General features: G+C 41.0%; 2 protein-coding genes across 7 annotated transcripts in view; one reads left to right on the top strand and one right to left on the bottom strand.

Annotated features, from left to right (window-relative positions):
- Positions 1-11,439: 11,439 nt before the first annotated feature.
- LOC136675582 (E3 ubiquitin-protein ligase mib1-like) lies at positions 11,440-64,915 on the bottom strand. Of its 6 annotated transcripts, none has more exons than XM_066652208.1 (23): positions 64,786-64,915; positions 62,010-62,349; positions 61,216-61,387; positions 56,816-56,945; positions 55,507-55,611; positions 54,133-54,199; positions 52,623-52,827; positions 52,106-52,289; positions 50,605-50,749; positions 49,950-50,083; positions 47,500-47,607; positions 45,038-45,235; positions 43,926-44,077; positions 25,464-25,596; positions 23,660-23,746; positions 22,507-22,665; positions 19,133-19,314; positions 18,252-18,441; positions 17,829-17,907; positions 17,091-17,210; positions 14,691-14,762; positions 14,135-14,235; positions 11,440-13,849 (listed from the first exon to the last, which is right to left on the bottom strand). In XM_066652208.1, exons 2-23 carry the CDS (start codon positions 62,236-62,238, stop codon positions 13,709-13,711), a joined length of 3,093 nt encoding a protein of 1,030 aa, XP_066508305.1. In that variant the 5' UTR covers positions 62,239-62,349; positions 64,786-64,915; the 3' UTR covers positions 11,440-13,708. The 6 variants fall into 6 exon arrangements, with proteins under 6 accessions (XP_066508305.1, XP_066508304.1, XP_066508306.1 ...); XM_066652207.1 differs by lacking the exon at positions 64,786-64,915 and adding an exon at positions 63,531-63,943; XM_066652209.1 differs by lacking the exon at positions 64,786-64,915 and adding an exon at positions 63,531-63,943 and having other exon boundaries at positions 14,691-14,759.
- Positions 64,916-67,021: 2,106 nt separating this feature from the next.
- LOC136675595 (ATP-dependent zinc metalloprotease YME1L1-like) overlaps positions 67,022-69,196 on the top strand; it is a 7,729-nt gene continuing 5,554 nt past the window's right edge. Inside the window, exons 1-4 of the mRNA XM_066652227.1 lie at positions 67,022-67,164; positions 68,345-68,470; positions 68,743-68,923; positions 69,127-69,196. The exon at positions 69,127-69,196 is cut by the window's right edge and continues 139 nt beyond it. Of these exons, the coding sequence (XP_066508324.1) occupies positions 67,132-67,164; positions 68,345-68,470; positions 68,743-68,923; positions 69,127-69,196 (410 nt within the window). The 5' untranslated portion in view covers positions 67,022-67,131. The remainder of the gene's footprint in view (positions 67,165-68,344; positions 68,471-68,742; positions 68,924-69,126) is intronic.

Below are 69,196 nucleotides of genomic sequence, written 5' to 3'. Positions count from 1 at the left end.
ATTACATTCATTCATTACCTGTAACTGTTTAATCCTGATCAGGGTTGTGGTGGATGTAGAGCCTGGAATCACTGTCGCAAAGCAGTTCAAATACAGTAAACACTAGATTGTAAAATTTAATGCCGATAGCACAGAGGTTTTCAAACAAATTTTGCCATGATTTTAGTATCCGTAGTGCTGATATAGAAACACATACACACACATTTAGTCTTTTGGTGAGTTAGCGCTTAGCGAGTTAGGTTTAGCACATAAACCTCACCATAATGACTTTAGCACAGTTAGCACTGAGATTGTAACACACACATACACTTTGTCAGGTGTTTAGCTAAAGTAGAGCGGAGGTAGAAACAAACATACATTTCTGCATTAATTTTTAATCAAAGTTAGTGCTCAAAATAAAAATTGGTGGAAAAAAACATGAATTTCATTATTAGGTTCTTAGCACCGTTAGCAATGAGGCTAAACACAGCTGTCAAGCCTAAGTCTTTTGCATGCATGTTTTTTTATTTTTTTATTTAAGTCTTCTCCTGCTTTAAGTGACTTTGAACGAAAGCCAAGAGAGTCAGTTACAGGGTGTTCAGCTGGGAACATGGAACGTTTATAGGTGCAAATAATGATTTTATAGGTTTTCGAGTGCAACTGCTGCTCTTATAGCAAGGAGTTATAGCACAGCGTCCTAGCAGAAATGGCCTCTTTCACACACCCACACACACACACACACACACACACACACACACATGCCTCCCAGGGTCAGGGGAACGTGATTACAGCTCATTTATCTCCCCCACCACGGCCTTGTGGCTCCGGGGCAGAGGCAGAGGAGCGCCATCCTTGACAGACACCTTCAGTAAGCTCTTCGGCTCTTCTACCAGCCCTCCCCTTCCCCCTAAACCCAAACTACACCCCACCCCATCAAACTCTCTCACAAACCCACCCCCCTCCCTCATTGCCCTGTGCCCCCTGCCTGCCTCTTGCCTCTCTGCCTTGATAAACAATGCCGCCAAGGCTCAAACGAGGGTCAGGATAACCTCATGCTGACCCACAGGCTCCGTCCTCTTCTCAGACATAGACACACACACACACACACACACACACACACAAACACACACACTTTATCTCTATCCCCCAACTACACCAACATCAACCAGGGATCTCTTCATGCTGTGCCTCCACACACCTGCTGCCACTAGATTCATATGCATTTAATCATGTTACAGTACTAAGCAGGGCACTTACTGGTGTAGAGTGGTGTTCATGCTAAAGCTGGGAACCAAACCTTTGTCTGCCAATGGGGAGGACAGGGGTGTTATCCACTACACTAACCACCAAAATAAATTTTTGATGAGCATCATATTGTATTAATGATTGAGGTTGATATTTATAACTCCCCTTAAGTCATGTATATTTACTTACAACAGTCTTGTGCCCTTTGATTGACAATTTACATCCAAATAACGGTATACACTGGGTCCTAGCCCAGGTGTTCTACACTGGTGCCGTGTAATGAGGTTGGAGGCTTGTGTAACTGCAGTAGAGCAGAATGAGATGATGTGTTGGCCCTCAGATCGGCAGATGGATGTGTATGTGTGTGTGTTAACAGTGTAAACAGGACCCTTGTACTTCAGGCCTAGAGCAGAGAGGGAAAAAAATCCCCCCATATCAGAGTTTACAGCCAAATAGTTTTTTGATAAGGAAGCATTCGGTGATAGCTCTTGTCTTGACTTTGATAGGAACACCGGAAACACACACTTCATAACACTGCCACTTCCACTGAGCTCTCAAATCAACCCACATGGAAATGGTATCTGCGGAAACTGAGATTTTGTATATACCTCACTTTGATTACAAAACAGTTTTACTTCCAAGTAGAAATGGAAGTGTTCTAGTGGAAGGGTTTGTAAAAAAATATTCTGCATCATTAAATTCTTGTTGAAAACACTTTTATTTGGGGTGGTCTGAGACTTTCTGTTGTAGAGAAACATATTCACTTAGATGTCTTTATGGTGGCAGGAAGGTGGGGTCACAATATCAACAACACAAAGGCATGGATTTTTATTAACTATATGTGATGAGCCAATGTAAAGTTGGTGATGATAAAACACTAATAAATCTGATAAAAGAATATTTATTTAGGGACTATTTTGTCATAGAACACTAGGGTGACCAGATCTGAGATGGTGAAAAAGAGGACACGTCTCCGGGGGGGTGGGACTGACATGCAGACTGACCAATTAAACGTTTACAGAGAAGGTTATCGACCAATAACGGTAGCTCTACAGTCAGACCGTCCAATCAGAAGATTTTAGGCTACTTCACCACTCCCCCTTCTCACTCAAGCGAACCAATCGGAGTAGGGGAGGGCGGGACTAGTTTGTGAACGAAACGCTTCTCTAAATTCTATGTAAGCTCTAGAAAAACAAAATCCCGGACGTTTGTGAAATTCCGCCTGGACATGTTTTCAAGTCTAAAAAAGAGGACATGTCCGGGTGAAAGAGGATGTCTGGTCACCCTATACAACACCCTGCATGTAGATTTTTCCAAAATGCATATCTAGCCTCAAAACTATTGTAACTCTTTCTGTGAGGCTCTTTAAATACTAGAGGCATTAAATGCTTCACGCATGGACGTCTGTTTCCATTCACCTCCAGTGTGACCCATTCTGACTCTGTTAGGTTTCCTAGAACTTCTGTTGGATTAGCCATCATGACAAGTCCACACAATGTGCAGGATAGCCATGGCTTTTAAATTTTGTAAGTACAAGATATGCTGTTCAAAGGAAAGCTTTGTAGTACTTCAAGCACATCAAAACCACATGAGCTTTAAAAGACTACTTAAATATGAAAATATGAAAAATTTCCCCCACTAACGTAAACACTTTGTAATTTACAGGAAACTGCCAGGAGCCAGCGCAGACCTCAAACAGCTGATAGACTTATTGTTTCTGCAGTGTTTCAGTGTTTATGGAACAAGACCCATGCTCCTGGTCGGGGTTTTCCTCTGGCCTGATTTCTCACCTCCAGCAAGAAGAGGAAATTAATCATTTAATACTATATTATGATTCATGCTTGTAACCGTGACGTAGGTGAATTTCACTTGAAAGGGTGGAGACCACACAGATGAGATATTGTAATTTTTATAACCAGGAGGTATGAGCCTGACAGCAGTTCCATTCGGATCTCAGCAACAACACACTTCACTCAGTAAAACAAAGGCACGGCTACTAGAAGAGTGTTGTTACAAGTTAAACATTTAGCTCAAATTAAAACTTGATAAGATTGAAGTGACTTGGAAAAATTCCCCAAAGGAGAGTCTATAAAGAACTGTACTTTATTAACATAGCAGCTTTTAACACACTCAAAACTGTACTTCCATTTTTCTTCATTCATACTGCTCTCTGTTTATGTACTGCTCTTTGTTTGTTCTGCTTTTGACCAGAGGAAGGTACGCCATTTCACCGTTGGTTCCTCAGAAGGTTTCTCCCTCATGCTCGGAAGTTTTCACTGTCGCTGTCACATCTCTAGTGCTCACTTGGGGCTCAGACACAGAATTCTGTAAAACCACTTAGACACAATGTCAGCTGTTAAACATGCACCATAAATAATATTAAACGGAATTGAACTATTTCACATGTGCTACTCTCTTACCATTGACTTCACCATACCTTGGCAACTTCATTGAAAGCTATAGTGTAGTGATCTGTTATAGATGGACAATTACCTGCTGTATATCATCTGTTCCTTCTCTCTAACCCTGCCCCTCATTGGTCATTGGTTATTTCTTTGTGGTGGACCATTCTGTGTACAACACGTTTTTTACACGTCAGTGTCAGTGCCAATCTAAGAGTGGTCTACCACACAAACAAGTCCAGACAAGTGTGGTTCTGCGGTCAGAAACTAACCACTAATGGAGTGCTGATGTAAGCTGATTGATGCATAATCCTATGGTCTAAATTAACATAATATGTCTTTGATATTCCATATGATTTTTGGTGGATATCGACAAATTAGTCTTCCAGGTTTTTAATCCAGTTTAGTTCCAGGTTTACGCTCCACAAGAAGCAGCTCATCTGTCTCTGGTCCTGACACTCAGGCTAAGCCTCTGCAGTAGCTTCACACTCTTATCAGACACTGACAAATCTCAACAGATCAACGGAGTTCAAACTCTCCGTAACACCAAATACAGCTTATCAGCAGTGTCCAAATATATACTGTAGATTATTCCAAAAATGTGCTGATATGGAAAACGCAGGCCAGTGCTGATATTTGGGGTGTTTTAGGTTCATATCGGCCAGCGCCAGCGCATAAATATTTATATTATATACACACTGTAATTGTAATAGTATTATAATAATAATATGCTAGTCATCCTCTTGTTCTTCAGCTGTGATCACGGGATGCTTTTAGCTGGATGTTTGTGGTTTGGGGACTATTCTCAGTCCAGCAGTGACACTGAGGGGGAACTCCATCAGCACTGCTGTGTCTGATCCACTCATAGCAGTACAGCACACACTAACACACCACCACCACGTGAGTGTCAGGGAGTGACTGTAGAAATGAGGTTATTTTGATGTCGTGGCTCTGACGGGTGTATGTCCATTTTGACATTTATTTGTTGCTTACATTTTTTATGGATGTAAAATGCTACATAAATAAATAAAGGTGTAAGTTAATAGTTTATTTTTACTGCAATAATTCCCAGGACTGGCTGACAGATGGAAGAATTGAAAGAGTTTTCCATAGAGAGCAGCTGTAGATGCGAGTCTGGTTCTCAGGGGTTCTTTGAGTCTTCTCAGCAATGAGAACAAGCACACACACATTCTCTCTCTCTCTCTCTCTCTCTCTCTCTCTCTCTCTCTCTCTCCAGGTCCAGGTGTCCTGTTCTCAGCCGATGCACTGACCTTGGCTCCTGGGCCTTGGAGTCTGACCATTTCATGCCCAATGTGCTGCAGTGTTATAACGACCATAACAAGCACATGCAAATGTCTCTAGAACTAATATGTATATTATGACAGGCTGTTTAACATGCAGATGTGCAAACGTTTTATGTACACTGCGTCACACATCCTCCAAAGAGCACCTTTTAATTGACAACTTCTGTTTATCTGCTGATTTAAAGATATCAGAAAGGTAAAAAGTACACCGTGTGAACTGGAGGACACTGAGAAGTGGAGTTGAGTTCTCTGGAAGTATTATCTTCATTTGGGATGAGTTGGATTGGTGTCTGTGATCCAGAACTAATCGCCTACCGTCAGTGCCTGATCTCACGAATGCTCTCGTGGCTGACTGTCATCAACTTCTCACACAAATGTTCCAATATCTAGCATAAAGTCTTCCCAGAAGAGTAGCAGCTGTTACAGCAACTTAAAGTCAACACAATCGATTTCAGAAGAAATGCTGCAAGAGCTGGTGTCAATACGTTAATGGCCATAGAGTGTTTTCTGCGTAAAGAAGAACCATTCATTTAAAGAACTAATAAAACAGTGAGTGTATGGTCATGTCTAACAGGATGGAAGGTAATGTGGGCGTCTCTTTTCTCTCAGACAAAAACAAGTGTGCATCTGGCTGTTGAGCCGCTTGCCAAGCTCCTGCAGCCTTGGAGTGAGGAGAATGGAATGCTAGGGCACTATCTGAAGAAAAAAAAACCTTACACTGACATTTCTGCTTTTCTTTCAGACCAGAGAACGAGCAGAGTAAAGAAAGAAAATCAATATTCCAGAGTTCATCATGAGTGCCTCTCTCGCTCCCTCTCTCTCGCTCTCGTTTGTAGACGCATGTGAAACTGCGGAGTGACCCCTGGCTGAAGTTAATATCTAACTCTGTTATCTTTCTTTTACAGCCAAGGGTTGCACCCCAAATCAATAGATGATGCACAAATATCCCAGCATTCCCCTCTCAAACATACCACCTTCACACACTGTGCCTTTTTCACAGGCCCCAAAGAGCCCACCATAAGGGCCTCACGATCTTCTGTGAATTAATATTAAAAGAAGCAACATAAAGATAAGTCTGAGAGAGCACTAAACACAAGAAGAATGCTGTATGAGAAAAAATCATATAAATTTTGAATTCCCCTGTAATATATTCATTCATTATCTGTAACCCTTATCCAGATCAGGGTCGCGGTGGGTCCAGAGCCTACCTGGAATCACTGGGTGCAAGACGGGAATACACCCTGGAGGGGGCGCCAGTCCTTCACAGGGCAACACACACACATTCACTCACACACTCACACCTACGGACACTTTTTGAGTCGCCAATCCACCTACCAACGTGTGTTTTTGGACTGTGGGAGGAAACCGGAGCACCCGGAGGAAACCCACGCAGACACGGGGAGAACACACCCACTCCTCACAGACAGTCACCCGGAGCGGGAATCAAACCCACAACCTCTAGGCCCCTGGAGCTGTGTGACTGCGACACTAACCTGCTGCACCACCGTGCCGCCCCCTGTAATACATATTTAATCAAAATAAATGATCTTGTTTCTGTCGTTTAACTGAGAACTTGACCATTTCCTGAAGAATTTAGATATTTTGATGTTGGCCAGTCACTCGATGGGAAAACTGAATGGAAAATGAAACTGGAGACGACAGTATTTCTTCACTTCACAGTGATGGTAGTAAGAGCCAGGGTCACCATGTCAATAATGACCGTATGACCATCGGTTATGTAACGTCGAGTTTGATTAGTAAGAGAGCTTTGAGAGCATTATGAAATTTAAAGCAATATTACAAATGGCAATATTTAAACCATATTTCAGTTCATAGTGGAAGATGTGTGTGTGATGACCTCACAGTCTCAGCCAAGCTTATTGTTTTATGACCTTTCAGGAACACCGTGTGAAGAAGAGATCTCCTCATTATCTCAGTAGTTCCTTCCTAATATCTCTGTATTTCCTCCTTAATATTTCTTGTTCCTCCTTAATACTCCAGTAGTGTGAGTGGAGACTTCAGTCAAGTCTCACACTGGGCTCAGATTCCCTAAAAAAAATACTCATGAAAAATAACCTCCACAATTCTCACCCCACCTTCTCAAATTTGGTTTTGCAAAAACACTTTTTTTGTTTTTTATGTCTGCTACTATTTCTTCTTAGGAACTTCATGAAGGCTCCTGAGCCATGGATGAGAAACATTTAAGCAATAATTATTGTTCCTATGTTCAGAATCAGAGTTTCCTCTGCTTTACAATCCAGCCAAAGGTTGTGCTCCACGAGCTTTATAGAATTATTAAGTAAGCAATTATGATAACCCGCTGTTTTAAAGATAATAGAATGATAGAATCAACAAAAATAGGCCTTTCTCCCTCACATCCACCACACACACTGCTTTTTCTGTTTTTGAGAGCCCTCTGCTCCCCCCACCCCCACTCAAAACAAAAGCCCACTGTGTGTGAGTCCAGCGTGGTGATTGCAGTTTGTGTTCGGCAGGTTGGCAGCAGCGGAGAAGAGCATCAAGGGTTAAAATGACCCCGGTACGCTAGTGGCTTTTTTATCAAAGCTCATAAACCTTGAATGACTATATATTGATAAAGGCTGTTTAAAGTGTCATTGGAACGATAACATTTGCACTGTAAATGTGGCCCGGAGGCTCCAGCTCCAATCACAGCTCATTGATAAGCGCCCAGGGGCCAGACCCCCAACTGCGCTGAGGAATTTAGGAATATAACAGGTATTTATTTGTTTACTGCATTTTATTTTTTAATTTCACTGACTCTCAAATGTTAAAGTTAGCGCTGGTCCTGTCAGTGCCACAAACTACACCACACCACCACATACAGTATCAAATCAAACACACCGAGCAACTTAATTCTACTGATCATACAACTGCACTAGAATGAAGTCCATCTGTTGCTCTGCGTAGTTTGATCCTCAATGGTCAGGACCCTTGCAAAACCAGAACAGCAGCTATGATTTGGGGTTTGGACCATTGCCAGAGCTGCAGAGACACTGCAGTGGTGGTGGTGGTGTGTTAGTGTGTGTTCAGACACATCAGTGTTGCCTCAATTTTTAAACACTGCCTGACTGGTGTTTTTTTTTTTTAATGGCCCTGGTATGCCGAGCAATTAATGGACTGCACATACTTAGTTGAAGAACAACAAATTGCACTTAAGGTCTTAGAGAGAGTAGAAACAAGGAGTTGGCAGAGCAGCGTATGAATACACTACTGTATACTACAATAATGATAAAGCAGAAATAATATAACATACTTATATTGCACAGGTATCACGGACTGATTACTTTTATCATATGCCAGGTTTATAATTTATTGTTTCATATTATGATAACGAGGCCATGGTTTTAGAAAACTGATAAGATGTTTGTTAGTGGAAAAGTATAATAAATGTTTAGATATAACATAGTAGGGTGACCAGACGTCCTCTTTTACCCGGACATGTCCTCTTTTTTAGACCTAAAAAAAAATGTCCAGGCGGAATTTCACAAACGTCCGGATTTTGTTTTTCTAGAGCTTACATAGAACTTCGAGAAGTTTCGTTCACAAACTAGTCCCGCCCTCCCCTACTCCGATTGGTTCGCTTGAGTGAGAAGGGGGCGTGGTGAAGTAGCCTTAAATTTTCTGATTGGACGGTCTGACTGTAGAGCTACCGTTATTGGTCGATATCCTTCTCTGTAAACATTTAATTGGTCAGTCTTCACGTCAGTAGTCCTTGTTTACGTCAGAGGCAAAGCTCATGTTCCTACCCTCATCTCGAGCAGCTATGCCGTAACGTAAATGTTCTCGGATGAATTAAAAAAGAAATTCACAAGGGGTGAAAGAGGTTCAGCTAAGCATACAACGGCAGCCCCCCCCCCCCCCTTTTTTTGGGGTATTTGTCAGCAGCTGCTGAGTGTTTAGAAAGTGTGTTTAATTTAGCTGTAACATTCAGTGCTGAGCGTGTTCTGTTTGTTTGTCGAGCACTTGGTGTCTGTCCCCACACTGTCCACGCCACTGTCCATAAACTAACGGGTGAGTCAGGCTCCAGAAGAGGGAGGGGTGAATATGTTTTTTTTTTATGGTTTAACAGTGGGGAGGTGGGGCTGTTGGGGTCCGAACTCCACGGCCGGTGCCCAGAAGCCTCGTCCTGGCCCTGTGGCCTTTGCCCAGGCCTCGTCATCAACACTTCGCCATAAATATCCACCAAACTGGAGCAAGGTGACGTGTGAGGACCTTCAGATACATAGAGCAACGTCCCACCACAACTGGACACAGTCCTGGCCAGGTTTAACTCTAGCACTCACCCTCCATAGAGGCACAACTTAACATTTTTAATGCTAAAGTACTATTTCCTAGAACATATTTATAGAAATAACAGAAAGTGTGGCCTGTGCAACAATTGACACCCATTAAAACATGACAAACTCAGGAAACAAACATAAAGGTGTCCTAAAACGTTCAGTTAAGTGTTTGGTGCCATTCTGACAATGTTTTCTTCATTTTCAGCCACATAACCTGACACCGGAGGAGTCCAAACTTATACAGCTCGTTTAGCACTAGGTGTGGTAATAGGTTCACCTTTGTGTCAAGACTTACACAAGACTTGTGTCACTTACAGCCAGATTAGAACCGTTCAAGGGTCCTGGATATAGATTTGGGCAGAAAACTATGACTCCTGGATCAATCAGAAGGCTGATACTGCCCATTCTGAGTAGGCCGCTAATCAGGCTAACAACATCTGAGGCACCTTTTACCCTGGTGGAATTATACAGGACTGGTCACTGAGGAGAGTACATTCTGCCACCTAGCGTTGTACTCTGGAACCAGTACGTCTCCAAGACGAACACACTTTCTACCTGATATCTGCTTTCTGAGGGCTGCAGGACCCCTGGGGATAGCTAGCATAATCTGTGCTAAGTCCTGGTGGGGGTCTAATAGAGCTGGTTCCCTCCTCCAGACCACCACTGTCTACTGTCACTCACACAGCAGGAGTCTGTGTCTGTTTACTGTTACCCACTGAGAGACTGACCAGTCTCTTTTCTAATGTCCATACAGTCAGACTTGAAGTGATAGCATGCAGAGAAAGGATAATCGCCCCCTGGTTGTTTCTGTATCTGCTTTGGAAGTTCTTTTTTTCAGGTTGGCTGGAGAATGTAGGTCTTAGATTAGTTTGTGCTTAAACAGAAGACCTTGAATTTCAACTTTGACAAATCAGTGTCCTCAGAAATGGGAAGGAGCTAATAAAGAACTTGGCATTTTAAAATGTAGGAGTTTAGACTGACTTTGTACACTACGATGATCTCATGATATTTAAGGTGCACATGCTGAGGAGTTTTTCTCCACGGAAAAGCATATGTACGCTTTCCCTATGTGCTCCTTAACAGCATAGATTCCAGAATGTGTGATGAGCCACAAAGACATTGGCTGTCTTCTTTTGATGACTACAACTTGTGGTGTCCGTGATGATGCTGTTGTGAAAGGGACTTACCCAAATAGAAAAATAACTGAATAACAGGAAGAGTCAATGATGCAGCAGCGCAACTTTGGGAGGGTCTTTACCAAACACATTCACCCCCTGTTGATGAGGCCTATTCATAATCACACCTCCTAAATGAGCCTCCTTCAGCTGGACAGCAGCAGGGGATACATCAGGCTTATTGTGTTCGCTCCAGGCCAAACGTAGAGCACATCACACTCATAAAAGTGATTTGTAAGAGCTGAAGTATCTTATTTGGCACAGGTTTTGTTGTGAGATTCAATGCATCTGTGGCAAAACCAGAGAGCTGTGTCAGCAAGACCATAAAGCTGGACACACTTTGATAGTGAGATGTGGAAATGGAGCAGAAATAGATTGCTGGGACGGCTTGTTGAGTGCTGTATCTGGGTGATCTTTCATTATCTGTCCAAATCCGTGTGTAATGTTCGGGGCTGGAGCTCCAGAGGGCTTTTGTGATGGAGTGGTGGGATGCGGTTGTAGGTAATATCTCTGGAGATCAGAATTAGTGGTGGGTTTAACAACTGTAACTTGAGCCACTGAACTGGAACAGGCCTGACTTCAGGTTCAAGCACAAGCCAGTCGTTTTTCTCACCTAGAGTCAACAGATTCAGAGAGAAAATTAAGTGCTGTCAATCAAGTTACAGTTTGCTCCCTGAAGTTCTATTCAGATCTTTACAAATTGCGGTATAATTCCATTATTGAATGATGCCGTGTTTTGCTTTAAAAAAAATATCAATCCAAAGTCAAAATTCATCTTCCTGTACTTTTCCATCAAAATGTAAGGACTCCTCCCCACCTTTAAAACAGCTTCTGAGTTTTGATGTCGCTATGCACCAGTGGGTGGGGAAAGTATTAAGAACCAATATCAAGTTTCATACCTTTTTTTTCGCTCAGAGGGAGAAAACCCTGAGTGGGTTCAGAATACTGTCTCAAACGAAGTAGTCAACTTTATAGAAAAAGCAGGTATCTTTAGACAAATCTGATCAAAGAGACAGACTCACAGCGTGGTTCCATTAGATCTTTATTCTGAGATGCATTTCTTTTTAAAAGCACTTTGCAATACATAGTGAACAGCTGTTTTCCATGATAAATGTACTGCATACATCAAACATTCATGCCAAAAGAGAGAAAAAAAATGTATTGAAACTTTTAAACCTGGAAATATTTATGTACTGAAAATAAGGTACAAAATAGGCCTTTAATAACCATGACGATACAATACAATACTACTGTTAAAGTACATTAGTGCATCTAAACATTGAGAATGTTAACATGATCACTTAAATGATACAAAATCTTAAAAAAGGCAAAAGTATGAAGCTACTTTTTTTCTTCTGCATCAACAAAAAGTGTCAGATAAGCGAAGATGGAGCATGCCACCTTAATGTAGTTTCCAAAGTGAAAACGGCTCCATAGGATGAGAGCCATACAGAGACTCATTACAGAACCTTAGTCTTTGACCCAATCCTAACTTAAACAAAACAAACAAAAAGCTCTGCGTGGTTTTAAACACTGTTGGTAAAGACAATGGAGGTTATAGTGGAACGTAAATGTGATCCTGATCTTCTAAAGGCGAGTACAGCTGGACTACAAGCGAAGAACGATACAGTGTTTTGGTAAATAGTCCTCTTAGGCTACAAACTTATTTTTTGTGACAAAAGGTAAGACAATGATGTCTGTGAAAACAAAACTACCATAAAAACCTAGTTTCCTACTTGCTGGTAACCATAGAAAATATCTCATACCTCTTCTTGGCTTTATATTAGATTGTACATCCTAGTTCAGTCTATTTGGAATTAAAAAGATGAAAACATAAATAAAAGACAGTAAAAAGGTAAAACAGCACCTTATCCCCAGAAAAGTATTGAACTATTTTAATATATTTTTTTGGAACAACACAAAAATCAATGGTTAATAGCAAACTCTTTCGTCGACGCCTGGTAATACATCCTCAAATAACACAGCAGGTCTGAGATGGAGAACTCAACAGTAAAAGATTGCACCGTCAGTTTAAGCCAGTTCCATTATAAGACAATGAGGGTAAACTATTTGGACCAACCTTGATATTCCATCCTCAGTACTTCCACCAATAATACTCTGTATGCATACTGTAGTATAGCTGGTTTATAGAGTAACTATCACATGCAAGTACCAGAGTGAATGGATGTCAGTGTTAAATGTTCCTGTGTGATGTAATCTGCTTTCACCCATGATTTTAAAACCATGGTTTTAGGGGAAAAAAAACAAAAAGGGGATTTTACTTAATGTAGATACTACAAATTCCAGAATCTAAATGGCAGCGTATGGGTCTCAGGCAGTTTTAACAAGAAGGTGACAGGCTTAAGTGTTCAAGGCGTTTCTCAACAGTCACCACGCTGGCTGAACACTCACAATAAGTCACTGATTGATTCTGCGGCTACAAATGTGCTTGCGGCAGGCTGTGGAGCACAACACATAAAAAAAAATGGTACGTGAAAAATAAGTGGCAAGTCTTCTGAGGCTTGCATATGAGGGCTGACACAGAAATGAGCGTACAGATGTCAGATCTTGTAGCTCGAGCTCATTAGAAGCTGAAGGAAAACACAGTGCAGGCAAACATCTACCATAAAATGAACCCTTGCACTGAACAGGGCTGGACTCGGAAGCTCTGCAGCGTTAGAAATAAAATAAATACTCCAGCCTCTTCAAATCTAATCTCCATCTGATGTATCTGTATTATGCACCACATATGATGTCTGTGTATAAGATAGTAATGAATCATGCTTAACTACACAAAATAATGCAATCTATTATTTTAAATTGTTTCAACTGCCCTACTCAAGACATAAGAGGTGTGTAAATACAGGAAAATGAGTAGCAGTTCCCTGTTAATCAAGTGTATAATACAGATGCAGCAGAGAGAGACTGTTAAAAAAGAAACAAAAAAATAAAGTCTGTCAGAGTACTTGTTTAAGCTCATTGTAAGACCGAGAGAGAATACTTAACACTCAAGCCTCTCGTTTAGATCGTACAAAGCAAAAAGCCCTGAACAATAAAAGGACAGCAAAGAAGGAAACTGTTGCCTCAACAGCGTAGTGAACAAAACATTAACAAATTTCTGCTGACAACCAGAACACATACCTCAAGGCATTGAATTAACTTGAATCCTGGGTAAAAAAGAAAATGACCAAATAAAAATGTAAAAGAATAAGCTAACGTAACACTGATGACTCTTAGCTTTAGAGTGAGCCACAGAAAGACTTGTGACCTGTGGGAGCTGGTCTCGCTGAGGAACTGAAGCTCTAATAGAGAAGGATCCGCCGTTCGATTGCCTTCCTGCAGATGGGACACTCGCTCATACGGTCACCACACAGCTGGCACGTGCCGTGGCCGCACATGAAGATCATGTTCTTCAGACGATCTAGACACACCGGGCACATGGTCTGCATGGATGTGAAACACACGTTAGTACTGAGTTGCTTCAAGTTCCATGTTTTCACAACCCCGGAACCAAAGATCTCCACTTTTATTTATTTTATCAAGGAAAGGGCCAGATCTGGACTTCCTTCTCCAGGCAGAATGGATTTTAAATCATTTCGATGCTAATATTCCTTAACCTCACATATTATTGTGGACAAAAACCCTCCAAATAAACTACTCCCACTGAAATAAATGAGAGAAACCAGTGTGGGCACCTAGGGAATCATGTGAAGCACACCGTTTCCTACCTGTTCTTTTATGTCCTGTAGCTGCTGCTGGAGCTTCTGAACATCTGCGTTGACATTAGTGTTGTCTTTGTCTCTCTGCAGAGCTGGGATATTTCCGCTAGCTGCAAGGCAAATACATGTAGTTGAGAATTTCACCAAACTGACATCATCCACCGGTAAGAGATGCCACCTACTGAAAGCAGATGGCTGTTAAACCATTGGGCTTCACACACAACCCTGACCAGAGGATTATATTCTCTTTAAAAACCAGGCTGAAGGATAACCGGGGACTCAGGATGAAGGCAGTTTATGGTTTAGTTCAAGTGTGGTTACATTCTGATCCAAGTTTAGAGGATTCCTGTCCACAAACAAGCCAGTACAGTCATTGCAAAACTGTACGTACACTGTAACTGTGTACAGCGCTGTTTAAATATTAATTTGACCTGTGACTATATCTGGAGCCAGCAGCTGATGGCTAGTCCACCAAATGTAGAGACAGTGCGAGGAATTTTTGGACCCTGAGGAGCAGGAAAGAAGTTGGAAAATTATTTGGGGGGGTTAGGAATTGAATACTTACACCAACTTAGCGCCAGATTGTTGGGCTGAAGAAGATCCTGCGACCCCCCTGGCATTGAGTTAGAGCCCCCTGCTGAGAAGCAACCAGTCACAGTGTTACGTAATGCATGCTGCCCCGCAAAAAAATCGCTCAGGGCCAACCTAGCCTGGCCTACAGCAGAGTCTCAGGATGTACTCGTTAGCAAGAGCAAAGGAAAGAGCAGGTTAAAATGATTGCTACAGTGACAGCTGTTAAGGGAGGTGAAGTAGTTGACCTGTTTCGCTGCAAGGCCCTCCCAATAGCAGGCAACGTGCAGAGAACAGTTGAGAAGAATGGTTGCTGCTCAACAGCAGAAACTGCTGCAAAAGTGAGGGATTGCTCATTCAGAAAAAAGCAGCAGTAAAAGGTCAGAGAGAGCAGGGGTGTCATGAAGCTGAGGGGATCATTAATGAGCTAATTCCAAAGTAAATGCACAACCATATAAGACTAACAGAGGTCTACGGTAAGCCTGTCAACACGGTCAGCTTTTTATATACAATATATAACGCCTGAGCAATTATTCAGAAAAATTATTTTATTGAATGAGAATAAAGGCAAACTCATGATTATAGAGCAGAAATATGCCTTCGTGGTATGGATTACTAGTTTTTTGGTTTGGATTATTTTGAGGGTGGTGTGAGGGTGGTGTGAGGGTGGGGGGGTGGGGGGACCCTACAGCCACCAGTGACCCCAAATAACCCTCTATTCCCATACCAGTGTATTTTCACGGGCTGCTGTCTTTATCATATCCACTTTCAGACTGGTGAGACCTTCGTATGCAGACGCTAAAGTGCTCTGGTCTGGTTGAAGTGTGTCTGAGTATGACCGTGGCTTCTCAATAGGCAGAGTCCAGGAAAGAATCCCATCAGACTTATTTATAACATATTTAAGTCTTGTTTCTCAAATCACAGGAAGGTAGAGAGGAATGCAGCATGCATCTCACAGTACAAATTCTATCTGTTTGAGTATGTTTTATTTTTTGTACAAAAAATAAAATAGTATAATAATAATAATAATAATGTGGAATAGACTGCCTGCTTTTATTAGGATGCCACCTACAATTAATGTTTTCAAGTCCAAATTAAAAAACTTGTATACTCAGGCCTTTGGGTGCTTTAATAAGTTCTAATTAACTTATCTGTATGTCCAGGGTAAATCAGAATCTTTCATTTTATTAATTTGTTTGCTATATGTATGTAGACTTTTATATTTCACTGTTTGTACTTTTGTACAGCACTGTGGTTAGCGCTTGTGGCTTTTAAATGTGCTTTAAAAAATACGTTTTATTTCAATTTCAATAAAAAAAATCAATGTGCATGCTTAAAATGATTCACCTCACAGTATTGGAGAATATTTAAATATTGATTACAATATCGGAGAGTCAAAAGTTGGTGGCAAGTAGTCAACTAAGCCTTGATATAAAGTATTTGACCTCACTTCTTGTTCCTATAATAAAACTGTGCAGTTTATACCACAATCTCACTGTTTAGAGTAGTACATCGTTTGTGTTTTAACATACATTTTACAAATGGGAAGGAAATCATAATGCAGACCATTTTCCAACACAGCTTTCAGAAATGTTAACAATTCTGTGCATGCAAGTCGTGTGTCTGTTTGCTATGGATGTTCTTTTTGTGGGTTCTTAAGGCTAGAAGTGGCTCCATATGACAAACAGAACCCAGGCATGGCAGGGGAGTGAGGAAGATAAGAGATACAAGTTGCATTCCTCTGCTGAATGTGTGTGTGTTTGTGTGTGTGTGTGTGTGTTCCCGACTAGGTCACTAAAGGATGTCAGCATGGAAGAATCTGTCTGACATCCAAGCGTGGTTACAAAGAAACAGACCCTCTTAAAAAAAAAAAAAAAAGAAAGAAAAGGGGGGGAAAAAAAACCCAACCCCAAAAAAAACACTGTATACAAGTGAACTTACACCAGTATCCCTTTGAACTGAAACTAAAATCAACAAAACACATCACAGGGAGGATCATGATTGCTCTACCGATGACAAACGATGAGAAATTCAAACTGAACACAAAAACATGACTTAACCAAAGCACTTAAACCGTCACGATAAAAACACACTAATAAATTATGAGGAAAATACTTTCAGAGCAGTTTTCATTGTTTCCTAAGGGTGTAAAATCCTGAAACACTAACGTATCGGAACTACTCTAAGACGAAAATTCCCCTATGATCCCGTATGGTTGAACTGTCACATCAGTCAAAACAATGGAGAGGGGAAAATATGGACATGAGCAAAAGCAAGAAAGAATGAAGCAAACCAAGGCCAAAATAAACACAGAAACATATTGAAAATGAAAGGAGAAAGTAAAGGCTGTGGAATAATAAAAGAAAGAAAAGGGAACTTGTGGAAGTTCACTCACTAAGGTCCTCATCATCAGTGGCATCCTCCATACCTTTCCCTCCACAGCACAAGACGAAGGGAGTGCGCCGCTCCACCACCGCTCGACACTGCACGCACTTTTTCATCAGGCTCGCACAGTCTGCCACACACACAAAAAAAACAACAACCATGGTGAGGGGGTTAGCACCCCGAGACACCTCATTAGCAACCAACAATGAGACGCACCCACCCAAATGTCAGGTTATAAACAATGGGTGAGGGTCTGGTAAGGAATGTGTTGTAAATGTAGTGTAAATCCCTACTCTAAAAAGTTAAAATAAAGAGCATACAGGGCCATCATTCATTTCCATTCAACACTTGTCTCAGCCAGACATGTAAGTGTGGGACAGAATAATAAGTACATATTAGTACGTGTACCAACGATGCCATACTTATAGCTAAAAAATGTCCAGCACTGAATTAGAGAACACTAAACATAAAATACATTTAGTCAACAACCTGGAGTACTAAATCAGGGCTGAGAGTTTGGAAGTTACATGGTGAGAAGTTTGAACTACAGGTTGCTGTCATTCACTCCATGCCCTGAAAACACCAAGGGACTGAGGTGTCATGTGATAAAGTAGTGTCAGTGATGCTCCACAGAAGGGCAAGTGTGTGTGTGTGTATATGTGAGAGAGAGAGAGAGAGAGAGAGAGAGAGAGAGAGAGAGAGAAAGTAACAGAGAGGTGTGGAGGGATGAGCAGATGATATGACTTACTCTCACACGCGCACATGTGACCGCAGGGCTGGAAGAGGACGGCTGCTTTCTTGTCCGAGCACACCACACACTCCTCAATCTGAGAGAACAGAGTAACCTTACTGTGAAACTTACAAATACACATTATTATTTAAATATTTATCATGGAGGTAAATACTAGATCCAAAGGTCCCCATATTCAGCACTTAGTCTTATGTTTTTTTTTGTTAGTGACCAGAATAAATAATAATAAAATCCTAAAAATAAATGCATTCATTTCTATTAGTGCTTTTAATATATTAGCGATTTAATCAAGGTCAGTGTCAATTATATTTTCACAGTTTCTTTATTTTATACTTTTTCTTTGGTTTGCTTCAAGCTTCTGTTTCTTTGACTCATTCTCACAGAGTAAATAAGTATTTGTTTTTAAAAATTAGCTTTTACCTTGGTCCTGGACTGGACCTGGTCTTTACATATGAGACACTTCTTGACACGCGGGGAGCAGAGAGAGCAGGTGGCGATGTGACCACAGGGGCCGAAGAGAGTATCCCTCTTCATATCAGAGCAAACCATACACTCCTCTAGTGTCTCGTTGTTGCTGTTTAGAGATGGACTGCGGGAGCCCACCTGACCACTGAGGGAGAAGGGGGTGATGGACAGAGGGAGAGAAATATTAAAAAGAGAGAAATATAGGGCAGAAGAAGATGGTTGGGGGGGGGGGGGGGGGGGGGGGGATGACGAATGAAGGGAAAAGAGAACACGACACGCAGTGTAGAAGACAGATAGGAGAAGGAAGGGACAGAGGATGGAGGAGAGAGAAAAAGGGGCAAAAGGAAAGAAAACATTAGACAATGGAGAGAGATAAGGACTCCAATATTACAGGCACCCACTAAAACATGGGTAATAAATTGCTTTAGTGTTAAAACAGCAAAACTCGTAATGTTACATTCCATCAAACCACTCCACACTAAAATATCTAGTAAATGTTAATATTCAAAATAAGTATTTATGAAAATTAGCTGTATTGTGCCTATGAAAATAGTGCTTGCTGCTGATCATATATGACAAGGCTATTCAACTGAGGTCCTGTAGGACCAGATGTCCTGCATACTTTGGTGAGTTCTCTGCTCATATACATCTGATTCAACCAACTGGTGCCACTGCCATGTTCTGAGCTGCATTTGAGTAAAGGAATTACTATACTCCACTCTATTACCACATTCTTGATGCTAACAGGCAAAAAGCAACATTTCAATGTAAGCAACAATGTAAGGGTGGCCCTACAGAGTCTCCTTTGGCACCTGATCAGGACTGAAAGCACACACCTGGTCTTCTCCTTATGACACTTGGCCAGTGCCTTGCAGAGACTTGGGTCAGGGCACAGGTCCAGAGGAGACTGTCCTTTCTTGTTGCGAATGGTAAGGTCAGCGCCGTTGGCGGCCAAGAAACAAGCAATGGAGGCTGCACTCTTCTTCTCTGCTCCCTGAGTGCCCAGCCCCATGATCAGCTACAAAGAAACAACATAGTCACAAAAGTGCCACAAAGAACGCTTTCAGAGCAACAATGAGGTAAGGTTACAATTAAGGTCCTGGCATATTCCAACTTGAAACCTTTTCAGGAATAAATGGCTGAAAAGACATATTTAAAGCAGGCACAATCTCACAATAGCGATAGAAATGTCTATCATTGCAATCTGCTACCATCCCTTTACTGAACACAGGTATAATCTACAAAACATATATTAGCAATGACACTTTAGCCCCATCTCACCTGGAGAGTGAGATTTCAACGCGCTACGTGTGCTACACTTATCAGCTCAACTGTGAAATTCTGCAATGGATTTAGCTCCATCTCTTTCCAAAATAAAGAAAAACTGCCCAAAATAGGCATGTAAAAAGAGCCGCAGATGAGTCGAGTCAAGATGTACGGCTGCTCTAGAAGCACTCTTACAGAACTAAATGGGGCAGCCACACAGTAAATGGCACAGTCAATCTATAACACAGTGCCGAGGCGGATAATACATTCATCTGGCATGTTTAAGTTCTGTGCAATATTCAGCAAATTAAGATGGTGAGGATGGGGTATTTCAGCATGCTGATTCCTCCTGGCGGAGTGGTTTTAAATGGATGGCCAAGCCCTGGGCCTACGTGCCGGATAATGGGGTGATGGCTCGATAGAGGAGAGATTTGTCACACTGTCTGTGTTAATAAATGACAGACCACTGGCCTGGGAGCAGCCTTCTGCTATTGGCTGCTTGATTTAAAGCAGTCACGGGAGGAGATGAGGTACAGTGACAGGTCTGGGGTCAGTAAGAATGGGCGGAGTGGTGAAGACGTCTGTGGGTTGGAAGTTAATCCGCAGGTCTGAGGCCAGCTGTTGGCTGTGACGGATAGAGACAGAAGGTCATGGGAATCTAAAGTATATAGACTGCACTGGGATATTAATGAGGATGAGAGATGGTGCATAACGGCAGGTCACATCAGCTGTGTGAGACGAATTTAAATAAATGTGTGAATAAAATAACACGCAGAGATGCAATTAACGCATGGCTTTACTTAAATCCTGAGGTGCAGGTTGATACTAATGACAGAAAGTGTTATACATACAGCAGTGAGAGTTTAATCAACTGCCCATCAGGGGCCCAGTTCAGTCATTGGTCTCCCCCAATTACAGGAAGATTCCAAACTTGGGTAAGCCCATGCTTTCTCAGAGTAATATCAAGAGTTGCCACTCCATTTTTCAAATTCCTGCAAATGAAATCCTCAACAAGCTCGGAAATCCTGTTGTATGGATTTAAAATGATAAAAAATAAATAAAATCTAGGACAAAAACAACAATTTAAAATGACTCGCACTAATTTATTCACTGAAACAAACTCCACATTTTTACACTTGTTCCACAATTAACACACATGTACTATCAAAGCAGCGGTAGTTAAACATCCCCAATCCAATAGTGGAGCTGATTCCAAAAATCTAAAAACTAATTCTGCTGTACAGTCCCTCATATTTACTTCCACACAGCTTCAGAGACTAGCTCGCACCAGGAGCTGAATATGGTAAACATCAGACATGCTGTGCAGGACTGCCTACAATGCTTTTACAGCTTCAGTTACACACACAGGTCTTTGTTAAACAGCACAATTGCTTCTGTTCTTTGAGGACTGGTCTGGGAGTCCGATTTCCTGTAAAAGTTCATAAACTGGCACTTCAGAGCATGCAAATCCACATTCAAACTGCCAATTTGGACCTTAACGGCCTGCAGACGAGCGATTCATTTAGCAGCTGCTAAGCATTTTATCGTGACTCTGGCTGCCATCTTTCCTCTCTTTAAGCTTTTTGCTGTCTTACTCATTCCCACTAGGGTCAGTGGAACAGACGAGGGCTTCCGAAAAAGGGAGCACTCTCGTTGTGATGACTTGGGATAGTTTCCCTGATCGTGTCCCGCCTCAGCGCTTCTTACATCTGCTCTGACGGAGCCGCTGGGCTGGCTAATTCAATTCTGCCCATCGCGCTGCTGGATTGAAAAAAGGAATGCGCAGCAGATCTCAATTAGGCTTCTGTCTGCCTCCTCCTTTCTCCTCCTGCTTGGGCTGCCGCACACCTCGCGAGAACCCTTCCATTAGCATTCATTTAGGATGCCAAGTGTACAATAAGGCTGCAATAATTAGTCAATAGTGTTGATTCTGGCTCTGTATCGTTCAGACAGGCAGGCACTCTGACAGACTGCAATGCAAGAAAAGCATTTATGTCAAAGAGGCTTCTATCATTTCACCGCATCAAAAGAGATGAGTGTTTGCTAATTATAGAATTATAAATAATGGTGGATGCAAAGGAAAGGAAACTGGAATAATTAATAGAAATTTGACAAAACAGACTAATCCTCAGATTAACTGTTTATAAAATTAATTGCTGCTTGCAGCCCTGGTATACAGCAGAATATTGCCGTTTGGGATTCTTGTTCCGCAAACACACCAAGCTGCAGACGACACCCAGGAGACTGGTGTAGGGATGATTAGTGAGGAACAGAATCGCCCTGAAGCAACCCTGATAGCCATACAGAGCCTGGGCTTCCACTGGTAATGGTGTTTTACTGCTGCTTAAATAGATGACATGAAACTGCAAAGCAAGCTCAGTTAAGAAAAACAATATAAAAACCTAATTTCTCTAATTCTGGTTTAGATTTTTTCAGCTGCACTGAATATGATACGGAAACGGCAGATTATGGCCCCCACGCTAAAGACAAAGGTTACAAGAGAAAACTAATATGACTGATCAATTATTAACACCTTTAAGCTGATTTATATTCTGCAGAGATGCAAGAGAACATATCTGGTTTGAGATGCCGAGATGGAGTTTATGAATAAAGCACTCTCACTAAGATCAAGAGGCCACATGGTGCACTTTCCAAAATCTGACCTACATCTATTACGGTGGAGTTATGCTCTGTCAACAATCAGCTTTCTATTTTGACGGCAGGAAAAGACTAACCTGGGGCATCGGCTCTGTGATTCTATATAATCCAACTTAAAATAAGAATTACAGCTTTCAGAGAGACACAAGAATTTCCTCTTCTACAAAATACCCATTGTACTCCGTTTCTGTCGTGTTGACTGGTAAATACAGTACCAAATATATCACTATGAACGTTTTGTTAACACTCCTGCAGCACTTTGACTGAAGCTGAAATGTGTGCATACCGTGTTTTTGGAGGGCTCCCAGGGTTCCACTTTGCTGACGTCCTGCATGTCCTGGAGCTGCCGGAGCTGGGACAGTGTGTGATGACGCAGGGCCTCATGCAGTGGTGTGTCCCCATCTTTGTCCTGAACATCCAGTTTGGCTTCCGCTCTCACCAGCAGCTAGACATCAACACAGAGGCCATATTGTTGGTCAAAACCTTTTATTTCCACAATGGTAACTTTGCAGTGATGTGGTTGGGTGGGACTGAAATTTTCTTCATTCATCGTCTGGAACCGTTTATCCAGTTCAGGCTCGCGCTGGGTCCGGAGCCCAGTCAGAATCACTGGGGCAAGGCAGGAACACTCCCTGGAGGGGGCTGAAATATTCTTCATTTGGAATGTAATGAATGTAGTGAAAATTAGCTTCAATAAATGTGAATTCTATACGACTGTGTTTACAGGTAGCTCAGAATGTGGTAGCCGTACTCGAGACAATAAACGTGGTGCGCTTTCCTCAGTAGGACTGTACAAATGTGAAATGCAGGCCATTAATGAAACACTTGAAAGAGGAGAAACAAGACACAACGGCTGGGAAATATTTAAACAACATCTTGTCTAGGCTTCGCAAACATGTCCATAGTCATGCTTTGGTGTCTTTAAAATGATCATTCTAAAGGATTACTCTAACTAAAGAATGCAAGCTCATCTACTCAGCTGAAAAAAAGAGGTGCAAAGCTTCTACAAATCCACAAGATGGCACTCATGGAATCTTTCCTCAACTTCCCAAATCCACTCATCTCCAACAACTCGGGACTGAATTAATGAATGAAAAGGGCCAATTCTGCTGCATGATGCTGTGCTTATTGAAGGTTTACCTCTCAAATGTGCCTGAGCATGAGTAGGAGGAGGACAGAGAGATGTGTAGAGGTATAAAATATTATTGGGATGATTTTAAAAAAATAATAATTATAAAAATAATAATAATAATAATAATAATAATAATAATAATTGATGCATAGTTTTATTGCCAGTGGCTCACTATTTTAACTCTCAAGTGAGTGAATTCAAACTTAAGTAAGATCAGATATTTACACCTCTACAAATGCAGCTGCTTCACGATCAGGAGCGGGAGGAGGAGAGGAAGGGTGAAATGTAAAAAAGAAAAAATGCCTACCCGCACGATCTGCGTGTGCTGCCGCTCCACGGCCAAGTGCAATGCTGTCTGCTGGTTCACGTTCTGAATGTCCAGACTGGCACTTCCCTGGAAGGGAGAATGGCAGAGACAAAGATTTAGCCTGCAGCACTTAATCACATTTGGCTGAGTGTGTTCTGTCTGGACGTCAGCTCTCTCACGCTACAAAATACTTTCAATCAAACCCCATTAGTGAGATGGCATAAGCATGGATCCACTACCAATGGACTCGGTAATAAAATATGCAACTCTGTGTAAATAGGATGGAAGTAAAAATACATCAATGGAATATTTGGGGATTTTAAAATTGATTATAATCAGTGGAAACTCAAAGCATGTGCTTATGTTCGGGCCAATACAAAGCTGCAGTTTTAAAGTGGCACACTTTTATCTGAAGTCGAAAGTAGAGATTTTAACAAAGATAACTTGTTTTCTACAATATCTATGTACTTGCTGCACAAACCTGAGGAAAAATACAAAATATACAAATGTGCTTTCGACTCGGTGTATACGTAGCACTTCTAAAGTGATTTAGAGAGGCACTGTGAATACTGTGTATTCGGTGTATTTAGCAGTGCCTTTCAATCTTACTAAATTAACCCAAACAAACAGTTAGTCAGGGACTTAACTCATGAAACCTTTCCTCAATAATCTTTTCTGGATACTGCTGACCTTTAACAGACAAAAAGGATGTTGAAATGAACATATGATCCGTGTGCACACACACACACACACACACTCTGAAACCTTTCTTTTTTTTTTTTTTTTTTTTGACAACATACAAATCTTATCTTTCATCATGCACCTTACAAACCCTTTTCCCTCCGGCTGTGTTGAGAAAGACGAGCTATTGGGCAGTAATAGTAATTTGTATTCAGATATTCCCTGGATGAAACCCCTTAGCAACACAGGCTCCCTGCACTGCTGCAGTGCAGCTCCTACTGCGGCTCAGCGGCGGAGGCTAAAGTCACTGGTGTGAAGCCCCTCTCTCCACAGCAGCGAGCAGACAACAGAGTCAACCGGAGCCTCGTGCTGCTACTGCTGCTGGAGAGCTGCAATGGCAGCATCACTGAGCTGTGACACAATGCTGAGGCAGAAAAACGCACTACTGCACTACGGTGGGCTGCTGGGAAACACTCAGCCATTTGAAAGAAGGGGAGGAAAAAAAAAAAAAAAAAAAAAAGCAAACACGTAGGATAAGCAAATGGACTGATCAATGTTGCCTAATGTGAGGTTTTAACTTGATAAATAATTGCAGCTCATTAAAAATAACATGCATTGTCTAGATTCACAAATATGCAAAATAAATATGACATTTAAATTATTATTGTAATAAAATTTATTATTTTCTTTGATGCCAAATTAAATGTTTACTGTAAATCGAAACACAAATTGACTGTTGCCAACTGGGTTTACCTAAACTGGAGGCAGAATTAAATCAGAGGCTTGGTTATTTATTTATTTATTTATCTCCTAGGTGCCCATCAGGTTCATCGGGTTAAACAGAGCTAAAAGCTCTTTTCAGCAGATTGTTCACTCGTTCAGCTGTACCTTGTATGTGACTCAGTAAATCGCTCGAGTGCGATGAGACTTACCCAAAAGAGCCCTTGTAAAACTGTAATTACCCTAACTGGATCAATTACCAGCCTTAACTAATGCTGACCATTATATGCGCACAAGTGCTTTCACACTTCAAAAGGGATTGAGTAAACCTGCTGGATTACTGGTGCTGCAGGGTGGGTAATAAGGCATGAATGAGAATGTGTGTTTCTATTTCAGGGCCTACCTGGTGGACTAAGAGCTCTGCTACCTCTACGTGATTGTTCAGAGCGGCCAGATGAAGGGCAGTGTACCCATCGTCCTTCTTCTCATCCACTATCCAGGGCCTGGGCAGCTTAGACAACAGCACACGCATGGCACTATAAATATGAGAAAGAGGAAAGGTAAAAGAGGAAAACAAGAAAAGGGGATGGGGTTAAAAATACAGTATATCTAACATACACCTTTTAATTTATACAGTCAACCAAAGGGTTTATGCAAGACAAAGACAGGCAGCTTCCATTTTATTCTACTCTTACATTTCTGATTGTCGTCATGATTTTCTTTTAATATTTCAACAGATTTATGTTTTTCCTTGAAGATAGAAATGCACTGCATTCGAACAAAACCTGGAAAAACTGATTAAAAGCTAAATGCATATTTTCTTGACGTCTTCTAAAATTCAGAACAAATGGTGTATAATTAAAAAGGCAGAAACTTTAAACATAAAGCCTATTCCGACAATGCTGCTGATTTCTATGACCTGAAATCAGGCCTTGTTAATGGAGTGTTTGCTGTGCAGGATTTGAAGGTTATATGGAGGGTACAGTGCCCCAGGAAGCAAGTGTGTGAGACTCTGCAGGGAAGGTGATCGAGTCTGGGATCAGCTTTCTAAATCTCCTCCCAGATCCTCTCTATTACAAGCAAAATGCAGAGCCTGACCCCAGATCAGATGCTAGGGGCAGAGTGTATGGCTCAAAGCTGTATGGGAATCTGCACAGCAGCACCTTGTAATGGGAGATGCAAGACGAGCCTGGAGCACCTGACGAGAGAGATGAGAAAGAGGATCTCTTACAACTGGAGAACGGGGATTTAGTAAAAGTGAGTAAGTACATAAATAAGTAAAAAGCAGGTATGGGAGCAAGAATGAGAACTACAGCCCCCGGGGTAGGGAGAAGGAAGCTGGCGCTCACACTACGTCACGTTAAAGCTATACTCTAGTATTTTAGTTTAGTATGTCAGGTGTATGTTGGCTGTATGTAAAAAACACGGTATGCCTCAAAAAACTGCTCAATCCTCGGAAAATGGACAAATTAATAGACAGATATTATATAATAAACACCAGAATATTACTACAATTTCTTTCACAGATATGAAATAACTACAGTACTTTGATACCATTACTTCGGATATGTAATATGATTCAAGCATACTTATAAAATGAAAGGGGGGTGTGTCATAAACCCAAGCATGAAATTTAGACAGTGAATGTGTGTGTGTGTGTGTGTGTCTGTAGTGAAAGCTACCATACAGCAAATGCTGGAAAGATGGATTTTTTTTTCAGCCTTAAACTAACACTTAAGCCAGATCAAGATGTCCAGAGAGGTGAGCAGGAGGGGAGGACAAGATGAGGAGAAAAAAAAAAAAACATGAACGTGTAGAGCAAGCAGATCAATATAATGCTAGTGATGAGGCAGGTAGTAGAGTTGAGCAGCCTCTGGAGTTGTGCTTTAGCTACAGGGTGGATTCTGCAAAAGCCAGTATATGGTGTTTTTTTTTTTTTTTTTTTTTTTTTGAGTGTGAGAGAGAGAGTGAGAGAGAGAGAATGAATACCAGCAGCACTGTACACACTCTGAGGGCTGCAGAGCCAAGCAGCTGTACTGCAGTGTGTACATGTTGTACACAAAAACGCACATAGCCTAAAGCCATATAGGAAAATCTGTCGTATCAACCCTGGTCCTCATCCTGTCCTCCTCTAGTTTCCATGGCAGAAAGCAGAGCATTAGCAGACCGAACAACAAAACAGTTCAATGAAGACCACACATATATGTACAAAGCAATTTCCCCAATTAACACTGGGCAAAGGGAAAAAAATAAATAAAAAATGCTTATCCCCTTGGAGTCTGTTGACACCCAGTAGGTTAATTTTCTCCAGAGGGGCAGCAGGCTTATGAGAGCTGGTGTACTTGAAGTTCACCGCTTTAGTCAAAGCCTTGCGTTTCGGGGAACAACATAAATAAAAGTGGCTGATCGCTTGGTACTGCAACCGTGAGCACTGGCCACATGTCTGTGGAGCAAGGCTAGCCTGGCATTAGCCTGGATGAACGGATGGCCCCTCCAATAACAGGGCGGATTGACAGGCTCCCTGCCAGGCTGGTAGAAATAGGCAGGCATTAATATTAATTCAGCTTGCTGGCACTGCTGCATTGCAGTTAGCTTGTCTGTCGGACAGGAGTTCAAAAGGAGCAGGATTTGCAGGATTTTGAGTCAAGCCCCGCCTTTAAGATCTTCAAGGAAATTATGCTTGGCTTGGAAATTTATTTATTTACAGAGGTACCATTTTTTCCAGCATTCTGATATCGATTTGACAAGAGTTGAGCAAAGATGGGGCTGGGTGGAACAAGGTTTAAGGGATTCACCGACAGGGGAACTAGGAGGCTTAAGAGGCCGTCAATGCAGAACTAGAGGGGAGAAGAAAAAGGAGGGAAGAGGGAAGTGAGGTGAAGGAGAGGCATGATGGAACTGGGTCACTCTGCGAGATGCGAGGGTCCCTCAGGAGAGCACCGGCGGCCTGTTGTCTTGTGCAGCCGTACGGTAATTTGTCACAGAGTGGGAGCTCGCTGCCGTTGAGAGGTTAGCGCTAAAGCCGCGTGATGTAGTGCTATCTTTGCGGTGGTCAAGTGACCTCTTCTAGGCAGCTGGGAGGGTAATAATTATGAGAGAGGCGCATTCTTCTCCCGAGACAATCGCATCAAAAATGGGCACGTCACAGCCGTGCTACAACTATACCCAACATTTTGACCTTAGTGATGATGCACGCAGCAAAGAAATGTTTGGACAGGGTCTGCTTCTCCCCATTAAAAGCAGCTTGTTACAAACACCAGGACTCACACTGTTATTCAAACTATCATAACAGTTTGTCAAGACATCTGTTTCGTCTCAAGGTCAGATGAACATACATTTTGCTCCAAACCACAAACTGATTCAAATGGTTGTCAAAGATATCACTGTGGCACCTAATTTTTTACACTGACACTTTAGTAAGGTTGGGCTTAAGATTTTTAAAAAGGAGACACAGATTGTGAAGTGACTGCTCCTTTATTAAGTACATACAAGAGACATATACATATAGTTTTCAGGAGTATATCGGAGTGGGGGCGTTTACAAAAGGGCCAAGGAGGGGCATTGGTAGCAACCTAATAAAGAGTGGTTTGTTATGAGTCGTGGCTTGCATAATTTTCTCTTCAATGTGACCTTCCTCTGCATTCATCATCATTGTTCCAGTGGGTGTGTGCTTTGATTTAACAGTATTAGCATAAAACGTGGGTGCCACCTTTGAATTTCTAAAGAGGTGGATGTTGCCACTGAGCAGTCTACACCATGATCAGTGTGAGAGTTTGTATTCTTAGGCTGGCAAAGGCACAAGGTCAGTGGAGAAGAGCAGCCTGCATGACACCTCACTTTAACAATGCATTCACTTAGCATTACAGATATGTCCTTCTTACACAAATCGTTCCGAGTCAACGAGGGACCCAATGGCACAGTAATATCCATGACCCAATTATATATACTCTGTTCCTCCAGGCATGCTGTTAAAAGGCTTGTGCCTTTTAAAACTGCTTGGCTCTCACAGCAACAAATTTCAATGAACCATAGAAAATAATATCACAGAATATTTCCTACACAGATAACGTATTTAATATCAAATCAAATCAATTTGTGTAGCGCTTTTTACAAGTGATGTTGTCACAAAGTAGCTTCACAGAATTTCGGTAATATCATTCATTATTCGTAAGCGCTTATCCAGTTCAGGGTCGTGGTGGGTCCAGAGACTACCAGGTATCACTGGGCGCAAGGCAGAAATACACCCTGGAGGGGGCGCCAGTCTTTCACAGGGTGACACACACTTACAAATTCACTCATACCCATGGACACCGAGTCGCCAATCCACCTTAGTTAGTATCAAACTGAAAAAAATCATCAGTGTGATTGTAATTGTACATTATGAGGAGACCTATCAAAGGTCAGCATTTCTAGCTCCACCTATACACTCTGGATCGATATGCTTGGTATCCCGGAGAGTAATTTAGTATAGGGGCTCAGGGGTATGACACCTGACATTGGAAGTGACAACACAATGTAGTTTCAGGTGTACAACCACACCATGCTGTACCACACGACCCAATGGACCAGCACTGTAAAACTCTCTTAAACCTGAAGGACATAACACATGAGAGAAAGGCAAAGTAAAGAATTATTGTCTTCATGTGATAGAGAATTCAATGCTTGGGACTCAGGTCTTCGATCGGTGGCTGGCTGCTGCTCAGTCGACGAGGGTGGAATGGAAGAGGCATTGCTGATGTATAGCAAGGCTATAAATCTCAGCCCTTAAATCACTTCAACTCCAAACTGTTTACTGGAGGTGGCTAAGTTCAGTTCACCTCAGCAGAAAGGTGGTCTTCACTTTTTGGTTTGGTTCACTCTCCAATGTAGAGGTAATAAAACTGTGTGCTTTCTTATCGTAATAAAGTTTTCAGCCATAAGTGTCAAGAGTTAAAGGCAAAACACCTCCATAAACTTCTGAATTCTGTTTTGGAATTGACAAAATAATATTGCCAACCTTATCTTAATGGAGGAGAATGGGACTAATTGCACTAGAGACCGTGAACACACATCCCATAAAAACCTTGCTCAGCATTAGCCTAGATTCATTTATTAAAATGTTGCAAAATGCTAAATTATAAATATTTACAAACCGGTGCAAATGAGACTTAACATTTTTATTAATTTTTTTCACCTCTTTCCAGTTTGAGAAAAAACTGATGTGGCTGTGGCCATGGGGAAACAACAAGCTTAAAAATCATTAGCGTTCAACATTGGTTCTGATTTTCCCACAGTTAACTGTGTACCATCGGAGTTTGTTAATCCATTCACATGATGAAAAAGGGGATATTTACAAAACCCTACCAAAGATTTTCATTACACACATTACACAAAAACTAACAGGGATTAAAACTAAAACACTACGTAAAAAAAAAACATTTTCATAAATTACTACATCAACAGAGACCTGAATCAAAATGCTGAAATTATTATATTTTAAATTCTGAACTCAGACTAACAGCTAAAATCAATAGCTGATTTGCTTGGAAAAAAAAATCATTATTTTGAATACAACAGTTTTGTCAAACAGAACTGACAAGAGTCTATCTTTGATGCAGATTTGTGCAGACTTTGACACAGGAGAAATATTTCTGTTCATTCTCTCAGAACTATCTTTCCACCTCTCACTCAGTTCAACTTCAACCTTGCCTGCAGCCACGTCTCTGGGTATTACAACACTGACTAGTGACACTATTGGCAGGAAGTCACAGCGTGACCCACCCCAAAAGGAAGTACAAGCACTTTGATTGGGCACTAGGGAGCCGTGTCAGATTGTCCGTTGGCGTACTGGCTCCATTGATCAGTCCTTTGTCCTAGTGGTGGTGGATGCATGCCTGTAGGGGAAAGGTCGAAATGTGCATACTCCAAATCTCTTGCTCCATTTTAAAGAGAGTGACGACACCAGAAAAGCAGCTTGTGGTTTAGCTTAGTGGTGAAATGTGTATGTTAAATACAGGAACAGTTTTGAGCTCACTGTACTGAGAGTTTCATTTTCACAATACGGTGTATTCATATACAACTCACACAGTCATTAATCTAAACAGTCTGTTGCTCTATATGTGCTGATTTCATACCTTGAAAAGAAGAAAAAAAAAACTAAATAAATATAGTAACCACTTATTTGCAAGCTCTATTTTAGGGGCTGGCTGATAAAACTGGACTCATCAGTATGAATGAAAGTGCTGACATGAAAACGCTGACACTTATGTACGTTCTTTTTCACGTCAAGCATGCTCCGTATGATTCCACAGAGCCCAACAATAAAATAAATAAATAAATAAAAACCTCAGAGACCTATATACTGCACACCTCAAGACAAATTCTGAAAAGGCATTTAAGCACCTTTGGGAACTAACATTTATCATCCCTTCGCTGCCTCAAACAAAAGCAACCAAATTAAATCAATGCACATAAAAAAAAAAGAAGTACAGAGCAGCCTCAGTATTCAAGAGTGTTTCTTGCAACATACTCCTCATTTCTAGAAAGACAGTAAACTGAGGTGAGAGATCAGAGTGGGGTGCAGCTACTGCCGCAAAGGGGCAGAGTGGAACAATGGCCAGGGGCTCAGAGACCGGCTGCCACAGGCTTCCCCCAACAGCACTCGGGTCGGCCCTCTGTAAATCACTTTTATGCTGTCTGCCGCTCAGCAGCTTTAGCCTCCCCAATGATGGAACGCTTAAGGGGTGGAGGAGGAGGGAGAGAGAGAGAGAAAAACGGATAGAAAATGTACTTTTCAAACCAAGTGTATCGAGCAAGCACTTGCAGAATCGTTTCACACACGCTTCTGAGTTACAGTCCTTGCAGTGAAGAGAGTTCTGAAAGTGGCATACCAATATAAAAGCAAAAGGGCAATGTCAATAATAAGCATTTTAAAACCACCTCACCTCATGGTTTTCAAGAGTCAAGACTGCTGCCTTAGTTTCTCTATATACTTTTCACAGCAATGTCGTAAACACTCGCCACCCTACAGGGGTTTGCTTGAGGGAAAAAAACAAAAGCAAGTGTACTCAGTCTTAACAGCTATGTCAATATGAATCAGCAACCAATAACATTAAGAAACTCATTTGTCTCTTGCACCCTGAGGGTGTGGGTAATTAAAAACCCTGTTTGAAACTTTCACAAATCATGACCATTCACCTTTTCAACCCCCAGCAGACAAGTATTGATGTGATTGATGAGATTTTTTGTTACAATGGTACCTGATCTTAGTACTTACTCGGTGCGTTTCCAAATTGAGAAGAAATGCCTGTGGGAGCTTTTCCTTGTACTGAAGTCCAAGCCCAGTCATTGCACGATACCGTTTTTACAGACAGATATAGATAGTCACATGTATGAATACTGATTTAAAAAGTATAATATGCTACCAAGATTATATTGATGATAGTATTTCGATAGCTTCATTCCATCTCCGACTAACGAACGGCATCTTAATCTGTCCTGTGCCAGCCTTAAAAATCGTAAGTTCGCTCTTGTTGAAATATTATGTGCTCTTCTTGTTGCTAATTATAAAACAATATCTGCTGAAATGATCAGCTTCAGAAAGAAAAAAAGAAGACCAATACAATTTGTTTTAATGAGATATTACGAAATTTTTATATACACACTGAGACAGAAAAAAAAAAAAAAAAAAAAACACATACTAAAACTTGCAGTAATTAGATACCAGACAATTTCTCAAAATGTATTATGCTAATACTGAACAACTTTGCCTGCATTCTTACTAACTCCCAGTCAGGCCACATTGCCGTGATACTAAACTAAATTCAGATATTATTTGAATGCTCTGTTTATTAAGAAGTTTGGACTTTTTACCAAGTGCAGTTTGTGCAATTATTACTTAAATACAACACATTCATTTTCTCCATCTTGGGCTTTTTGAAAAATAAATACAAAATTACAACATTAAGTCCAAATTGATATTCCAGAACAGGGACTACATGTCCCTCCACTTTAAATATCTGATATTAACTTATGGGCGTCTTAAACGCATGCCGGATCCACCGCGAGACTGAACAGGATAAAACAGTTACCGGAAATGAATGAAGGAAATATAGAATTAATGTCTTACATGCGCGCTAATATCACTGGTGTTCCACTCGATACAGGCCGTACTATCCATACTACCTAAAGCATTCACGATTGAACAAGTTCTCACCTAAATTGATAAGGCTGGTGGAAATGCTGCATTTCTAATGCCCGTGTTCAGCGGTGGTCTGAGCCTTGAGGGCAAGCATTAGTCAGCGTTGTGCATTACACCTGGCAAATAGTCAATCCTTGTAAGACTCATAAATACAGGGGAATTGAATAACAATACATCAGACACTATGCATTCATTGAAGTGCAATTTATACAATAAGAAAAGAATTGTATTAAGATAAAAGTCTTAGGTAAAATAAAAATAAAGAAGCATCCACAAAATTAATTGCTATGTATACTGAGTAATATAACACTAAAAAAAATCTTTAAAAAGTCATAGGAGAATAAGCTGAACTCACTGCTTATTCTGAACATGCTTTTGAATTCATTTTTTACCTTTTTCTCTTCTTTAAATAAGTTATCATGTGCTCATACAACTAAGCTTTATGCAGGTGCTAGTCCAGCATTATATAAAGTGCCAAAGGAGGAAAATCAAGAATATCCTTAGGTCAACTACTACTTGAAGCATCATACCATTATTTAACAGGGACATTACGCTAAGTTGTGGGAAAACATTACTTTGAGAGATTAGTTAGTGCCTTCAACAGTGTAAATGACCATTGTTGGTGTTAGTTAGCTGTGAGAGCATGAGAGCTACATTATTACAGAAGGCAGCAGGCTGCTACAACAGATGAAAAGACAGTGAGAATTAAAAAATAAAACCAGAACTCTGCTAGCTGCTAAAACTGGGAGTTAAGCTCTGCGACAGGACTTTCTAATAAAACAGATATTTTCGTGGCTGTGTATCAAGAAGCCAGAATGTAGCACATGAAAATGAATAAAAGCTCAGAAGGAGTGAATACAATCTGTACCCTTGAGGTAACATTTGTGAGTGGCCCAGGACTGAGATAAATTGTATGCCGTGTACAAGTTGCTGGAAAAGACAATAGCTGAACTATCTTTGGCAAAGTAACAAGTCTGAGCCACATTGCCCTCAACTACAAGTCCTCAATTGCTGTTAGCCTTCCTTCTCACTCTTTCGCACCAACTGAGTATGTTACTAAGTATAGAAGTTAGCAGAGGGAAGATCTACTGTACCATATGCAGCATAGTTCCAGTGCTATTTAAAAGGGGAATCAAGAGATCAGGGAGGGGGGCAGTTCAAAAGATGCAATAAAAAAAATTGTGGGTGGGGGTGAGCATTGAGAAATGCAGGGAGGGGAAAGGAGTGAAGGGAAATACAAGTGGGACCACGAGAGACCACTTTATTTGGCAGTACTAAAAATAGAGCAGCGAATGGCAGCCAGGCAAGGAGGTCCTGCGCTAACACAGGATAGCTGCTCGTCTTGCAGGATGCACAATCAATAGTTGGATGGGAGGCTTCCCGGAGCTTGTGCATGCATCTGTGTGGCGGCAGGGAGGGGGAGACTGCCTTGGAGGGTGAAGAGGGGGGTTATTTTTTGCACTGGTTGACTAAATATGGTCACAGGGAGGTGAACGAGACAGAGGAGAGGAGCCTAGTGACTGATGTGAGCGTTTTTCAAATGCTTTCCTGGCTGTAAAGTGCTAATGGCTTACTTCTCTGCTCTGCGGAAAGGGGACACTGACGTTGGCCTGCTTTTCACTATTGGCACTTGCTCTTTGACCTCAGTCCTACAAAAGACAGCGTTCTGAGGACAGGCCAAATTCTCTGTTTAATTAGGGAATGATTTTTCACAAGAAAAAAGTCCACTATATATAAAATGAGGAGGTAAAGATGCATCAGCCAGATGGATGTGCTACACCCCAAATAAAAAGACAGATCAGTGTTGTAAAAAAAAAGCCGCTCACAACAGAAAACGCAGTTTTACAGAAATATTCGAAGCAAACGTCAAATGGAAAAAATAGTCTCTGTAAACTGAGATAAAGAAGAGAATGTCTCAACTAAGCTATTCTTGAGCATAGCCGTGTTTCTGTAACTGTCTTGAACCTGCCCTGAACACACGCATGAGAGAGATGGGAGAAGGGAAAGTGCTGCAGTTATCTGCTGGGTTTCAGAGCAGCAGTGGCAGCTCCTCGTGTCAGCATGATGCCTATCCTCCCCTCCTAAAGGTAAGGGTGCCTTCTCTCTCCAGCTCAAACGCTCTGCTCCCCTCCCCTCCCTCTTGCAGACTTGCACACTGCCTCTCTCTACCACACTCTCTCACTACCTCCCCCCCAACCCCACCCCCCGGTTAGAGCAGCTGATTCAGCGAGTCGGCATGCGATGGCTGCAGCAGCTGGAGAACTCCGGAGGTCGTTATGGCTCTTCACACACTCGAAAAAGAGGAGGAAAAAAAGGGAGGAGCACTGAGTGGAGGGAAACTCTGCTGACAAGTAATATATGCTCCCTCAAGCCCTCCTCTCTCCGGACAAGACTTTACCCTAACCAACCAGACCCGGACGGTCTACGCTGAGGTCTTCCGCCTTTCCGTCACTGCCTCTTTCTCTTGCCTCCGGACGTGCAGCGGAAGAAACCACATGGCTCATCAGCCGGGTGCTGCGTATGTACGTGCAGCATGGTCGGCAAAAGGGGGAGTGGAATTTACTGTTCTGCAGCAGTGCACTCGGAAGAAAAAGAAGTACTTCTCCGACAGCACCTCAGGGAAGGCGACAGGGGGCTTCCCGTCTCAACTCGCAGGAACAACCTCTCTCAGGAAAGACGGTGTGGAAGCAGGTGAAGGTGTAACTATGGGAAGTTGCAACCATCCACATGGATTTGCTAGCTTGTGTACTCACTCGCTCTTCTTTCATACTCCTCCTCCTCCTCCTCCCACCCCCCTCCCACCTCACGCAATTCCAGTGCTGTCCAGGCAGCAAGCTGCTGCAGCACAGCACTCTCTGGCTCATTAGCCCCTCATGGCTGCAGCATTACTTCTATCTAATGACAGACTTGTTAACTCAAACCCACTATTCTGTGGATCTTTCTTCTTTTTCTACTTTTTCCTTCTTTTAAAAAAAAATCTCTACGTCTCTAAAAATGGCTTGGACCTTTCCACTTTGAGATACTTCCAAATGGAATACAGTTCTCCGCTGGGACAGTCACACACCTTGCCTTGCCTTTTTTTTGTGGCAGTCACCTTTCATTTTCTGGAACATTTTTGGAGTTTCTGGACAGTTTCTGATCACGGTAGGGAGGAAAAGATGCATATTATCTGGATAGATGCTGATGGACACATTGTGGTGGGATGTGAGCTTTAGATAAGAATGAGTGGTGTAAGGACAGATTGACAGAAAACAGCTGTGGTGCCGTATTAATTCTCTAGTTGGGAGGGAGCAGGGAGGGCGAGGTGAGTTGACAGGGCGGCTTTTGGTTATATGTGTCAGTCGTTGAACCCATGACACCCAGGATAATAACCCACTTTCACAGTGTGACTCTCTGCATGCTCTCTAATCGCTAGGCAGGGGCAGGGCAATTGTGCTGCAGTGCCACCTCCCCTGCTGCATGTTAGGGAGCAAACACCCCTCTTCCTCACTTGAGTCCATGGCATGTGGCCATAACCTGAAAGAAAACCTCCCTCATTCACTCCGCTCCTCAGATCTCTCGGATCTCTGTGACATTTCCTAAACAGGACGTCACATTTTAACACCTTGGTCTCCCTCTTAATTCCAAACCTTTCTAACACTGTGGCGTCACAAGGCATCCAACCGTTAGCTGCTCAGTTCAGTCATGCCACGCCAACATATCTAACCCTGTGAAGCACTAAAACTCATCCAGGATTTTCACCATGGCCCAGAATAGCATGTCTAAGTGCCTTTCTGCTATTTTTCCACCCTTGTCCTCTCCTACAGGCCTGGGGTTTGACAGGCTTCATGGAGGTGGGGTTGTGTGGGGGGTGGGGGGTGGTATGAGGGCCAGCGTTGACTTGTGGAATGTGTGGAGCTAAAGCAAAGATTCATTAGAGAGCTGATGAACATTTTACACCACCACTCAAACCATCATTGATCTCTAGCATCTAGCTTCACTGCTGAAAAGCTGCTTCTAGAATAAATACGACGTAAAAGGCACCGCTAAAATTAGTAACAAGAGCTACTAAAAGAAAAGAGAGACGTAAAAAGAAAAAAAGGAAACGAGAAAAAAAAAAATTCAGCACAACCAGTCCAATCCACAAGTGCTGAGTGGGCATTAGCCCTTGCATGTGACCTCTGGCCTGGTCTCTGTGCCTAAAGCCCAAATCCCACTCACAATAGCTTCCTGTTCCACTTGGATCAACCTCGTTTTCAAACATCAGCAACCAGTCTGACATACGTCCAGTCAGACAGACAACTGCCGGGTGATGAAGAGTGGAAGTCAAGGGGTGTGAGTAAGTAAGGGAAGAGATTGCGTGAAGAAGCCAAAACGTGTGCCGTGCATGGGAGGTTTATGAACTGTAGAATGTGCCTTTACTGTTAGGATGGTGTGGTGAACTTTCGAGGATCTTAAGGAGTGCTGGGACCAAATGGCAAGGACGCTGTCGTCTGTGTCTTTTATTTTGCCTTTTTTTTTTTTTTTTAATTATTTGCAAATGAAGTCCTGGGCGTTGTTCTTTTCTGTATTCCCTATGGATTCTCTCAGATCTCTAGAGGACAACCAGGGTCACTGGAGCAGACGGCACTGTGTGGACCTGAACACATCTAAATGTGTACTGGGGAGAACAGCCAGTTCTGATGGTTCTGGGGTGAGAACAAGTCTGTACCTCTTTTGCACAGCACCACTGAAACTCACCTTACACTATAGTATGTTATTATACCACTGCATTGTGTAATGGGGTTTTGAGGGAGGGGGCCAAGCTGCTGGTTTTTTTTTCGCAGAATATAAAACACTGGTTTATAGAAAAGCACTGTAAATCAAATGCTAACAGAATAGATCAAAACAGCTAAGGGCATTGTGTTATCCTTGGAGTTGCCTACTTGGTGTACATACTTCTTTATGTGCCCATATGAACATATGACAGCTATGGAATGTAAAGAAGTATGTATTCTTGGTCAGGTGCTGATCCTCAAATTAGGACTTTACTCTGAATTAACATTCTTCATTACAAGGATTGATAAACGTAAGTATGCCGAGATGATTGGGGGGGTGGGATTTTCTGCAGTATATGCGCTAGAGGAAGTTACATTTTCTTATGAAGGACCTTATCACCACCCTCCTCCTTTAGAAGAAGCAATTTGCTGGATGCTTGCTGCAATTGGTTGTTTAGCATGCAACGTGAAAATTTTTCAGAGGATGGCTAAAGTAACGTTTAACACTCTATGGAGCAAAGTGCAAATTGCCAAGTATATGACATCGTATATCTGCAGAGGGAGCAGTTTCCAGTCACTGTAATGATCAACAAGCAATATTACAAAAGAAAACTAGCAACTGGAACAGCGTCTTACTTCATTATTGGTTAAGTTTGTTGCATTATGAGTCTTGAATTGTTGCCAGTTGCAACTTAGTCTCAACTTCCATGGAGGTACTGGTATGTCAGAGCAAGTCTCAAAGATTAATACCATAATCTTTTCCAAAGGTCCCTCCACTTGCCTACAAACCCAACAAAAGGAGGTGAGCTGGGGACAATGTATTTGATTCTTGCATGTGAAAAAAATTCTGGAACTTGCTGACAGTTCCAAAAAGGTGTAGAGTATCTGGCTATAAACCTACGGCTTCCCTACAATGCAGGACAACATGGCTGACCACACCATTCATGGCCATTAATGACCCCCACCACCCCCCTCTCACACCCCCCACCCCTTCCAGCAGCACTGCATACCCCAGCCACTATGTCTATGATTCCAGGCCCCATTGTTCACGTTTGCAAGGCTTGCCAAATGCTTTGGTGTGCTACAGAACAGTCAGATTAGGGCATGGAAAAGTGACAATGCAGGATCAGTCAGGTCCGACCGTCAGCTGATTTCGATTGTCGCCCACATCAACAAAAAGTGGATGGGTGTTAGGGGGACAGGGCAGGGGCTGCACGCTATTCTCTGCCGGCATCAGACATGCAGTGTGTGTCATGCTCTAATACTGGTAAAAATGCTTCACCAGTGTTTATAAATCACTGATTTTACAGGAGCGAAGACGGAAGTAAAATATTTAGAAGTTCAGCAGATGCAGTAAATACAGAGAAAGCAGAATATGATCTTGATTTCCCACTATAAAGAGGAGCTGAAATTTTCAACCTACTTCTACATGAAACTTTACGTTGTAATGCTCTACATTGTTTCCCTGGTTGAGGTCATACTTGATTTATGAGTATAAATATGGTGAAAAAGCTGCTGTGACTAAATATAGGTTGTTACGGCAAGCTGTTTTTATCAGCGTAAAATGGCAGGGAACATAAAGGACATCTTTCCCATAAAATTAAGAGCCAACAACTTTGGTCATGATTGGGCCTGAGAGAGAATGTGGCCCATTTTTCTGAATTGTCACAGACACTCCAGTCTCTCCTCTGTTGTCTACTGCTCTTTCTAATTTTGTGCAGTGCTTGCTGTATGGGTCATTCCTGTCAGCTGTGTAGCTGTGATCCCTCTCTTTTTTCTCACCCCCAACCTCAGCATGACTGACACCCACAGCAGATGCTGACATTATAAAATGTTCAGCTGCTGTCCCTGGCCTTTGCCCACTTATGGCCGAGCGTATTTGGGGGAAGAGATTTGCCCAGGATGTTTCAGCAAGTGTCTGTCTACTAAGGGGAGGGGGATAGGTGGTGTAAATAGCTCTTTACCGATCCATGCTTAACGAGCACCATATCGAGCAGCAGTGACCCCAAACACACAAGCACGGTAGACGTCCAGTTAGACAGGCTTCCTTTTTGCTGAAGCGCAGTCACTTTATTTACATTCGCCAGAACATCGCCTGGGCCTTTCTTGCGTACTGAGTGCCAGTGAAATATTACAAAGCACAATCATTTCCTTTGATAGTACCTGTCGAAACCACATGCTTGCTGGAAGCTGGAATATCTGCGTTTGTTATTTTAACTTCAGCATGGGAGCGGTCTCAGAGGAGCTTCCGCTCCAGCACTCTCCATAATTGAATTAAGCTGAAAAATTATCAAGGCTTTGCGATGTACCCCGGGACGACAATATTGGTAAAAGTTAAGAGTGTGACAACTGCTACTGAGTGAGCAGCACATCTCTGTAGACTAAGCAGCACTATGCCCACACCAGGCCCCATCCATCAGCAGCTGTAATTGCTACATGACTCCCGGACATGTGACTCAAGTGTACCACGACAGATTATTATTATCCTTTTTTTTTCCTCTCTGGGTGCAATTTTTCTTTCTTCGCAAAAGATTGAGAAACTGTTGGAGGGGAGGAAAAGGAGGCAGCAACGGGAATACCGCTTGCTAGAGGGTGTGAGGGTGCTGAGATGCAGCGGGACATCAATAAAATGACTGCGACGCAACCCGTCCTGTGCCAGTGTTCAGAGGGAGTTCCTTCGTTTCTATTAGCCTTACTGGATAATGATGAAGTTACATATTTCCACAGGAGTTCTCATCTGATTTCAGGAAGCTGGACTGTCCGGTCAAGCCCTTCAAACCAGCGCAATGGCTGATGGAGAGATTTCAAATCCGTCTTGTGTAACGAATCTCAATGCTTTGCTAAAGCTGGTAAAATGGAACCAAATCACCTCTTCAATGGATTTGGTCCCCTTCAACCAGCTGTAGCTATGCTTTGATGACACCAGGAACTTTCTGGATCACTCCATTTGTTAATCCTAATAATTGCTGTGACTGAAATGTCTTTTGTGTTTATTTAGCATGTAAAAAAAGGCAAATGACTTAGTAAACGCATTATATGCTCAAGAAAATGCCTGGAAAGTAATGACCCTGGAGCACCTTGACAAATAAAACTTATCAAGCAAAAACCTTTGCTAACTATTTCTTTAAAATCAGATATCATCCAAGAGATGGTGTCCGATCTGTCCTTAGAACTAAATAAAGTGAAGGGGATATTCATTTTTGCTGGGCGGGACACCTTGCGCTGAATATAAAATTTTGAGATGCAGCATGGCGCAGAGGAGCGCTAGACCATGGGGTGAAAACACACGTGAACAACCAAGACCACGAGATAGAGAAAGAGAGAGGGAGAGGGGGGAGAGAGCTACAGCATGAGCTCACTGCGACACGCCTGGGCTCGGTAGCCTCTCTGCCTCTCAATAATCCTCCTGCTCACAAACAGTGGGAGAAGAGTGGAGATGAAAGCCAGATGCTATAGAGTGTGGGGGGCTACGCACACCCATTTAGACACAGAGACACATGCACACAAATCATAACCAGTCAGATCAGGATCTTCTCACACAGTGCTGCAACATAGGCAAGGCACTGCTAGGTCTTTCAGATGAGCTCTTCTTCCCTTCCCTCATCTCTGCCGTGAGTTCCTGTTCTCCTTCTCCGGTACACCGCATCATAATTCTGTCCCCAATTAAATCTTCAAATTCGTTACCATGTCATGCTGACCCTGTTGTGTCTGCATGGCTTGATGGAGCAATGCCAATTACGCAAAGCAGCATGAATATAAAGCATCTCTATGGCACATGACCTTCAAAGGAACTTTTGCCATTAAATCAAGCACGTGATTTTAAACCTTAGCGGATCTGAACTAAAGTCAGCGCTTGTTCTTAGATTGTATAAAAAAAAGAACCATGATGGGGAGAAAAATTAAAAACCCACCATCAAGCTTTCCTGCATTTCAGACTACAGAGAACCAGAGAATAATCAGCTTTCAGTTTATTTACTACAGGTCAATTATTCACAAAAAAAGTATCCCCAGTAATTTACACGAGGGCCATAACACGGCTGCATATCTGGTCATCGGCTGACAGTGATCCCTGATGTGATATTCAGGGATAGAAGGGACAGAGGGGATCATCTGAGCTGGAGAGCTGATGGAGAAAGTTATCAGAAATTGTTATATAATTATTTTTTTTTCTCCAAAATCTCCAAAATGTGCTTGCGTGCAGTGGTGTATCAGATGATGGGATTGTGCCAATTAACAAGTGAGCCCATTTGTAGGGGAGTTAAAAAAGGAGCCCAAGACTTATAAAGTGTGCAGTGCCTGCTTCGGCAGGGCCTGTTAGAAGTGCTGTTGTAAGTCATGGGCTATTAATCGTATTGTTTACAGTGCTGTAGCAGCACTGGCTTCCAGCAGCTGAACAGAGAGCCACGGAGAGCAACCAGGAGTCTGCAATAAACATACACCCGAAGAGGAACGTGTGGATAACCAAAAGCCCTTCACAGAACTTCAACCCACAGATTAAACAATGTGAGCGGCAAGGAGACATCTTTAAAGCAAACCTCGTCAACATTCAAAATCAACTCTGCTGCATAAAAGCCTGAGGGCAAGCTTTTTATGTTTGAGAGTTTATAGGGGAAAAGACATAAAGAGCTCCTGGTAATGCTATGAAAATGTTTATTAAAAAATAATGCATGAATATATACACATCTGAATGTGACAACGCTGTGAATTAGAGTGGGACACGTGTCTGTGTTGACGTTTGCTACTCAAATTATTTGGCATCAGCTCGGGTTCATGTGATTTGTCTCTCTGTTTGGGATTCCTCTGTGGTGTTCCAAGTTTCTCTGAGTATCCACTGGCCCACCAGCACTGAAAGCATTTAGGCCACCATGAGAACGGCACAGCTAAGGCCCAACTATTACTTTAATTTCACGACTGTTTCAGGATAAACACACGTGTGCAAATATAAACTCTTCAACAAAACTAATATAATGACTCTGCAGCCTACAGAAGACAGCGAGGACATCCCAAAATATCAGCAACAAATAAAAAAAAATTTCTGGAGGAAAAAAAAAAAAAGATTACAAGATGTAGCTGTAAAGAAACAAGGCTAAACATTCTTGGCGACTAGACAACCACAGAAATACAGCGCCACAGGCCGCAATGGGGGGGTATGCGCTGGAGACCACAGAGTAGACACATTTAGGACGCAACCTCAGGACAGGCCTTCAAAGGCAGCAAGCTCTACTTAAAGGGACAGAGTTTATCTTAAAGGGGGCCTGAGTTTTAACTGCAGGCTCAGTAGAGGCCTGAGGGCTGCTCGGAAAAGATTGCAGCGGTGGGAACTCAAGCGAGAAATAAGAGTAAATGGTGAGCTAGAGCAGGGCTATATATCTTCAGGACTTTCTGATGACGATGGGATGAGGCTTAAGTCCAAAGCAAGCTTCCACTGTACAAGCATGCCATAAACACTGACATGGGCACTTTTTCATCCAAAAGTCAATAAAGAGGACCCCCAAGTTGCAGCTGAGAGATTGAAGGAGAGATAGATTAAAAAAAAAAAAAAAAAAAAAGAAAGAAAAAATAGAAACGATTGCTAGCATCCTGGTGCCACAGGAATGTTGGTCAGGGAGAGCAGGATGGTGACTGTAGTGTCCCAAAACCAGCACAAACTGTGCCAAATCCCCAACAGCTGTTGTGCTCAGTCCACAAAAATAAATAAATAAACAAAATAACGCACTTAATACGAGGAACATGTGAGCACACTATCTGTTCTTGTTTTTAGTCACAGGTCATGCTCAAGTGCTTTGTATATGGACACAAATGTTAGTGTCCCTAGCATGGTTCCAAATCAAGCAGATACAAAAATAACCAACGTGCACTTTTCTCATCATACCAAATCCATAAATATTTCAGTGCGAACAACACAACAGAATCAAATGAAACCGCTAATACAACATAGAGGCAGCCATACCTGGGGTTCCCACGCAGTGCAGCATGATGTAGTGCATTAAAGCCATTGTTGTTGGTGATAGTGACGTCAGCACCAGCCTCAAGCAGAACCGAGAGCATGTCGTCCCTCTTCTTGCTGATGGCATCATGCAGAGGTGTGTCTCCTTCTGAATCCTACAGGGGGCAGCACCAAGTCCCATATTAATTTAGAATTCTGGTGTTATAGCTCCTATATGAACAAGCAAGCTACTTTCTCTCTCCTGTTATTTGTTGGTTTAATAAGAAGTGGGAGATTTTCCTGCCAGGGCTAGCGCAAGCACATTCTATAAGCTTAAGATATTCTGCAAATTTCCTACATTTATTAGCTTCATAACTCAGGAGGAGAAAAAAATGTTACGAGTGCAAGCGGACTAATCAGAATATTAATAAACCTCATAGTCTAGTATGCTTTAAATTACAAGCATTTATTTAACTGATGGAGGGAGGTTCAGTTCATGGTAAAAATGATAATTTGATGATTTTTCACAACTAAATAAAGGGGTAAATATCCCAAGCATGGAGGTGTAATTTGCAGTGTGGAGGTCCACAAAAAGAATCTTTAAAAAGGGGAGGAAAAAACAAAACTCTACCAGGGAAAAAAAAAGAGAGATGGTTTGATGGAAGGCAAAAGCAGAAGCTTAGAGCTGCGTAAAACATTCAAACAAAATCAAAGCAAGTGGCAGTGAAGGGGAGAATAGAAAGAATACAAGTGTGTTTGCAATTCTTAGATGTCTGTGCTTACCACTGCTCTTCAGATCATTAAAAAATGCCACTTAAACATATACAATATATATATATATTGCACTAAGTAGGAGCTTAGAGTAAGTGGAAGCATAACAGTTAAAGTGGACAACTAGGTAGGAGCAGGAATTAATACGGATTATTAATTAAGGATTCATTTAATAATTAATTAAGGATTAATTTAAACACTGTCATTTCCATTCAAGTATCAGTCATTTCTCAAAGTCTAATAAAACTGCCTTCAAATGAAGACACTATCTAAAATCATATTGGTTGAGATTAACCATTATATTGGGTGGATACTAGCATGATCACAAACGATTTACTTTTCTAAATATGTACACGCTGTAGTACCTGAAGGCTGGGGTGGCAGCCGAAGTCGAGCAGGGTCTTCACCACCTGGAGGTGGCCCTTATTGACAGCGATGTGCAGCGGGGTCTGTCTGCGCTTGTTTCTGGCATTCAGGTCTGCGCCGCCTCGGTGCAGAACCTCTATGACTGAGCCCTCATCTCCAAACGCAGCGTGATGGACTGCTCTATCTCCATCTTTATCCTTCACAAAATGCACGGCAGTTAGTTCAGAAACGAGAGTACATAGATAAAATAATTCTGGTATGTGGCTAATAACCATAGGAATGCTTTATGTCCGAGGTCAGACGGGATTATAAAGAGCGGTGAATGACTTGCACAAAATTATTGATGTGCAATTTTTCTGACCGACTTTATAATTTACAAGCAATTGTTTCCCACAAATTAAGCCCCAAGCTTTTTCTGAATGCTGGATGCAGTTTGCCAATTTCCCCAATTAATCTATAAATATGCTAGCCTGTCTAGTCTTAGTCATAGCAAATAACATTTGTTAAGGCAACTGTAGATATGGAGCACTGATGAGTAACTACTCACAAATTTAGTTTCTATATTTTCACTGTGTTCTCATATTTCAGAATAACAGTGAAGACAAGACGAAGAAACAACATTTCAAAATCTTCAAAGAAGCCATTCCTCTTGCAGTCATACAGCTTTATACATTCTTGACGTTCTCTCAAACACCTTCATTAGCTTCCTCCTGGGAAGCTTTTTGTTGACTGCTGAAAACTGCTTCCAAGTGTGCTGTTAACTCTAAATTTATTTGGAGGGGGGGGGGGTCCATACGCAGGCAACACTTCTGTTCACGTCTTAGGAACAAATTTCAAGATTATGAAAAACCTGCATTCAGGTTTGTCCAGCCGTTTGAGTGGTGATATCCGAGGCAGACAATTTCAGCGGTTTTCTAACAAACGACTGCATATACACTTAATCATTTCTCAGCTCCCTCTTTCACCATCATGACAGCTGTGGTCCTGTCAACGACTGATTCTATTCATAACAGACGACCGGACACAAAGGGAACACCAAACATTTGCTAAAAGGATGCAATCAAATCAAACGGCAGGAACGGCCTGCTCCTCAGCAACAGACACCTCTCGGCCCCAGAATACCACCAGATGCCAGTACATAAATATTCCCCTTTGATTGTGAGTGGAGAACCCGTCACATGTGCGGAATAACAATGCCTGACTTCCCAGTGTACAGTCCTTTTCCCCCCCTCTCTCCTCATAAGTAAACAGAGGATGCAGTAGCTGCATGCTAACGTTTGCTTCTGCTCTTAATATGGGCACTGGAGGATCTCAGACAACAACTCCTCCTTTAGTCAATATGTACCTTACACACACAGGCTTTAACATGCAAAAATTGTCCTTTTGATGGCTGAACTTTAAAGTTTAGGTTATAGTTTAGAAAACGGTAAGCTGATTAGTTTTTCTGTTAGATACCAAATCTGATTCTGTGTCAGACAAGCCCTATAAAACTGAACAAAAGCATTTTTGCAGCACACAATACCTTTTCCTAGAGAAAGGAGATAAGCTCCTCAGAAATTAAGAGTCTGATTAATAGTCTAAGCACAGGCAGCGGAAAGCAACATTTTTGTAGCGAGTTAAATAACGTTTAGAATTATATTACAGGACTTATTATAAAGAAAATAGAAGGGGAAACATCGCAGCTTGTAGCAATAACAGGGACCGATGCAGCTCAAGTAATTACTGCAGTAATATGCTTAAAACTTGCCTATGAGGAGTACATAGTTCTCATTCTATTCAGTGAGTATATTTCTCTTAGGACAGCAGAAACGATTTTAGTGTTTCAAATTCTAATTCCTCGCTGTGTTTGATCATTTACAGGAGTTGACACAATTCACCAACAATTTTTAACGAGATGTTACAAACCGTCTAGTTTAGTGTTTGGGATAATGACTGCACATTTTCTTAAGACCTTTATATTTTATATATATTTATAGGAAACTTATGTCCTCTCATCTTTTTTTTATGTTGAAATATTAATTAGAAAAAGCGCAATTCTACAAATGGCAACAGCAGCATGTTTAACTAAACCACATACTACGCATAAAGGCTTTGATTTTAAATTAAGCCCCAGAAATTGCATCTCCTAAAATGTATATACACTTCCTATCCACTGCTTCTCTCTCTCAGTGTTAAATTTGTTACATCCTTACTGTTTCAGCCCAGATGTTCACGCTGGCCTACTCAGGTCTAAGGACAAGAGCGATCCCTTAGAGGGCTATTGAAAACATAAGGAAACATATCTGCTGGTTTAAATATGAGTAGCTGCATCTCACTGCTTTCAATCAGCTTCACATCACTGCTTTTCAGGTCCTAAATGCAATTCAGGTTAAAAGAGAGGCACCACTCCATTAAGGCTGTTGAGGGACAAAGGACTAGGTTGAGGACAATAAGATGAATCGTGCTTGGTGCACCAGATTACCTCAGCCTCCAAGTCCACGTTGTGTTTAAGCAGCAGTTTGAGCACGTCCACGTGGCCGTTCTGGCTGGCCGCCTGCATTGCTGTGTGTCCAGCACACTGGCCATTCACCTGGAAGAGAAAGGCAGGAGAGTATATGTGATTGTACATATGTAAAACGCCGTATGATTAGCAATGCCTGTGTGTAGTTTTTGTATTTAGCACTTTCTGCGGACCACATTTGCTCAGGAGAATATAGCGCTGGGCAGTACTGATCAATACCTTCCACATACAGTACAGTATCAGATAATAGCATTATATTTACATTAATCAAGTTAATGAGCCCATGCTTTCTGTGCACTGCTAATGTAAATCTTCAACACTGCTTGTTTTGACTGGGCTCCTGCTGTGTAAAATACCTGGTATTTCTATATTTTCATTACTAGGGACACTGATTTATAGAACACAATCTTATTATTATATTTTATAATACTTCATATATTTATTTACCATGGTCAATTAAACCTCATTATTTTTGTATAGGAAACGTGTGTGCACCAATGTGTAGATATTTAACATTTGTACTGTTAACTATTAAGAAATGTGATCTCTATGACATTTTACAGCACCTAAACACTGTTCTCTTCTATACAATAAATCTGGTCTAAAATATCATGCAAATATCCGTTAAATCTAAACATCTGGCTCATAGTGATATTCATGTAGAAATTAGCTGTGAAAAACAATTGGATTTGGTTCTTGTAACTCACACCAATCACACATACCAGCGTTAGGGGTACTCGTGAAGAGGTTAATAGTTGTAGGTGTGCATTTCAGCATCTGAGTGCAAACTGTGTGTGACTGTCTGTGTGTGTGTGTGTGCACGATTGCTTTGCAATGCTCCTCTGTGTGATCTGCAGCACTGCGGTAAGTTAAAGCAGTGTGTGATGGCATGAATATTGATGCCGTAGCTCCTGGAGCGTTCACGGGACACGTCTTGTCCTGCCGGGCGGATCACTTGGCTGGTTGCCCCCTCCTTCCCCCCCCCCCCTCTCTCCTTCTCTTTCCTTTTCTCTCCGTGCATGTGGTTCCCAAAGTGTGGCAGGGGGTATGCCAAAAAAATTTCAACATTTACACATCATTTAATTCCATTACCCATCCACACAATTACACAGGTTCTTCTCCAACGAAATCAGCTGCGATGTGTGTGATCTGCGGCACGTACTTAGCTAATCGTATGCCGTTTGCTGTTCATTTCCCAGCTAGAGAATCTCTTACAGATGCACGTGTGCCTTCATGCTGATAACTGCCTTTCCTGCTGTTCGTTCTTCCCCCCTCCCTGTGCTCTGATCAGCACTCCCAAGAGCAGATGCACTGACATTTAAAAAATGGTCAAAAGTGCTACTTCCATTTTTCAATTGAAACAGAAAAAAAGATACATTTTAAAGAAGTGAGATGGGTTGGGGAGCCAGACGTTTAATAACCGAAGGGGTGTGCATCTGTTTGGGAAGCGCTGCTTTAGGCGATTACTCCTGAGGATCAGGCAGGGCACTGGACCAGGCCTTCCTACTCTGGCACCAGCACAGAGAAGCCAGCAAACCCAGCAGAAGGCAAAAACCTTTTACTGTAATGAGCCTTCTGCAGGCCTGAGAGATTCATTGAAGGTTTATGTCCCAGAGGAGGGGTGAGGCTGGCTTGGCTACAGAGCAGCTAACGTGTATATCTGACCTACTGAGGTCAACAGGGCATCCAAAACAATTGTGACAGTGTGGAAATGGACATTTGTGGAGAGCCGTATTATGTCATGACATTTACATAGCCATTTTCACTGCCTACTATGCAACTAATTTATTATTATATATATATTTTTTAATGATTACTATGTTAAACTGCATGTCTTAAATAAACATGGCATTATGTAATTAATATGATAATTAAAACTACATTGCACACTCCAAAGAACATAATATTTGATAAAAAACAAACAAAAAAAAAAATACATAGGAACCCATCAAGAAGTATGCAAAGACTTGCAGTCTCAAGGACAAACAAATGAAATTTTACCCCCAGAATGAACTCTGATTACCATATTATACACAATTACATGTGCCTTGAATATTAGTCCCAAGTGTGAGTTACAAAAGCACTCTCCTGTTCTAGCGTTTCGTTCCATAAACAGGTGGGCCCAAGGGAGAGACCAAGGGAATCTCATACATATAATAGCAGACACCTTGCTTTGATGGAGGGTTTGATCTGATCAGGGGGGTTTCACTTAGAAAATCTGAAGCTACTTTTCAGGACTGCAGCAGTTCAAAGTGATTCTTCTATACACACAGATCCTCAGCCCCCATGCTTGTCACTGAAGAGGTATCTTGGTAAAAAGAACTCTGAATTATAATCAGAACTGAACTTTCTTGCCCTTTATTACAAAGTGCTGCATTTTCACTGCCAACATTGTGCATTCTTTGACTTACGTCCACATCCGGCCTCTTCAGGATGTCCTCCACTTTAGCCAGGTCTCCATTGGCTGCTGCTTTCACCAGCTCTTCGTTAATATCTCCAGACTCCTGAGTCTCAAACAGTTTCTTCAGCAGCTGAGACAGACGCTCTGGGGATAAACAAAGACATTTAACAACAACAAGCATTAACATTAATGTACTCAGTAACAGACGTAACACTGAACTCTCCTAAATTTTAACACCTCAAATTTACAATCACATATCAGCCTGGTTTCAAATTTATTACTGTATAATTTATACAGGCTACTGTATCATGACTTAATCATAAGTCTGCAGTGTAAGGGGTGTGAGATGAAGATCATTATTAAAGATATTGTACAGTTAAATATTAACCATATTCTGCTATAACTGGAGAGCAAAATAATCCCTGATCATTTTGCTGGATACTATACATATAGAGCCTGTGATATGCATGAGTCTGTCCCAAACGTGTGTTATTAAGCCAAGTGTCCCCCAAGTCATGGCTCCACCCGTGGCAAGGAAGAGCTAGACTCTCTATATTGAGTCTTTGAGGAAGACATCAGGGCTTAGGGCACCTTTTGAGACAGGCTCATAAATTACAGAGTAGCTGCTGTGCATATACACTTGTGTGTGTGTTTGTGTGTGTTACCTCCAGATGCATTGGTGACTGCAGAACCAGCAGGAGCCACTTTAGTGACAGCGGCTGGGTTGTAAGTCCAGGAAGTGCCACACACCTCCACTTTCAGGTCACTGTCAGAATAGATCTGCTGCACTCTGCCCACTTTCCCCAGGGTCTGCAGAGGGCAAAACAAAGCCAGCCGAGCATGTGTTAACTGTGTAAGGCTTTTCAGACAGTCAACAAAACATGCACAACACAGGGAAAAAAGAAAGAATGTGTAATGGAATGAATTAAAACAAGAACAAAGTTCACAGGTACAACAGAACCTACAGCTCCACTAAGAGAAAACAATACTCACAACACTCCATAACAAGGAGGGAGGGAGGGAGAGAGAGAAATCGATAAGTCCACGGTTTGCCTTTTAAAAACGAGATGAGGCTCATTTAAGAGGAGAATACCCAAAGGGTCCTGGGCTTGCAGCGCCATTTCTCATTTCTATTGCTCATAACTATGGCTATTGGAAAGCTTCGTCCATCAAGGAAAACAAAGGCATGGTGTTCAAAGAAACATAAACCAAGCACATTGACCAAGGCCACTCAGCGGCTGTTAGCCTCTAATCCACATGCCCTGTGAAAGAGAGGGAACGTGGTGCGAAACGCTCAATAAATAAACCAGAGCAGCTGCAATACGCATGGAATTTGAAAGGCTGATGTGCATCAAAACCTCATTAAAATAAACAGCTATGCAGGCTGAAAATCCTGTGACTGCTTTGTATAAGGAATTAAAAACAGTGAAGCAGACATTCACATGCACCTACGTTTTAAAGAACATAGTAATACATTAGTTACTGTAACATTTAGCTTGTCATTTCTGTTATTTGAATACAACATTCTCTCCATTGTAACAATGCACTGAAGAGACAAACTACAGAAAAATGGCTGCAATAAAAATTCTGTTTCCTAGCAGAAACATTAGTTATCTGCCTTCCTTCAGTGTTCATGAGTTATTAAAAAAAAAAGAATTTAAAACAGCCTACTGGGAAAGCAGCTGTAGTTTTTGAAAACTTCCTCCCACATTCAAGAGGCATCATCAGAAAGAGGTCTCTCTAAGCTTTAATCAGGTAAATCTCAACCTAGACTCAAGTGGCACTGTGCTTTCATTTTGGTAAGAGGGCTTCTTTAATGTTTATGCTCCGTAAAAGAAACCAAGACTAACAAAGTGAATGTTTTAGCATGAGAGAAGACAATTCACACAGGCTTTTAGTAGTGACTGTGATCAGTAACAGTAACTAGGGCCACCTACACTTCACTGTCTAGTCCTTTGTGAGCAGTGTCAAACTGGATGCGATTCATAAAGTGCTTGATAATGGGCTGATGTTATTAGGAGTGAAAGCGCAATGTTCTTCAATGTCATTATTGCACTGTTATCCCTATCTACGCTCCTGTTCTGATTAAGGATAAAGCTGAAGCTAGATGGATGACAAAAGACCCTGAATAATTTAATAAAGAGCGTGAAGGCTGAAGCAGCTCACCGGAAGCATGGCCTCAGCCCACTCCCCATGGCCCCTCTGCAGAAGTTTGATGCGGTCAATGTCGTAACAGATCTGGACCAGGTCTCCAACCATGAACTGAGAGCTCCCTCCCTCAGCACCAGCTGCCACCTCTCCACTTCGAGCCACATTGGCCTTGGTCAGCACGGCAGGATTGAACGTCCACCTACGGGAGAAAGCGTGCAGTTTGGATTTAGTAATCAGACAGATGAGGGGAAAAAAAAAAGTTGATGGCAATCATTCCCAAGCAATCTTACGTCCTAAACATAAGGGAAAGATAGGTACTTCTTAATAACGCAGGCTTGTTTTAAGTGGAATTGGAACTATATAACCACAAAAAATGCAGATTTTCAGTTGAGGTCAACACCCTCTATTCATATCACTGCCACAGAAGAGGGATATAGTTCAACAGCTTTCAGAAACTACATAGTTAACACTAAAAACATTTCATAAAATTCAAGTAGTGACACATTTAACTGGGGAAAACCACTGGGCTGACCTGTTTCCGCTGGGATACTGGACAACTATGTCATGGTCTTCATCAATTCCACACACAGTGCCAGTGGTAGTGAGCGTCTCAAACATGCCATCTGTCCAGCCTCCGTGACCATGCTGCAGAGACTGAACAATCTCCAGGTCCAGATCAATGTTGACCAGGTCTCCGATCTGCAGACCACCTGGGTTCCTGTTCCCATTCTGCTCACCTGAGGGGCACAAAATTAAACACTAGGTTATGTCAAAGTTTGTGGATTCCCCTTAAAAATAGCAACTTATGCCATTTTAAAGTGCACCTGTTGAGGACAGAGATGTTCAATTTTAAAAACACAGCTTCACCAATCATCACCACCCTCTGGAACAGCCTCAGCCAGAAGGAACCATATTCAATGCCAAGGATAAGCTAGATCTGTCTTAAGCCCTACCACACTGTGTGAAGGACTTAAACTACACTCTAAAAAGTGATAGAGTGCTGTTCAGTACCTGAGGGGTAAGTCGGAGTGGTGTCTGTAGTCCAGAAATAATGACCCAATAGCAGGGCCTGACCTTCTTAAATATCTTGTGGCTGAATGCCATTAAATCTTCACAGAATATGTATCAAAATCTAGTGTAAAGCCTTCTCAAAAATATATATTGTTAGTGCAGCAAAGGTGTACACAAAGCTGTATAAAAACATTAAATATTAGAAGAAATATAGGGCAAACAATTGTCCAAACAGTGAATCTAAGACTGCTGCATAATACTGGCAAAAAATACTTGTACTGTTTTATATTAAATTTATTGAAACGGCATACATTTCACATCTGTGATCAAAAGAATAATACATAAGAATAATGACTGCATGAATGACCTCATACTTTTAAACCCCTCAAGTCACATTTAACTGGAACTGTGAGTGGTCATGGTACTCACAACATATAATACAAATAATTACACAACACAAATAATTGCTTAGAGGACAAATTTGCATACTGCAGCCTTCTGCAGTATTGGTATAGCAAACGCCAACACCAGGACAACAATTAAGAAACAATATTGTGAAACATGAATTAAAAGCCAAGACCAACCCACAGCAGCAGAGCTGTTCATATGATGGCAATGACAACAGAGGACACTAAAACTGGCTTCGTATTAAATTGCCCACGATGACTGGGGCCACGTTTAGTGGTATCAGCCCTCTATTAATTTAAGATGGTTCAGTGAAATGTAGAAGTGTGACAGAGCGTGTGTTAGGCAAGATCATTTTGTTTTATTCGGCCTTGCAACATCGGCTAGGACAGGACAGAGTCAATTATGGCCTGGGGCCAGGAAGGCTTTTAAAGGGAGAATGTGCCACCATTGCTTATGCCTGAATACAGTTCTTTCAATAGAGTGCTGACATCTAGTGGTGGCGACTTGACCAATAATCTTAAATGAAAACAAAGAGAGGAACTGGTTCAAAGCGTTCCTGATACTAATACACACCGATTTAATATACAAAGACTCTCAGAAATGTAAGTGACAAAGGTACTCACCCAGCACTGGACAGTGGTCTCTATAGAAGGTCCCACCTTTGGCATCTTGCACACATTTTAAGTCTGACTGTGGTGGGGAAGAGAGGGAAGATTAATTAATAAACAGTTGATGTATATTTAAACTCTATATTTGTATTTTTAAAATTTTATTTTCATATTTAAGATGGAATTGAACATAAAATATGGTGAAATCAATGAATAAAAATGTTGCAGCTGAAGAATGTCTAATGTTTAAGTTATTTCCCTGTAGAGGATTTGATTTATTATCAGTTAACAAAAATTAACAAGATTTGACCAGTGCAGTTCTGACTATGTGCACACTGACAAGCCCTTAACATGTGGTATACTCTGCTACAGTTCAAGCTGAGGTGTATTTAACAATGCGAATTATTTTAGCCCATCTACAGCTACTTAATTTCCACAACACATTAACCCATTTGATATAAATATTCAAACAGCTGCCTGTTTCTTTATCTAAAATTGAATGTGCTCCAAAACAAGCAAATTTTGCATGGTACTGAAGGCTAACCAGAATTCAAAGAGGTTTTTCTTCCATTTTAAAAACTGACCCAGCCCAGAGTGATCTTTCTGAAAGAGGCACAATGCACAGGCACATCTACTCTTTAGATACGCAGTGGAAAAACATTACCTTTTTTGAATTTCTGGTTCAAATCTTTCAGTTTCATGACTAAAGTCAGAACGAGTGGTTTTGTTTTTCCTACAAATTCATTATTGACTAAAAGTAGCAGAAATCACAGCCAATATTATTTACAAAGAGAGTTATTTTTAAAAAGTCACCATTATTGATTAGTAAATAATTGTAAATATCCCAGACATTAAAAAGTCAATGCTGCCCAAAGGGATATACCCTGACCCAAACAGTCATTAATTTAGTCTGCAATTTATACTCCTCATTCAATTTTAATAAATCTAGAGGCAGATGTCCTCAACACGGTGCAGAGAGATTTTTTAAATAACAAAGAACGAGTCTGTTACTTATGACGCAAGCTCACTGGCTGAAATTCAGATGTAGCAAAATGGTCCTCAGCCAATGAGAATGTTGAATAGCATTTTAAAGCCAGCCCGGCACACTTTCCCTGGACCACACCCCCTCCCGTTTTTTGACCTCCCAGACAACTCTTTCGTCTTCTTAGTGAAAGAAAAAAGGCAGCAGATTTCTTTTATCATGTAGATGGTGCTTCCAGCTGCCTGAACAATGGGAGCCTTGCATTTGCCGGCTGCTTGGGGTTCACAATTGGGCCTCGGACCAAGAACAGGGGCTTCTTTGCATGTGTGCATGTGCAGGCGGTGGAAGAGAACACAAAGGCCATCCAACTCCCCCTCTTTTGTGTAGGCGTGGTGGGGGTGGCTCACCATGCCCTCGAAGCCGACTCTGTAGAGGTTCTTGGCCCCGTTGTCCCAGAGGACGTAGGCTGCACTGTGAGGGCTGGCTGCACTCCAGTCTTGAATCTCTGTCACCTGGAAGAGAATTAAAGAAGTGAACAGGATGACACAGCAAACATACGGCACACTCATAAATGCATTTTGTTACGGGTAGGGAATTGAGGGGCATTTTTACTCACTTCAGGGGCATTTTAAAAACAAATGAGGATATAAACAAACTAACAAATCTACATAAACCAAATGTCAGAAAATGTACAAAGCTTTGAATGAAAACACAAATGTGTTGTGGATACTATGTTTAGCTCTATTTTATGTGTGGAAGATAGAAGCTAATGTATCTGCTGTTTGAATTATTTTGTTTAACTTCTATTTGAGTAAATTTTCCACTTCTACATATTTTTACCTTATTTAACCTCATTCCCTACACTATTCTGTTATTATCAATCACAACAGACACACGATAGCCATGACAGTAATCTTTGTTTATGTGCGAGAATGAAAGAATGTAACTTATTTAGGGACATAAAGACATTGGAGTCTAACAGCAAATAAACCCGTCTTCTGGAAACAGCACTAATATTTCTTTCGAGTCATTAGCTGCACTACAGACTGAATAATCCCCCAATTTGTTTACGTCTAAGCTAAATAATCATTTGGTAAAGATTAGCAATTATTATCTTGAAACACAGGCAGCTTTAAAACAAAGAGGTGAATTATATTTTGTCAAGAAAGCGGTCCTTCGAAGAGAAGTGATGTTTATTTACTATGAAAAACTAGCTGGCATCAAGTGGTGTCTTGGATCATTTATGGTGTCATGCATAAATTTTCTGCAGTGAGCCTTTCAGCCTTATTTATAACAGCAAACAGTGAGTCAACTTGTAATGTTGCATGCTGGCCTCTAAATTTACCAGTAGGGACCGCTGAGTTTAATGGCCCATACAACAACATGTAGAATGGTGATTAAACAGCAGTTTTACACCGGTGAAAGCTGAAAACCTTTGGCAAATGCTTCTGAAGCTACTGAACACACAGGATTCCGGAGATAAATGGTGTTGTTGCATATTCTGCCTCACTGTGCGTCTGTCGTATTGTGAAAAGTGGGTTTAACATTACAATATATAATGCTGAAACTCACTGTTTACAGTAGTTGCATCGTGGCAAATGCTGTTAATTTAGGTCTTGTCTTGCAGTGCAAACACAGCATCAAATCCAATTATAAATATTGATTGCTGGAAAAAAGTTCACTGTTAAAAAAGAAAGTTGACACAATTTTATTTACCTTTCCTCTTCTGCCGTTGCCACCATCCTGGTCCTCCCATTGCCAATCCACTCCCCGTACAACTCGCCCTCCAGCGAAGATCCCCCGGGCTGTGATCTTTTTGGATTTACGGCGAGACTCCAATAGCACTCTGCACATAAGCATAAGAACATATTAAACAATGCAAAATACATTGTATAAGAAAAAAAAAAGTGTCCAAAATGGCACAGACAACAAGTGCATACATTAACTGGTCTGACCTTCTATAAATGTGTTGTAAAATGGCTGTTAAACACAGCAACACTAGAAATCACAGTAGTTACATGCACCATTATTGTTTATTAGGTGAGAGTTACAGCACTGATACTGGAAAAATATATACATCGTTGTATTAGAAATGAGGGGGAAAAAAATCCCTCCTTTTAAAAGTTGAAAGAAATGACAGCGCTCACAAGACACCATGCCTATAAAACCCAGCCCAAACCTGGAATTGCATCCCTAACAATGTGTTTTAATTTCTTTTTAAATGTTTCTGTTGTGGAATCCAGTGATGAAAAACACAGTCATCAGTGTGCTAGTCTGCCATCTGGATATCACCCCATGCAGAACCACAACATGCAGGGAGCAGGTTTGCCAGATGGCCGTCTCTGATCTTTCGAGCTTTACTGCTACAGGCGTTCATTTTTCTCCTGTAATTCTGTGACTCTTTCAAAAGTCTTTATCGTCACAAGAGGCAGAGTACAACCCAGGGTTACTGAATCAGGTCCTGCCCTGACAGCATACAAACAAACACGCTGCAGCTCGAGACACTTCAGCAACTCGACTCTGAGGTATAGACATGCATTAAATTAGTGCCTGATTTGGCTCATGGCCCAGAATAATTCAAAGCTCAAAAAGTTTATTCCTAAAAGAGGTAAACTAAAATAAATAAAATAATGTCAACTAAAACAAAGCAAAACTAAATGTACATAAGGCAGATTGAAAAAATGTCAATATTTAATAATTATCGTTGGACATTTATATTAATTATAAACCTTCTTCGCAAGAATTTGGTAGAGCTGTTCACAGTAACTAGAACATGCCTGAACAGCAGCAATGTCCTTGAGCACTCCTATGAGTTATGCCAGTCAGCATTTTAAAGAGGAGGCACACAGGTCAACATCCGTTCAGAGTTTAAAAATACAGAGAAACACATCAGATGGTGGAGACTGTCAAAGCCATGTAAAAGAATGGTGCAACCAAAACAGGCTCCTTACTGAAAGTTTCCTTAGTCTCTTCTCTTACTGAACAGGTCTCGACTTGATTATAGATTACTTACTTACAGCTTTAGCACAACACCGTAACATTATAGAAGCGAAGGATTTAAGAGTTGATGGAGTGCATACTCATTATCGGCTCTGAGAGGGACTCTCAAAAATAAATTCTGCAGTTAAATAATGTACATAAACCTCCTATAAAACCACATAAAACTTTGTGTAACCAACTGCAGAGGAATTATAATCATTTGAATGACAAAATTGTAATTGAATATACACTTTGATTAATTGACCAGCCCTGGCAGTGCGCACCATCAATTAAAAGGCATTCTCTCTGAAACAGAGCCTTTCACTGATTAATGATATGTTTGTTTATATTAAATCAAATCTTGTCTTAAATGTTTTTCTTAAAGCGACCATGTTAATCTTTTTCAATTAAAATATAAGGAGATATTGGAAAGAAAGTTCTGTCAATAGTTATTATTTGGGTTTGTATATTACTATGAAAACAATCAATTTTTATTATTATAACATTGCTATAATAATCGTATCATTATATAAGATAAGGACAAACTTGCTTAGCTCATCCTTAGGCACATCTTTGTGAAATACTGCCTACTCAGGCATTACCCGTCAAGACACAGAGGTAGATCTGGCCTGTAAAGTGTCAACGACAGGCTGTTTTACTGCTGCATAGCCCAGTAGAGTAGATTTAGCAGCTGGCAAGCTCAGTTTGATTTGGCTATGTTCAAAGGAAACACCCAGCAATACCTTAGCAGCAAAAGAACACATCCCCCCCAACCACTATTGCAATGCAATATCTATCAACTCTCCCCAGGGAATGGGAGTTACACTTGTTTGAAAAGACACCAGCTGCTGAACTAACCTATTGTTTCCTGACTCATGTTGAGGGGAGTCTCGGATGGCAGCCAGGAGTGAAGTCTAACCAACTGATGGGCTTTTATTTAGGCAACAGACTCAACATATGTAAACAGCTAAGCGGACTGAACCCAGAAAAAGGAAGAATATATAAATTAATAAAATACACAATCATTTAATAAAAGACTATATTTTTGTATTTAAAATATGTGCAGAGAAGTTAACAGTGGGTGTTGTGTGTCAAGTTTTGATCATAATGATAATACCAAATAAACTCATCAAGAAATGTACTTATGTATTAATTCAAGCCTTACACATAGGAACTGCTGTAACAACTGTACTACTTTTAACCGTGGTTCCACTTTTGCATCAGCAAAAGGCTGATTCCTAGTACAAAACGGTAGTCTAAAGTATCACCAGACAGAACAGAATTTCCTGAATCAGGACACTAAAGTATCATATAAACAAACTGTGAAATTTGTGAACAACTTCATGTACAAAATATACTGAACTGATAAATAATGCAAAAGTGTGGACAGAGGCATTTAATGTTTTCTCCTAATTCAAACTGTTCACAAACAATGTTCTTTCTTTATGTCTTTGGCAAAATTGAAATTTTAAAGCTGCATGAAAAAAATGTGACCAGGCATCATCTATTCTGAGCGTACAGTGCAACATGTGTAACATTAACAGATTGTTTACAGGTGTGTGTTGAAAATTCTGCAGCTAATAATCATGATAAATAATGTGTAACTTGAGCCCAAAGCAACTCTGTCTGCATGTTCATACTTTTTTATAGTTCAGATTCCTTGCACAGCTATTCATAAGGATGTAAACTGTAACTGATGATACGAACTGTAAAGGCTGGTACACCCACATTTCTAAGGCGGGCACAGAAGTGTTGCCCAGCAACAAAAACCCATAAACTATAAATGCATGCTGGGTTCAATACTGGATCAAACCTCACAAAAAGCATGTTTACTTGCATAACAAAGATTCTGGATTAGTTTATAACGATAGTCTAAAGCCCTATTCGGACAGAATTAGTTTTACCTCTGGACGTGGGGTAAAGTAATTATTATCAGAGTATCTCTGTAGTTTAAATCCCATTCAAATAAAACATTTCAGTCATTTTCCTGGAGGGTGGGCTCCTGTTTCAGGAAAGCTTTTTGCCTACTATAAAAACAAGCAGTAAAAATAAACCCAGGATATATTAATCCCATCCGAATTGACACATGGGGGAATATTGCGTCATATCCCGGGGGAAAGAGACTTTCACACTTTTTCTCGAGGGCGGAGGAGCTGGAGGAGACGTTTAGTGATTAAATATATGGTTTAAGTAAAAGCTCAGCAGCTGAACAAAGCCACGATCAAATGCAGAAAACAACCTGAAAAATCACTCAGTTAAGAGACATTTCTGGTAGCTGTAGGTAGGTTTCACGCACATTATTAGCCTCCATACATATTATTATGAACGTGTCCTACTCTTTAACTTACCATTAAACTGCTAATATTAGTTTAAATAACTGTATGAAGGACAAGTAAAGGTTTGGCCATCTTCTCGCCTGTTATCTGTTATGAAGGACTAGATAAAGTCGTTGAGTGCTGGATATTTGTAGGCTGTTCTCAGAACAGTTGTGACACTCTAAACTCCAGTATCTCTGATGTGTCTGATCCACACTATGTAACAGCAGTGCATGAAACGAGTAGCCACACCCATCTCTTATTTTCACAGAGATGTCTTATCCAGTGCAAATCCACCATAAACATTACTGACGTCGTGTGGAAAATTTACATTACGCCAGCTTCCCGTGTAAAACTAATCCCGAACGAAAAGGGCTTAACACTCATTTAAAAACAAAACAAAACAAAACAAACCCAGAATGATTGCCCAAGTGTAATTTAGCTCGATCTACGCTTAGTCAGAAACAGGTCAATACTGGCTGAACTATCTGAGTCAGATTTGAACATGTAATCACTTGGAGCACTCCAAGTGTTAAAGTCTTGTGGCTTTTTCAACAAAAATACAAAACCTTTTAACACCAAAACATACGTATTGAAAATATTCATTTTAAATATTTTGTCTAAACTAGACATAAAGAGGGTGTTTTACTGCTTTAGTAATCAGACTATTATGATACACATGAAAACAGGACAACAACTTTTATATAATTCCAGTAAATGCCTCGCTATCCTTTGTACGTAAACATAGTTACAGCTCTGAAGAGTGATTTAAAAAGAAATAGGAACAACAGAGCCTTACAGGGAACGGTCTGTCTCTCTCACCTTTCACTGCCCGGCGTGGTGATACGGTAAAACCTGTGCCGTAGGTGATGTTTGTCCCCGTGGTAACAGGTGGTGCACAGATCATAATTAGTGCACTCTGCACATTTCCAGCGAATGCCGATGATTGGCTGCTGTCGACAGGTGTCACACATGGTGCCATCGTGCTTAATACCTGCGAGACGAAGGGACGGTTTGTGAGATGGTTTACATTCTCAAGTTACACAGTGCACAACACACAAGCACAAGCTTGTTTTGAGAACATTTGTCAAGAAATTGTAGATGTGGTCAACATCTACAATTTCTTGACAAATGTTCTCATCCGGGCGATTTACAATTTAATTCTGCATTAAATTATGTATTGCTTTATCACACACTTTCATTGTAAACTTATAAACTGCAGGAAAACATTTGTCTAAATATCTAAAAGTAATTTAAATATCTAAAAGATATTTCTTTATTTTCCTTTCTTAAAGCCATATTTTCCAGGTTCTATAACAGACTTACACAAAAGATTGTGGGTTATTTTGTTTTGAGTTTCCACATGTAAACATTCCCTCAAAATTGTCCATATTAATGTTATCCACAATAAATATGCAATCACTTAAATTCTGCAATCTGAAACTGAGAGCTTTTAAATTACAGATATAGGAGACCCACTTTTTTAAGACCTGAGAAGAGCATACCTTAACCTTACCTCCCAGATGTAGAAACATATGTTTTTACCCCAACCTAACCTCCCTCTGTCTATCCTCCTCAGTTGTGGGGGGGCTATGGAAGCTAAGAAAACCCCTCACCTGTGGGAGCACTGTCGAGGATCCTCACGTCGTAAGCTCCAGAGCATCGGTAGTTTGCGGCGGTGCCATTGTCCCAGACCACCACCACCTCCTCAGGGCTCTCGAAGCTGCGGACTGTGCCCACGTGACCCTCGCCTCCATCCTGTTTACCCCACTTCCAGTCCGGGCCACGGATCACGCGGGCTCCCACTCCTTCCATCATCACCCGGTTATTCCTGCCGCTGCTCATTTACCAACAGCTTCTCAGTGAAGACAATACTAGCTCGTCCAAAGCTAGCTCTTAGAACCGTGGCCAGATCCTCCCCAGCCCTTTCCTGGTGACTTTACATCTGTCATACACCTGGACAACAACAGATATTAAAGAGGTCTTTAACATTAAACCAGTACAACATCAGCTGCTGTTCTGTCTATTACAAAGAGCTAACAAGATAGCCAGGTTTATTTACCTTAATATGTATTACTTTACTTTTAAATTATATTTGTACCATTGCCTAAAAACATAATAAAGAAAATACTACAGATCTGCACCCTCACATAGTGTAGTTTAAAAGCAAGCTTTTAAAATTTAACATATCAACTTCAGCCTCACTTAACCCCATCTTTCTCTCCATGTTAACCAGTTAAACAGACATGTTTAGCCTAATTCAATATCTAGCCTTATTTAAAAAACAGATTATATTACTGAAATAAAAGTAAAACATTCGGGAAATTTGGGAAAATCTCCCTACAGCAAGTTCATTGAACAACCTCTGCTATTATTTTTTTCTGTCCAGCAGCTAATTCTAAACAGTCAGCTTTAATGTAATGTTAGGCTTAATATTTTAAGTTTTTCACTTAGAACACATTTTAAGGCTTGTATCACCATCAAATAACAACAACAACAACAAAGACATTTACAACAAGCTCAATTAATCTCAGCTTTTGATTTTTTAAACAGGGATTAATACCAAAATGTAATTTAATATTTATCTTACTATTTATTTATTTTTTACTCTAAAAAACAACTTAAATAATTGTATCTTCGTCTAAAAAGGACCTTTACAGCAAGCTCACTTAATCTCAGCTGCGGCTTTGTCTCTAACTGCAACCTAGATTTTGATAATTAACCAAATTTAAGTCAATATTCAGCTTAATATTTTGTCTATTTTTTATTCTGTATAGTACATAGTATCTTTTTTTAAAGAATGGAGATTAAATATTCCTTCAGTAAGCTCTCTGTTCACCCTCAGTTGTCTGTTTTGTCTGTGTAACTTAGCAGCTAATGCTAACACTAACGTTAGCTCGGTCAAGTTCTCTCGATATCTTGACTCGACTAAATATTTTAACATTATTTAACGTAAATGTCAACATTTACCTACGTGTATCCTTTACAGACTCGCACGAGTTACAGAATTAAATGTTAAATGTTGGTAAAGCACCTTTTTACACGCAGAATCTGTGTCTGGCCTAGTTCACACACAAATGCTATTCATCCACACAGATAATGAGACTAACCAAGCAGACGTGGATTTAAATACATACATCAACATATATCTATATTTCCGTCAGTTTAACAGTGGGAACGGTCTCAGGTGCCGTTGCAGAATTCCCTTTAAAAAACAGGTACGACCAGCGAAATCAAACAGCTGTTCCAAAGTTGTGAGCTAAAGCTAACGCTGCTGTTCCCTCAGCGTTAGTTTGCGAAGAAAAAAAACAAATAAATACATACAAAAATAATAAATAAAATAACACGAAAGCGACAAAGCGAACCCCAAGTCCCGCTTTAATCCAAATATGTGGTAAAAGATGGCGAAATCCAGCAGAAATCCCGAATTGAAGTTGGACACAGCTCAACAGATGGGTGTCCGACTGAGAGGAGTCGAGTTTCTCTCAGTGAGAGAGAGACAGCCAGCGCCTCAGACACAACACCAGCCTCTGCCCCTCCACCGCAGTCCGGAAAACACCTCCTCTCCGAGCTTTCCACAACCAAACAAACTACTCAACCATTACTCACAGCTAGTTTATCAAAACTTCATTAATGCCGGACAAACCATAAACAAACAAGACTCTTTGTTGCACTGTTATAACCGGGTCGTACATGTGCTTTTTCTTTTCTTTTCTCTGCAGTTTGTTCTCTGTGTGGGGTCAGTCTTTTCATTCCCCTAATTTCACTGCTTTTCTCTAATATTTAACTCAGTATTTCGATACAAACAAGTGAGAATTCATTTTATATTAGAGTTGATAAAGGAAAATCATGTTTTTAAAATAACGATTCTTATATTTAATAACTGCCTGGCCTTGTTTCAAGACAATACAGTCCTTATTTATAGACAACTCAGGACTTTATTTTCTTACCTCAAGTCAAAATTATTCAAGTCTGACACTGTGACCAGAAAAAGAGAGAAGCTTAATTAAAAACTCTTCACGTTTTCTTCAGTGTGTCTTTGTGTGTACGAGGAATATCACACAGTGTGGTTTGTCTTCCATGTGGGACCACAAGCTTCTCCTTACAGCACTGATTACCGTATTTTAAGATTAAGAAATGTATTAGGGTTAGAGTAAAGTTTAGTATAGGGTTAAGGGTTGTGCTGGTAGAACTTATTTATATGATAAGGTTAAATTAGCAGAACATTAATGGAAGTCTATAATAGCCCCACAATGCATGAAAACAAACATAAGAGTGTGTAAACAGTGCCGCTCCATCCCCACTGTGGGTGTGTGTGTGTGTGTGTAGCGGTTGTTCTGTGGTTTTCCTGCCGGAACAACAGAATCAGCTCCCGGACTTGTAGCTACTTACCTGCGGCCGCTCTGCGCCGTTTCCCTACAGCAGGAGTCGAACCGTACCGATTCAGACCGAATCGAACCGAATCGAATCGAGGCGCCGCTCAACGAGCACCGCGAGGCGCCATGACAGAACCGGAGAGGAGGGGCCGGGACTGGGGGTGTGATGTCAAAAGAGTGTTTAAAGAGACCACTTCAGTTTTTGGCCGTGTTCAGGTCGACAGTTAGACTTTTTTTTATCTGCATTTCCGATTAGAACAGGACACGTTTTCAGCAGTTTGACCGACAAACGCTGCCTGAAATCAGACTACTGAAATTCCATCATCCGACTTGCCCTGCGGTATTAACAAAGATCTATGATAAATAATGGCTCCTGACTCTCTCTCTACTGCTCTACATAGGTCATGAAATAATAAGAGTCAGAATCCTCTTACCCCTCAGCAAATAAATTAGTAAATTTACAACATGTGTGAACTTTGTTTTAAAGGCCTGTTTAATCTTGCAAACATGTTTAAAATGCTAGAAGACAAATATATGGCAAATAAGCATCAACACTGTGGATGAGGCTTTAAATCTCCAGTTACCAAAAACATTCTCAAATCGGGGAAATAATTCCAGCAAACATGCAAAACAGTTAAAGGCTAAGCACCACTTAATGGACCTCCATGAATATTTCACATTATTTTAGTTACTGACAGATATAAGTATGAATTAAAATGAAAATAGCAGCTTAATTTGCTTTAAAACTGACAATTTTATTAAATTGACGGAAAAACCCGAGCTCGCTACGGAAATTCTTGAACGCAACCGTGACGTCACTGGTGGACAACAGCTGAACAACGCCGCGGTAAAACACCGTTATGACTGACTGTTATGACAGTATCTAGCTAAATAACCAACATTATTCACGACAATAGCCTAGCATTAAACTCAAATGTAGAGGTACCGTTATTCTTGTAAATGTGATCGAAGTCGAACTCGAATTCATCCGACACTATAAACCTCCGTAACCAACGGTCTTTTAAACCTTATTCCTTGAATTAGTAAGAAATAACATGTTTTCTGACTATCAATAAACACAAGTTAGGAACTCAAATTCCACTGTATTTATTTGTTTGACACTTTCATAGAGCTGGTGCTTATCCTTTAAAAGAATGCTTTAGCCTCCTGTAATGCCTTTTCATGAACAAATGGAAATGTCAATACATGGAACACCTGTGTTTGCATCAGCTGAGGTATGTGTGTAAAATGTGTGTAATATGGATTTTGCAAGTGAATTGTGTCTGGGTGAGTACTTTTATTGTAACAAATACTTCAAACCATTTGTAGAAAATCACAACATCCTAAATGTGAAATTTTAAAACCAGTTAACATAAAACAACACTGAATTACTTACATTTCAATAATTAAATTATCGGGACACTAAGTAGTTTTTTTTTTTGCCTTCAAATTACAGCTTCAAAATGATAGTGACACTCCACTGTCCTGTCCTGTCATTAAGACCCTCACCAAACTCCTCACAGACAGTCATCTGGAGCAGAGCTTGAACCCACAAGGACCCTGGAGTTGTGGGACAGCAACATTACCTGTTGCACCACCATGCTCCCCTGGATGAAATATTGCAATATTTGATATTGCTCTTAATTTTACAATGCTCTTAATGGTCTTACTAACCAATCCTGGCCATATATATCCAAATGGTCATATTGTCATTATTGACATGGTGACCCTGGCTCCTACTACCATCACTGTGAAGTGTGAAAATAAAGTCATCTTCATTTTCAGTTTCTCTTCAGTGAACGTTGATCCCATCTAATGACTTACATCTAAATACCAAAATTCTTTAGGAAATTTTAACAGATGCTCCACATTCTTAGTTAAATGACAGAAACAAGGTGCCACCGTGCCATTCTACCTTCATTCAATATGTGCCAGTCTACGCATATGCAACGTCCCCATCTCTAGTTAAACCCACACCACCACCTGCAGTTTAAAAGCCCCACACTGATGGGATTGGGGCCATAGATTTGTGACGTCAGAAAACCTAGCTGTCTAAATATGTGTTTTAATACTGTCTTTGGAACACTGCAGTTACAAAGCTGAAGTGCTCAGCCACTGCTTATTTTAGTAACGGTATGTCTTCTAGCGAAAGATAAACTATCACACGGACAGGCTGACGGTGCTAACACTGGATTGAAACGGGAGGGATCTCTAAGCCCCGTTAGGCGGCGCTGCTATGGAGCCGTGTCTGTAAAAACACCGCTAACGAGTAGGATTAGCGGCACCGAGGACGTTCATTTACTCTAAAACTGATAAATACTTTATATGTAACTGTGAGGAGACCATTGTAGTTTAAACGGAAATGTATTCTCTTTCGTCCTCTGTACAGCCGCAGGTAAATGTTATCTCTGGTCTCAGTTAACATTAATCTAAGGAAAGACCTCAGGAGACATGCTAACTTTAGCCAACCAGCTGTTTTTGTTTAGGTGACTTGTTTATAATTGGCCCAGCTGATGCTAATGCTAATGCCAGCTTATGTGTAAATACGCCGAGTACGCGGTTTATAATTCGGTTAAATATACTTTTACAGTGGTTTATTACCAAGGGAGACTATTTTTTCTCCCACAAGCGTGAAGCTGTGTTCATATTCGTCTCAATGGAATTTTTCATCGGAATTCCACCTTAAATGGTGCAGCGGTTTCAGTGCACATAAGGTGGAATGGAAACTTCCACCGAGAAGACTGTATTTAGTTATGTAATACTGATGTATCTAAGAGTTATTGCATCCATACTGTAGTGTTTCTGTGACTTAATAACGTGTCAGGTGGCCCTCAGTATTAATATTGACACCTGGGTACATTTTATTAATTTACTGGCCTTGCTGAATCTGTGTATTTTATTTATCTGAATTTTTAATATGTTTATACACTTCTCTCTGTAGAGAAAGATGTCCTTGACATATTACAATAGAAAATTAAAGTCTGGTAACAGTATCAAAGCAAATGTCAGTTCATTTTAAGCAGACCAGACCCTTTGGTCTGAACGTGTTGCTCAAAAATGAATGCTCTGAATCAGAGCAGTCAATTTTATTGTGCAGGGTACATATTCTTACATATCAGTTATTCTAAATTGCTGTTGCTGATGATGTATATAATATATATGTATAGATATATTTTTCTGTAGAACTGCTTCAAGTAGAAGCCATCTGAATTATTTATTTTACGTTTGTGTGTAACATTTGAAACACAATTCTTATTTGTGGAGTTTGCACACTCATATGGCAGGGTTGCCATTTATTACGGTACTGTTCCATGTCTGGGCGGCATGGTGGGGCAGCAGGTAGTGTTGCAGTCACACAGCTCCTGGGATCTGGAGGCTGTGTCACCCTGTGAAGGACTGGCACACCTCTAGGGTGTGATCTCTCCTTGCGCCCAGTGATTCCGGGTAGGCTCCGGACCCACCGCAACGTTGATAAGCAGTTACAGACAATGAATGAATGTTATTTTTATTACTGTACTGTTGCCTTTCCCCAAAATTGTGAAAAAATGACCATGATTGTAATTCTCTGTTTGCAGGTAACAGTTCCACTGAGTCATCTCATCAATGCCCTGCATTCTCTGAAGGGTTCAGTGAGCTGCAGTAGTTCAGTGAAGCCTCAGCACAGAGAAACAGCCTCAGAAAAAGATCTACACATCACAGAGGTAATACATCTCAAGCTTTGTCCAGTTTAATTGGACACACTGGATGACCACTAGGTAGTTTTAATAAAATATGACCAAAATGGACTTCAATTATTTATTTCTCTAAAGTAGTGAAGTCTTAGTGTAATAGGAGCATTAGTCTGTTTTTAAAGCTCCTCGTAGGTGAAGTGCTGCCTTTAAAATAGTTAATTTGAAAGTTCAGTTGCCTTTAATGAAAATTAAAATGTAGGTACAAGTTTACTGTAATTCTTCCCCTGTTTGTATATTTGTAGCCATCCTGGACTCTCCGGGATCTTGGATTGACAGATCTGGGAGTGGGTCAGCTGCATGAGCTGGTGGACAGTTTGTTGCCTTATGTAAACCATAAGGTGTCATCATTGCCTTCTAGAGCAAGATTACACCCCTGGAAGAACTCCTACCTTTCCACACACTCCTTTTTCCACAACAAATATGGTAAGGATCTTTAACTTTGCAACAATGCAATTCTTTTTATTTGGGAACAGGTCAGACCTCAACTTAGTGTCTTTTTTACACTTCAAGATTACTTATAACATTATACACACAGTATACAGATTGTGTTCACTAAACAAATTTAAGATTACAATCAATTTATGAAGCTTGGGTTAATTAAAAGCTTCCTTTTCTCTACTCCTAAGGTTTTTCAGTTGCTAAGACAGGTGGTATCTCACCTGTTATGTGCAGACAGAACCCCTCCCCTCTTCAGGC

The sequence above is a fragment of the Hoplias malabaricus genome, chromosome X1 (assembly GCF_029633855.1).
Source record: "Hoplias malabaricus isolate fHopMal1 chromosome X1, fHopMal1.hap1, whole genome shotgun sequence".
Taxonomy (NCBI): domain Eukaryota; kingdom Metazoa; phylum Chordata; class Actinopteri; order Characiformes; family Erythrinidae; genus Hoplias; species Hoplias malabaricus.
Note: the sequence above shows the minus strand (reverse complement) of the source record. Positions and strands in the feature narration are given on the sequence as shown.

Coding starts and splice junctions, on each gene's coding strand:
- LOC136675582 (XM_066652208.1), bottom strand. CDS start 62,238: ATGAGCAGCGGCAGGAATAACCGGGTGATGATGGAAGGAGTGGGAGCC. Junction 14,763..17,090: donor CACTGATGATGAGGACCTTA/GTGAGTGAACTT, acceptor GTTGCTTCTCAG/CAGGGGGCTCTAACTCAATG. Junction 13,850..14,134: donor TACAGGACATAAAAGAACAG/GTAGGAAACGGT, acceptor ACATCCATGCAG/ACCATGTGCCCGGTGTGTCT.